The sequence below is a fragment of the Electrona antarctica genome (genome assembly GCF_951216825.1).
Source record: "Electrona antarctica genome assembly, chromosome: 16".
Taxonomy (NCBI): domain Eukaryota; kingdom Metazoa; phylum Chordata; class Actinopteri; order Myctophiformes; family Myctophidae; genus Electrona; species Electrona antarctica.
The window spans coordinates 34618215-34682654 of record NC_136797.1 but is presented as its reverse complement, the minus strand read 5'-3'; the positions used below and the strand labels follow the sequence as shown (position 1 = coordinate 34682654).

Genomic DNA, 64440 nt, shown 5'->3' with positions numbered 1-64440 from the left:
ACTAGATGGCAGAGAAATCACTAATCGGTGGTGAATTATCATTGTGTGTGAACGTGCATGAATCCACTACTATATACAGTATATACCCGTAATGGTCTGCACAATTAACACGTTAATACCCTATATACATTTCCTAGTCTTAAATTCATGTTAATGTAGGCTAGGTTATTAAATGGATGAGACAAGTGGGGGGAAAGCGTATCTTTAACAGACTGAGACATTAGTTATTACATTGATCTATTTCACTTATACAATGGGCAATAACTGATACTCTGGAAAGAAGCTCCGTCTACGGTAGCAAAACACCAATCCCAGGACTCCCCTTCTAATAACTAACTCAATTAATATATGAAGGCTTCTCGATTATTCTAAGAATCGAAAACCTAATCGATAGAATAATCACTAAGAAAAACTAGAAATGCACCCTGTCGAGCTGCCAACTTGCATAACATAAATTGTGCGCTCTGCATGCACAAGTTGGCCATTCATGGCCAACTTGTGCATGCAGAGCGCACAATTTATGTGCAGTTCTTAACCGCTCTGTTTGGCGCCCTGGCTCTCCGTCAACTACTGCGCTAAGCAGACAACAATCAAGTTATTGAAACATCTGACATAATATAGTTAATATATACTACTTAAATTGATTACATCAGTCACATACAGTATTTTAAACATGTTTTTACATAAACACACATAGTTACGTCATCAGCCAATCCCTGATTGGCCGAACGACACCGCCAAAGACAATACACAATCCCTGATTGGCCGAGTGTGTCAGCGACAATTCACAATCCCTGATTGGTCGAGCCAGTCACAAGCGTACGCACGCAGCTCCCTGATTGGCCGAGGGTGTCACCGACACTACTTGCGCATGCTCTGCTCGCGCAAGTAATAATGTTAACATTAATGTTAACATTAAGACTTATATTAAGGTCGGTTATATATTTTTTTTTCTTTTTTTTTTTTTTGCCTTTCTTGATAGTTACAGTGAAGACAGACAGGAAAGAGAGAGAAGGGGAGAGACATGCAGCAAAGGTCGTCATTATAATGCACTTATAAGGCATTAACACTTGAATTATGCATAACAACTTGTAACAAGGTTCACAAAGTATTGTATAAGTGCTGTTATAAACCTTGTTATAAGTTGTCGCACATGATTATAAACATTTATAACACAAGTGTCGGTGCTGATGTCGTCACTCCAGTTGCTCTAGATGGCATTATGCAGGAGTGTGCTCTTCATGTTGACATTGGGTATTGGTCACGACGGATTGTTGTTGCCGTACTCACTTGCTCTGTCCACGAAGGAGAGATCATACCTCTGTGAGCTCATACTCGCCTCCAGCCTCCTGTCTAATCTCTTCTGGGTGAACAGAGCTGTTGGGCATGTTGATGTGGCAGCGGTGGCCGAACGGATAGCGGCGCGGTCTTGATACCGGAAGGTTCCTAGTTCGAATCAGCCGTCCGACACGTTAAAATTACCACCGCTGAAGTGCCCTTGAACAAGGCATTGAACCACTACGATGAAATGTGTTCTATGAGCAGGGCCTGGCTGGAAACAAGTTCTTGAGCTTAGCCCAGATACCCTGGGTAAATATAGATTTCATTTCATTTCATTTCATTTCATTTCATTTCATGTATACCTCTAAAGGGGTTGTGGTGGGCGGAGGTGTAGGCTGTTGGAGGGACTGTGGACAACTTGCAGATGGGGTGGCCGCGGGTGACGGAGACGCCCTGGATGCCAGAAGACCGTTCTGGTACTGGGCACGAGTGATCTTAACAAACTGCAGATCTGTGAGAGCACGCATGCAGAAATCTATGTATTGGAAGGGGGTCCTGGGATTGGTGTATTGCTACCGTAGACGGAGCTGCTTTCCCGAGTATCAGGAGAATGGGACTCGACTGACGGCAAGTTAAGAGCCATTTATCCATAGTAGGATAATTGACCAGTTACAAACTTCTTGTTTTCTTTGCCTATCTCCACCTCCACTTGGCCCTGCAGAATTAGTATAAAGTAGTCTGCAGGTTTACCACGTTGGTAGATAACGTGCCGTGGTGGGGGATCTTTTCCATCGAATTTGATCTCCTGGATAACTATATTGCAGGATCTTCACCAATACCTTCTCAGTGATCTGGGAAGGGCTGAACAAGCTCACCGCATTGGCCAGGAACCATTGTGCTGCTAGCATCAGCTGTGGAGAAATGTTCACTTGGCTATCACTGTCTTGTTTGAAAGCAGAGATGTCACGCTTATGCCGATTGAGGTTCACCCTTTTCCTGTTGCTGTTGTCTGTGTAAAGGCCCGATTCATCCAAGATTTCTGACTTAATGATCTCCTCAATGATGTCCTCTAAAGTGACCAATCCCACCATTTCGTAGAAGGGATCCCCCTCCCGCTCATTGTTTACCTTCTGGACAATGGCCAAGTGGGATTTTCCTTTCTTGAACTCCTCCAGCATAGCATCCAGCTTTGTGTCATGGAAGACAAATTGTAGGTTATGCTCAAACGTATTTATGATTGTCTTCAAAGGGGCTTTGTCATCAGGGTCAACAAACGCCAGATCTTTCACATATAGAATATTGACAATGTTGGTCCGTTCACCCTCAAACACTGGGATGCGTGTATCCACTCTCTGTGATCTCTGAGATTGTTTTGAAATCTAGTAGTGCATCTACTCGAATCATAAAGCAATCAGGCAAAGCCGTCATGACATCCTCTACAGTTCTGGTCCTGAACTCAAGTGCTCATCATCTTCATCTCCTCATTGACAAGTCCATTATAGCGCTCAGTCACTTTAAGCATTCCTACATAACTGCAATGTGTCATCATAGCATCATGCGCAAACAAATCAGTCAGCTCTATACTGTATATAAAAGGGACAAGACTGACACATACAGAGATCCGGTTGTTCAGAGCCAGAGTTCTGACCGCTACACCCATATATTGTGATTATGAGACCAACCAACTTCAAACTTGACAGCGCAAGGGCGAGGACTCGAGGGAGTGCGGTGACCGGCGATACACGTTCGGTATCCGGTTGTCCAGAACCGCCGATATAGCAATCGTTTGATAATGAAAACTTTAAACAGGCATAACTCATGTCTCGTTTGACCAAAAGCCACCGATCTTGTTTACAAAAAAAATAAAAATAATAATATATAGGCTATATATGTATGGAGTATGGACTATAATATAGTCTTTTTTTACTTATGCGAGCAGAGCACAAGTACTGTTTTCGGCTGCGTATGTTCGGCCAATCGGGGGCGTCGCTCGGCCAATCAGGGATTGGGTGTTGACGTAACTTGTATGTTTATCTAAAAACTGACATATGTGGATGACGTAACAAATTTATATAGACATATAACTCAGACGTTTCAATAACTTGATTGGAGTCTGCTTATGGCAAATTCAATTGATTTGGCATAACTTAAAAAGTCCATGGATGCTGATACTGTCTGTTTCTATTTGCCCATTTGCCAAAGAAGCTTGCAATTTACAATTGGAAAGAAAATATACTTATTGCTGCATTCCTTGGCCCTTGGCTACATACTGTATATTATATACACACAATAAGCGGGCACACTTCCAGGGCTGAGAGGGGAAGCTGGGGGCCACTCGTCCACCTTGCGAAGGGCGGGGGGAGAAAGAAGGAGAGAGGAGAAAAAAAAGAGTAAAAGAGAGAGAGAAGAAAAATGCAGTTTACTGTAGCCATTTATGTTTAATGTTTGCAAGATTTGGTCACCTTTGATGTTTTGGACATGCGACAGACGGGATTCGAACCAGCGGCCCTATGTTCTTGAAGGTCTCCCATTCAGGGCAGTGTCATGGTGTCATAGATGCCCTTATATGGACGCAGTGTGTGGGAAAAACCCTTAAGAGTATATATGCATTAACTGCATTTGGCAGTGATATTGTTCATTCACATGCATTTTCATTCAACAAGTTATTAATTATTATACTCAAGCAAGTGATGTTATTAGCCTAAGTTGAATAATAGCTTTATAATTTGACTTGTCATACTGTCATAATGCTATCACTGTTTCCTGTCAGTGCAGGAGGAGAGGAGGTTGTTTATATTAATAAATAAAACATAATAATAATGATAATCGCTAAATCAATTAATTGTATACAGTGCTGTATTTTTGGCTCTACTGCCAATGTGCAGGGTATCAGCAGGTTTTAACCGTTTTGCTAAGAATTAAAATATTATCGCTGAGATGTGTATCGACCGTTCCTTCTTTACACCGCCTTGTTCGATGCAGCCGAGCCCCTCGCCGAGCCGAAGTACCACAACTTCCACAAGGTGGCCGCGTATTTTTGAGTAGCACATCGTCTGCTTCCATGATGCCCAGGTTGTTGACAACTGTGATTTTAAAAAGAATCTGTAAGTTGTTGCATTAACTGTCCATTGTCTATCCAGATATGATATGCTTGTTAATTGTCATGTTATCATAACCGGTAATCCGGTATCATAAATCATATCATAATGTAATGTGCATATCCGATATGCAACCTTCCCGTTCTCACGCGGTGTTATAGAGTCTAGTCGAATATGTCGAATAAACGAAGACACGAACCGAACGATAAAAATATTTTATTATTTTAGTTTACATTAGAACCATTAGGAAAAAATAGCGCTTACTTCCTGGCTCTGGGTTTCTAAGGCAACGCGTCGAAGCTTCTGTGGAGGGTCATCAGGAAGAATCGTTTTCCGTTACCAACGCGGGGGGAAATTCGAAACATTTCGAGATTATGGTATAAAACGTACATGACGTTTTGATAAATGACAAAATAAAATGTATATGTAAAAAAAACAATGCTTTGAAGGTGCGAGGTGACACTGGTCTTGTTTGCAATAGCCACAGTTGGCTAACTAGCATAAGGTTTCTCAAACATACTGTATCAATAATAGTGTTAATATTTGTGTTACCATTACAATGGGACGGGTCATTTATTGCAGTTTTTCTATTGTGGTGGTGTGTATGGTTTGGTTTGTAAACTTAATTAGTAAGTTGTTTTCAAATAGGATACAGCTGACAGTGGTTCTCTTTCATCGCAATGATCCCCACATTCCACGCACAGACTCCCATCCATAGAGCTCCCATCTGAAGAGATTTTGAGCCGAGGACCCCCAGTGGCACCAGAAGATGCCTAAATGATAATAATATACAGTTTATCCAACGTCTGGTGGTTGTATAGTTTTAATACTAATCCCAGCATCGGTAGGGGTAAACCTCCACAGAAACTAGCAGATCAACATGCTCGATGCAATGTGGGTTTACAGATTTGCTATTTTCAGTGAAGATATATAGAGCCCTGACAGACTCCGATCATCAAGTATAGGGTTTAAGTTGTTAACCTCCGCTGATGTTAGTTTTCCATTTAGCAGGCTCACACAGTCTCTACACGAATGGGCATCCCTTGACTGTGTGTCATTGATGGAAGGATTGGTGTTGTTCATGAGAAATGAAGCTGAACCTGGAGGTTGTGTTGTCATCCAGCATCAAAAGGAAGAAACCATGGCCACGCTTCTGCTGGCTTGGACTGGTAAATGGACTAAACTGTGATAGTACCATTACTGATTGTTATCTGTCTGCTGTGGTGGAAGAAGTAGTCTACTCGGATTGTTTCACTTTAAGTCAAAGCAGCAATACCACAGTGTAGTCATGCTCACAACAAGTGAGAATGTCTAGTCTTCATTCAACATTTTACTTGAGTAAAATAAAATAATTATTGGCATCAAATATTATCAAATAGTTGAAGTATAGAATATGTGATTTGTATTAATAATAGAAATCTGCAAAGTTACTAGTAACTATAGTTTTCAAATAATTGTAGTAAATAGTGAATATTTGCCTTGAGATATATAGAGGAGTAGCACTATAAAGTATCAAAAATGTAGTCCCACAAAGTTGTACTTAAGGACAGCACTTGAATAAATGTACTTAATGACGTTCCAACACTGGCTTTCTGTTGATGATAGCTGATTTATACATGTACAGCAAAGTAGGCTATAATTCAGGCTTAATCCTCCCTGCTACTTGTTGAGAGTATGATTTGTGTGGATTTCAATGTCCAGGAGAAGGAGTCTGTTTTCCTGCTGGATGACAAGCGTATCAGCGAGATCAACATGGTGACTGGTCGCACCAAGAGGAAGACTCCTAAACTCTACCCCTTGCTGACCAATATGGTGACAATGTCTGCATCTCAGAATGGTGGGTTTGAACTTGAGTAATGCAGGGCTGCAACTCAAATATTTTCTTAAAGATTATTCTATCAATAACCTTTTCAATGAATCGATTATCGGTTTTACATAATTACCTATTCTTTTCATTATTTTGGGATTTGTTTTGTGCAAAGCGTTTTGCCTATAATGACGTGCACAAAATATGGATTGATTAATAAATGGTGCATTAATCAATTACTTTTGCAAGTAGACATCATGTATCATTGTCAATGAGAGGAGAACATGCCACTAGCTCTTTTGTCCCCCAGGAGTATTGCTTGCTGGACTATTAGTCTCTGGAGAGCTGTTTCTCTGGAACAGGGATAAAGATTCATTAAAGAAGACTGCAGCAGCCCCTAAAGTAGCTCAGCTGGTTACTGATGCTCAAGGTTTGTATAATTCAACTGTCTGATGTGAACCTAACATGTGTTTTAACGTGAGGCAAGTTCCAGTCAACTGTTTTTAAATGACAATGACACATTAAATCTCAAATCTATGAATGTGTGTTGTCACAGGGAATGGCATACGTCTATCTCTCCAGGTGTCAGCGGATGGGATGCGTGTGCTCCTTGTATCTCTAACAGGGCAGGTGTGTCTGTGGGAGGCTACAGATATCAGGGACTTGACAGGGGTACGAGATGCCACTGTAAGAGGGAATTGGACTCTCATACAGCCCCTGGAAGATACAGTTCTACCTTCATCACAAGACAAAGAAGCATCACAACACAGCATCTTTGTCAAGTCAGAGGTCAATTGAATTTAAAAATTACTAGTAAATACTTAATATATTTGCATCTGGCCGCCTGTTTGTGCCATTGTATAGTGTAAATAAATTACTTTTCCCCCCACTATTTTTCAGTTTGATTGATATGCTCATATATATGTATCTCCCCCCAAAATGATAAATACAGGCCATGGGTGATGTCTGCTTGTCAGTGTTCGCTTTCACATCTGAGGAGAAACTAATTATCACCTTCCTAAAAATTCAGTGGGTGGAAGGCCATGTGAACAGAGTTAGGTGAGTGGACTATAGTCTGTGTGGGACGCCTGTCATAAACAAAAATATTTGTATTGTAAAAAGTCAACCTCTTTTAACTGTTTTATTTATTACTCTAGTTCTGTGGGATACAGTGTAAGATGGACCAACAAGACATATCACATGTCTGTTCTCTCTCCGCCCTGTCGTCCAGTGAAGTCCAGAGGGGCATTGTTGCCAGCTTTTTCGCCTGATGGCCTATTATTAGCCATTGCCCTGAACCAGAGAGATCCCAGAGTGAGCATCTGGTCTCACATGATTTGCTTTACTTCTTCTATCCATTAATTTATGGCTGCTGCTCCACTCTCTGTCCAAAACGTGAATTCCCTTTTTCCCCCCGCCAGACTACACAGGTTCTCTTTGTCAGCACACAGAATTTTGTCTCAGTGTCCAGTGGACTTGGAGGATGTGGCAGCAAGAAACTAGACATCCCATCAAAATATGTGAGGTAGAGTACCTGAAATGGCACAAACACCATTATATTAACTCACTGACTTTATAGGATGTTGCTTTAACCACTTAAGCGCTATTCTCTGACACATGAGCTTAAAGATCATCTGTCTTTGAAATATCATATCATATTTTGGGGTAGACCGTGTCTTATCTCATTTGAGTAAACTATATTGCATAATACATTGTGGTTTTATGTACATGCATGCATGTAGTAGTTGACTTTGTGTGGCCAGAATGCCACTTACATTCGGTAACTTCCAGAAACACCAGTTCACATCTATAAATGTTTGGAATTTGTTAGTCTTTGTTGGAGAAATCAGCTCAGTGAATTCATTTTCTGTCTCTTAGGTCTTACTGGGTGGGTAGTGTGAGCTGGGCTCCAGGTGGGCTTTTCCTGGCCTGTGTTCTAAAGAGAGGCTCCCTTCTTATGTTGGCTCGTCTTGGGGCTCTTCTGTCTCTGTCCACCTCTGGCTGCAATGTGGACTTCGGTCCTGCACACTTTCTACCTCTGCACCCTCTGGTCACGTACAGGTACAGTAATACACTCCATGTTGCTTCATTAATAAAACATTTGTAACAAATCTGATTTGTTAATTGTGTTACAATATAACTAGCACTTCTGCAGTGGCTGGAGGTGGCTCTCTACTCTTCCGTTGAGATATTTAGACCCTGGTGGACGATAGAGTAGTTGACTCTCACTAAAGTTAGTTGAAACAGAATTGGGACAGCACACTGGATTGGACATTTGATCTGCCACTACTTAAAGGGGAATAGCACTCATTTTCGACATTTTACTGTCATAAATATACAGTAAAATACCTTATATAGTTGTGTGGAAATAATAAAAAGGTCCCCCCCATTCTGTGTTGCCTAGAACTGGAGGTCTGAAAAAGAATCCTGTAACATTATGAAGTACATCTTGATGATGTCATAAAGATAATGTTACAGATATTTTTCAAGCTCACAACTGTTATGAGCTTCTAGAGCTTATTTTCCCCCGCTACAACAAAGTATACAGTGCTTAAGTAGTTACTTTCCAATTTTGTACCTTCTCGTTTTAGGCCACCAATGTCTGCAGGGAAAAGAGATGCCTCTGTGTCAAGCTCCAGTTTGTCCATACGGGATATCCTGAGGCAGCGCTATTCTGTGACCTGGCATCCACGTATGTTCTACTTCATTGTGTCAGACGGCTACATGGCTACAGTCCTGAGGGTGCCAGAGAGGCCCACCCCTGCCCTCCTTATTAAAGACCTGCTACAAGACACTTGCCAAGGCCTGGAGAAAACTAGACGGATGTTGGAGAGATCACAGGTGAGAAACGAGGGACTTCCTGGAAGAGGGAAAGCCACACGGAAGGGATGCCCCAGTGGGGAGAGAGTGGAGAACTTGTATCTAGGTAATCCAGGAGATTCAGTCGTCAGTAGCAGTCACATGTGACAGAGACAGACGATCTGCCACATTCTCTCCAGTATTGTGAAAATCAATTATACTACAGTAATTCGTTTTTAGACAACTAGTAGTGACTCCTTTCTAAAAATATGCCTTCGACAGTGATAGTGGAGAGAGACAGGTAATGCAGAGGTAAGGTAATGTCGTGCCCATTGTACATTGTACTAGCGCTTCGGAAAATAGTGGATCCAAGCACTTTTTACTGAGTCATAGTAATTGGGATATTAAACACGGCAGACCACAACTATACAAATTAAACTACTATGTTTCCTGGAAGAAAAACAAATGCAATGCTGTGGGGGTTAGATTTGGCAGAATAATGTGAATTAGAATTATCTTAATTGACTGAGATGCAGAATATATTTTAACATACAGTTCTGAGTTAGATTAGTACATTCAGAAGTAAAATACTGACATTGTACAGTACATTATTCTGTGGACTCTATGGCGTTACTATTAATGGTCAAAATCAACCCCTTTTATTTTATTTTATTCTTTTTTACCTTTTTTCCCCCTCTGATGGGTTCCCAGATTGGATTAAAGATAATCCTCCTACTGCAAGAAAACAGTTTGAAAAGGGCTAATGACTTTTGTCTTTCAAATACCCTTAGATTCACGCAAAGGCCTGGTTGGAGTCTATGAGTTGTTTGAACCCCGTTGGCAGCATGGAGGAGCTGAGACCCATGGATCCATCTAGGGTCACTGACTCTGCACCAGCTACTGCTGACTCCACTCTTCCCATTTTCCTACAAGACCAGGGAATCCTGGGGGACACCACTGAGCTTCTTCACAAAGTACAGGTGTGTCTGATTCTCAATGTCTGCTAATACATCATATCGGATGTATCTTTTTGCCAGGTGCATGAAAAGCGCCTGGACTACATTTGCTATCCACTACGGTCGCTACTAGAGGTAGCTCTAGTAGCGACCGTAGTGGATACCTTTTCATGATTGGCTGCATCGTCTCTAGGCTGCCTCTAAGCCAATGGGAGACTTACCCATAAAACCCATAGTCTGACTCTGAACGGCATAAAACCCATACTCTGAATGCTGCAACGTGAAGCGGTGAGCTGAGGCAGAGGCTGCAGCACACAAACTGATTACACTATAGATGTTCGTATACGAGAGCGTTCTGCACCTGGCAGTTATGACTGAGTCATTCTTGTTTATTTACATTGATGTCTCTAATCTGTCTGTGTCATTTTTCTAGGCATTATTTGAGGACGATTCTGATTTAGACGGACTACCTGCTGGTTCTCATATGGAGGAAGGTGGTCGTCTGGAGTTCGCCTCAATGTTTGACACCCTCCATGCAATGTCAGACTCCCAGGCTGGTCCTGGAGCCATTCCTGTCCCAGCCCCCGAGAATCACTCAGACTCTGTTCATTCAGAAATTCTCAGTGAACTTGATCGCGTTCAGGGTAGTCTGCTGATAGCATGGGCTCTAGGTGTATCTTTAGGAGGCACTGTGGAACACAGGAAACATCTCATGAGGTACACGGTTCACTGTATGATACGACTGGCTGCTTCCCTCCGATTGATCCCTGCCTCCTTGGCCCACACTGGAAAAAAGGACATATCTTTTTATTCTCGGCTCCTCAGTCTACTCAGGAACATTCTTTCTTTTCTTCCCTGGGATGCCACTCGTGCAGAAGGGTGGGGTTGTATGGGCTTAATGGTAGAGCTCAGCCAACATTTGTTGCGCATGCTGCTGTTTCCTCCCCCTGAATGCTACCAGAGTGGCCAGCCTGGCTGTCAAATATCCTCCCAGAGCCTACACACAGCCCTACTTATACTGCAGACAGTGTCTGGCAGTCTTGACCAGACCTACAGTCTACGGCTGAGAACCGGCTGGGCCGTTACTCAGGAGAAATCTGTCCCTCAGCCACCAAAGTCCTGGTCGTCAGACAGCTACCATGTGCCTCTGCTTCAGGATGAGCAGGAAGGGAAACCAAACCGTGTGCAGCAGGCACTACTCCCTGTCCCCCAGCGACCGTCAAGCAGGTAGAGGAACTTTCTACACTGTTATTGTCTTTTTCCTGTCCATTTCCTGTCTCTCTTTGCCAGTGTTAGCAAAGGTTTCTTAAGTGTGTTGACTGTGAATGATCCTGTTTTCTTTTTTGCGTAGGTTGTTGGGAGTGTGGCAGTGGCTTTACAGGGCTACCAGGCAGTACATGGAGGAGCTTAAAGGCGTCAGAGGTTGCCATGGATGGGACGAGGAAGAGGACCACGTGTCTATGATCCTGGAACAAATTCAGACAGCCATTCAGAGTACAGGAGAGAGGCTTGATGAAGGGCCTGCACTGTTGAGTCATTCAGGTGGGATACAAGTGTACAATCTGTCTAAAGCTGTGGTTCTCAAACCTTTTAATTTCAAGGACCCCGATAATATGAGTGTAAACATGGAACCAAATGGACCCTAGGGTCCCTGGATCCACACCATAGTGTGAATCTGCACTAAAGCACCTACGATTTTGCTCAAAAAAACATTTGACTTCATGTGTCCTGTCCCCCACCCCCCACCCCCACACAGGAGAACAACACTTCCTGTTTGGCTTCTACTCGCAGAGTACCGATGCGTGGAGGTCAGAAATATTAACGGAGACAAAAATAAGTGAGAAACAGGGCTTCGACTTTGTAGGTTATTCATGAATTTGCACTAGTTGTTCACTTACGGAGTAGAATGGAATATGAATGCGTTCTCTCCGTCAGATTGTAATCGCAGGGTGTTCAAAGAGACACGGCTGTGCCTGGCCCTCCTCTATGGGCTGCTGTTCCAGTATCGGTTGAGAGAAGCCCAGGCGCTAGGTGACCACATGGCCCGCCAGATACTGTACAGTGATGGACATCAGAACCAGGACTACAGTACCTCTGCAACAGGTCTGCTTGGCTCAACAACACTTAGCTGTAATTCTTATTTAACCCATTAAGACCTGAGGCTGTTTTTTTGAAGAAAAAAATAAAAGTATTTTGTTCCAGGGACTCCCAAGGTAAAGATTTGAGTTTAAAATGTTTGCTCAAAATCTAAATTATATAGCAGTGATGTAAATAGGTTTTCAATGTAATGAGTCCCGTGATGCAGGGATGGTATTTTAGATGAGTCCCAGGGACATTTTATGAGTCCCACTTCAACGACGTTAGGAGTCATATTAGTCACATTTTTACAAATTGCAGCATTTAACTCCCATTTCATTTTATATGGTTATAATGTGGTTATATTCATGTAGAAAACAGAAGAATACATTATTATTAACTAAAGCTAGCAAAATAAACTAGAATAAAAAACAGTACAGTAGTACAGTAGTGCATCCCGTGGATGCAGAGGTCGTTGTTTTATTGCCCTTAACTATAAACTGCGTTTTGGGATGCAACATTTTATTTTAATCTCTATAAGCTTTTTATCTACCTTGTTTCTCAGTTAATTTGGTTATCGCTACATATTCTATGAAATTGTACAATTGTGCTGTGATAAGTTTTATGAATGTGCTCTGTCTTTGCATCCTGTAGCAGACACTCCTCCTGGCTTAGGGATACCAAAGGACATCCACAGTGAGGCAGCGTATGCAGTGGTTCAAACTCTGGGGAGGTTCATGGCCTCTTACTTTACCAACCAAGCCCTCTACATTCTGCCTCCACACAGTGTAGATGTCCTGCCCCCTCTACACGTGCCACATGGTGATGCACTCTCACAGTCATCTTTTGCTAATGCATAGTTAGTAATATACCTGTGTCTGCTACGTGTCTGGTGGCTAGGGATGTAACCACCGTTTTTAAAATTGTTGATTACTTTGTGATTAATCGAATAATTGAGAAGCACATTTTCTTTTTAAAATCGTTCTTTATGGCCCAGGCGGTGGCGTAACCGTCTGGGCACTCGACTGGTAATCCAGTCGCAGTGTGCCGCGGGTTCGACTCCCGAGCCCGACACGGCCTTTACTGCATGTCTTCCCCCATCTCTCTCTCGTTTCCTGTCAGCCTACTGTCTGTCCCTTCAAAAACCAATAAAAGGCGTAAGCCGCAAAAAAATATCTTAAAAAAAAAAAAAAAAACGTTCTTTATTTCCGGTATATATAAATATATGTAAACTAATGTATATGAAATAATTTGAATTTATTTGTCTGATTAACCACTTTATACCTATTTCATTCTTTGTGGTATAACAGTGATGTGCAAAAATTCAGAAAGCTCGCAGAGCATTGTGAGCTTGTAAATCTGCCATTTTCTGTGTTTTAGATTATTATTATTATTTTTAAATATTTGATTAAAATCTATTCATTAAAAAAATCAGACCCGTCTGAATTGAGTGGTGCAAAAGAACTCAGCTTCCCATCATGCGCCTGTGCACAGTGTGAAGCTCAACAGCGCCACTTTGTCACCTGTTGGTACCCTAAACAGACAGACAGACAGAGGGACGGACATAGTTGGGCATTGGAGTGGCTGCACCCTATGGTTGCACCGCTCAAAAATCGATTAAATTGATTCATGACTGTTGCACCCCTATACTACTGGTTGGTAAGGTTCTCTTTTCTTCTCTTTTCCCAGCCGTGGGAGTTGGGCGCCTGGTCCCCCTGTGCCAGGAGAAGGTGGCAGGGGCAGTGCGTGGGCAGCAGCTGTCAGCAGTGTGGACAGTAGAGTATGCCCTGGACCTCCTACTGCTGGGCGGGCTTCTGCCTGAGGCTGTGTGGCTGGCTCATGTTCTTGGGGACTGGAAGACTGCAGCTTCTCTTGGCCTGGCCTATACCCGTTACAGCACGGAGCATTACGACTTCACTCGGTCAGTGGGTGCATAGCATACTGTTAATATAGGGCATAGCAGTGGGCGTGGGTTTTTTCATTCCCATTAATTTTTGAGATTTGCAAAAATATTTGATCAATAAGCCATCCAGGATCCTGGTAAATCATGCACATAAAACCTTTGATTCGGTGAGAATAAAGGGTATTTGTTAAAAGTAGTATGTCATATAATTAAATATATAATTTTCACAAAATCAAAGGTTTTATGGTTATGAATCACCAGAATCACCAGAATATGTAACCCTCTTTCCTCTGTCCTTGGTTTCCTGTCGCTCTGCATTGACCTATCTGAAATGAAAAGCATGAACATGTATGTGTTTATGGTTGCTGTGTGCCTCTCGTTACAGACATAGGCTGCGAGAACTCCACCTTACAACAGTCTTAGAACCAGGGCGCATCTTCCAAGCACAGCTAGAGTCTCTGCTTGGTAGAAAAACTGTCTCACACGAACCTAAAGAAGATAGTAATGACTACAAGAGCTTAACAGGTTTGTGAGTCATGGAAATATCAAGCTGATTATTTTGCTGTGCATAACAGAAATTCCTATTTATTTTAACCTTTTTCAATGTCTTGTTTTGAGTGGTGTAAACCACTCCTACAACTGGCTTTTGTGTGCAGAAAAAAATGAGCATGGTTGCTATGTTCAAAATAATTTCTGACGTAATTAAATCACACCCGGGTGAACTGGATGACCGTAGCAACCATGGTCATTTTTTCTGCACAAAAAAAGCCAGTTGTGAAATCACATCCGGGTGTGATTTCATTACGTCAGACATTACGTCAGACCACAGCTGATCATGCTATATAAAACCTTACACCACTCAGTTCACACAGGTGTGATTTTTATACTTACATTTCCACTAGACTCGTTGGAAGGAGAAGATTGGGAATTATTACAGGTTTCGGTGCAGGAGATTCTGAAGGCTTCAGTTATGGCTGGAGTAGATATTATATCTGAACCCCTGACTGCCTTGTTGGAATCTGCTAAAGACCTGTCCTCCAGCTTGCCTGCTCTAGTGCCCAGTGGACTGTATCTACCTGCACCGCCTCTCTACTGTCCCCAGCCTGCTCCAAACACACAGGTACTACACTCAACAGAAGAGATGTATCACAGTAAAGTAAAACAAATCCAAATAACACTGTATCTACCAGAAACAAATCTATGTGCATGCGTGTGTTTGTTTTATTTTTTAGGACCCTGTAGGGACGTTGGGAGAGCTCTCAGAAGTTGCGACCCGTCACAAGTTGTCCGCAGTGCTTCGAAGATTACTGTTGCTTCTGAGATCTGCACGTTGCTGTCGTCCTGCAGTCCAGTGGTACATCAGAAATCTCCGTCGCGCCAGACATCTACTACACAAGGTACATACATTCCAGCCTAGGACAGGATACAATGTAAAAAAAAACATGTTTCTTGTGTTGTGTGAAAGTGTAGAGAGAAAGGATTCCTTGAGAGAAGAAATTATAGTTGACTATTGTAACGCTGCATCAATGTTGGGTAAGGTTTAATCACTGAGGGATGGTCATTTGTTTTTGAGTGGTGCAAACCACTCCAACAACCAGCTTTGTCTGTATGTTTGTGTACCTGTATACCTACGTGTCCGTGCAAAGGTGAGCATGGTTACTATGGTTAGTGTGTGACATCACTGACATAGCTGATCAGACTATATAAGCACCACCTTGCACCACTCAGTTCACACGGGTGTGATTTTTTTTAATGTTCTGGTAGTTTTGAGTGTTGATTTGGGTGTTATTTTAGACTGACTGATTGAAAACATATGTACTGTATTCTATTTTTTATGTTTTGTTTTCACTAAAACTCTATCTCTTCTCAATGGCCTTGGTTTGTTTTCAGATCAAGCAGAAATACTCCTATCCCTCTGCTAGCGAGGAAGAGGAGCCTTTCCCAGATGGCCTCATGAAGTTCATTAGCCGTAGTGGATTCTTCAGGCAGGGATCCAAAAGAGACGTCCAACTGGATCCTGTCACTATTCAAACTATTAGTAAGAAGATCTATGGCGCGCTCTCAACATGGGGTCTGGGGACCCCCAGGGGTCCATGAGGGGTTTCCAGGGGTCACCAGCTAAATGATTGATAGTTAGTTCCCAGAGATAAAAAAAAATCACACCCGTGTGAACTGAGTGGTGCAACTACACATGCTAACCATAGCAACCATGCTCGTTTTTTTTGGTACGAACAAAAACGGGTACATGGGTACAAAGCCAGTTGTTGGAGTGGTTTGCACCACTCAAAAAAAATAATCATATGGTCTAATGCATATCAATCTGAGGGTAATTGAAATTACTGTACTGAGCTATTCTATTAAGCCAGATTATCAGATCTCTGCCTACTGATACTGAAAATCTAAATTCAATGTAGGGATTTGAAGGGTGGAGAAAACCAGTGCTAACAAATTAAAGGACACTCTTTTCATTGGTTCTGTGATGCCGTTATTTTTGAGTAGTGCTAGCCCCTGCTATGTCCAGCTTTTAGTGTGTGTGCTAACACAAACTTTGTCCTAACACAAACATTAAATGCCATTCACAATGAATGGACAATTGTGAGTGTTTGTGTAAACACAAACATTGAAGACGAAGGTGACAGAAAACATTTGATACAGGCAGCACTCAACATTATTTATTCTTATTCGATAAGAAGATTAACATTTATCTTTTGCGTTCTTCACCAGTTTGTTTCAGAGAGCTATGTGGCCTGTGCTGGATGCTTCATGTCAGGGATCAGCTGTCTAATTCTTGCAGGAAGTACCAGGCTGTAAGACATCATCACACCGATATGCAGGTATGCCTACCCATTTAGTGTAGTAAGTGTGTAGCATAGCCTCTACCCTTTATACCCCCTAGATAACTATTTGTTCCCCAGGTTTCTGGTGATTCTGAGGGGAGACCTTCCTGTGAAGAGGCTCTCCGCTGGGCCTGCCGTTTCATTCCCTTCTCTGGCTTCCTCAATGCTGAGGAGATACTCCAGGACATGCTGCTCAGCCTTGTGTCAGAACTACCTCCCGTCTCCATGGTGAACTGCCTATTTCCTGTGTTTATTTACAAAACATGCACTGGCATGTTGTTTTGTTGTGTAAAAGAAGACATTTTATGGTTCATCCTAGGTGGCAGAGAGCCTGGTGCTTGCCTTCCCAGAAGAGGAGGAGTCTGTCAGAGTGCCCCTGAGAGAGAAGTACAACTCACTTCTGCAGAGGCTGAGGCAATGCACTGTCCCAGGTAATGCTACGTCTCTTCACCAATAGGTTGCTCCGAAGCACCGTGCCTTCACTTTATTATCATTCAGAGTGTACGTACTGTAGTGCCTAAAGTCCTATACTTAATGGCACTACTGGTTGCCGACGGCCAGATGGAAGTTCTTACGTGTGCCAGTACAAACAGATCTCCAAAACATGTCCGTTGAATTTAACTTTGCTTTATTCTCTGCAGTCATTTTCCTATACAACATACAGATAAAATAATAAGAAAGAAACAGTAACAAACACAGGGGACCAGCCCTCCTGAACACAGTAGAAAACTGTTAGCCTCTGCCGTCTGCCACTGGCAACACCTGTGCCTGATTAGCAGCCTGGTTAAATACCTGGGCTGGCCCAGACACTGACCAAGCTGCAGTGACACTGTCAATCAGCAAAACATTAGGTCATAATGGCTCTTACACGTACCATGCTCTGATTTTTACCTCTTCTTTCTGGCATCTATATTGTTGATTATAAAAAAGACATCTTTTAAAAAATGCTTCTCGAATATTCGATTAATCGAAAAAGTAATCGAATCCCTGATGCATTCTCTGTCTTCTTCAGTAGCGGAAAAAGAGGAGGCGGGTGAGATGATGATGATTGTCATTCAAGACAAACTCAGACAGAGGAGGAAGCACTTAAAGCGTTTAAAGAGACACCTGGCACCTCTTGAAGTTTGCCTGTGGGAAAGAGAGGAGGAAGACAGGGGCGGTGTGGGGACCGCCAACTTAGGGCGGCTCCCTCTAGGGGCCAGTCTGAGTAGCGGCACCCTGACTGATGCTGGTCACCCCTTGGTATACAGTGATGGCGACACAGCTACGTCAGAGGCTCTCTCTCCTGACCTGCCAAGCAAACCCATGGCCAGGTAACCAAGTTACAATATTAGGCCTTCTTTGGGGTGAAACTATTCATCGATCAACAGCAATTAATCGCGTAATTTTAGTAAATATAATGGCATGCACTATTTTTCAACTGCACCAAAATGTGAAAACTTGTCCATGTTCCATGTTATAAAGCAAACATGTGTTTGGCAGCTGGCTACATTTTAATTTCATTTTGTGGTTCGGATCTTATTCTGTGGACTGTCTGTGTTTGTCCATCTCAGGGACAAGAGGGTAAAAGTAAGAGGCAAAGCAGATGCACAGAGACATTCTGTCAAGAGGCAGAAGGTCATCCAGGAGGAGAGTGAGAGTTGCAGGACCCCGTGTGAGGGATCTGAAGGGCAGCCTAAGGTGGAGCAGCTCTCCCTGCCTGTGGTTGGTACTTGGGAGTTTGAGCTGGAGGACCAGGAATACCTCCGTTACCTGGAGCTCTTCCTCAGCTATGTCCTGGAGAAGGACGATGCTGAGGGAGCAGACTCGGGCTCTGAACCTCCTCTACTGAATGGCTTCTGCTCCCAGCTAAGGGACAGGGAGCTGCACTCCTTCACCTTTGACGTGCTCACCACTCTCCATCGCCGTCATCGGGACTGGCGCCATCCAAGGGGACATGGGGACAGCAATGCTGCCGTTTTCAGAGCTGGGCACTGCTATAAGTCAAACGACAAAGGTTCTACTCTTGAGCCACCGCCTTCCACGGTGTGGAGTGAAGCCCCCGTGTCCACATCCAACCTTTCTGTTACATCCCTCCCTGGCCTGCGAGCTGGAAAGCAACAGGGTTTATTTGGGCTCCGCCAGCAGGCCAGCAGAGCCGCAGATCCGAGCAGTAAGGGAGGTCACCGGGACTTTGAGTCTGGCACCGTTCCACCAGAGCAGCTGACGGAGCGCTTGCTGCTCGACTCCCTAATTTGCGTGGAGGCAGTGGAACTACAACAGGGCCTTGACCCAAAACTGGAGGCTCGGTTCCCTGAGCTGAGCAGGCTGCTGGAGTGGATGGTACGCTGGGCTGACCGGAGGCTGCTATTAGGACACTCCAACAGGAAGACGGGGAGTGAGAAGAGGCCTGGTGATGAGAAAGGTGTAATGATCCGGGTCAAAGCCTCGGTGCCGGCTGTCCTCACAGCCCTTAGCTTGATGGAGCGCAGGTACACTGCTGCACTGCCCAGCTGGACGGAGCAACAGGTCCATGTTCCAGAAAGACATGGGACTGTGGCTTCAGTGCAACAACTAGAGGAGGGCTGGAACCTTGAGAGGGATAGCAGTGTGGATACAGGCTACCCTGGATCAGCAAACACACCCATTGACGTTCCTGATCAAGATCCACAGCAAGGGGAACTGTCCTTGTGAGTATCTCAGGTTTTTATACTGTGCGTGCGTGCGTGCGTGCGTGCGTGCGTGCGTGCGTGCGTGCGTGCGTGCGTGCGCAGAGCTAATCCTACAAACCGCTGGACCGATCAGCACCTAACTTTATATGCACACATCGCCAGTAAGCCATAGAAGTACTTCCACAAATCTTTTCACATGTTTTATACTTTTGGACATAATTATTCAACTGTCATTTCATAATTAAAGTCAATGGGGCTGTTATCGCACTGAAACCTTGCCCAAACTTGTCATACTGTACGTCATGGCGACTTGCGTCATAGATGACTGCTGTCACAGGCTGCTCACATGAAGTCTGAGATCCACATTGGAGTCATGCCGTTTCTAAATATGTGGATCCTGAAATCCACATATTTTATGTTATGTTATGTTATGTTATGTTACTGTATATAGAATAATCTGATCTTGTGTTTTCCTGTACCAGATCTGACTCAGAAGGACCAGAGAGGGAGACGTCAGACTTGACATCACACCATAATGACCAAGAACAAGTGACCTCTGACATGACACTCGAAAAAGAGGGTATGATATTTGAATATTGTAGATCAGAAGAGTACCTGAAATGTAATTTGAGAAAGCCTTAAGGAGAGAATATAAAATGACATGTAGATTTGTGTGTATCATCATAGACAATTGTGGTGCCAGTGAGTCCTTCAGAGCATCGTCCTGTCGTTCTAATGGGAACACCGAGTCTGGACACATCCACTCGCATCATGAGCCGGTCAGTAAACATTCATATTACAGTGGCAACAGTTATTGTCAATAAGGAAATGCTGAGGTCTAACTGTTACTCTTCATTTCTAGGCTTTAACTCTTGGAGAAGTACACTGCTCGCAGAGAGATGAAGACGTTTCCAACACGACTTCTCAGTGAGTTCATAAAAATAATTATTTCAAATATCTAGTAATCTTATTTGAGCTATTGTTATGTAATGGCATTGGCTCAAGTGAGTATGCAAACCACCGTTGGTATAATATTTGTCATTAACTTGTCAGTTAATTCCAAAACTGGAAATGAAAGAGATTTCGTTGTTTTAGTTATTCAATCTCATATTTAGCTGTTTTGTGTTGTACAAGTCATGGTCTTATTTGTCCTTTTTCTCAGAGGTTCCAGCAGGACTGCAAGCTCAGAAGCTGCTCCTCAACTCCATCTTGTCCCTGGAGTGGAGCCTGTGGATGAAACGGTAATCCCTAGTCCAACTGGAATGGAGCCTGTGGATGAAACCGTAATCCCTAGTCCAACTGGAATGGAGCCTGTGGATGAAACCGTAATCCCTAGTTCAACTGGAGTGGAGCCTGTTGATGAAACAGTAGTCCCTAGTCCAACTGGAGTTCAGCCTCACAACACACCGGTCACTCCTTCACTCCATCGTTCACAGAGCTCCACAGCTAACACTCCCACTGTTGTTACTACTGCTCCCAGTCAGCCCCCACCGGCACAGACAGAGCCTGTGAGACAGCTTTTGAATGATGAGCTGTTCAGAATGGTCCAGGTAGGAGCAAGTGCTGAAAGAATAGAAAAATTAGGATTTGAGAGGGTTTTTCGTTTGTTTGTTTTTCCCTAAATTGACTGTGTTTTTGTGTCTTCATTTGCTACAGATCAACTTTATGAGCCTGATGCAGGTGGCGGGAGCCTTCTTTGCCAACTTTCCATTTACTCAGCAGAATAGTATCCTGGGCCAGTTCGACGTGAACCCATCAAACCTCAACATGCAATCCTCAAGTGCCACCAACCTCTGGCAACCAAATTTCGTATCTTCCAATACCAACATTTCCGCTGGGCTTCAGACACAGACTGCTGGTTTGGTGTCTGGATGTCAGAGCACTCAGCCTAGTCAGGCCCCTGTATCCAGGCCCGTGGACCCAGTCCCACAGAGCTCAGTAGAGCTGTCACCTATTAGACCACAATTACACCAGTCGGTCAACAGAAATCTGCCCTCCAATGGCAACCCAGTGTCTACTTCTCAGGTAATGTCAAGTTGGTCTTTATAAGCCCTATCTTTAGGTGACTGGAGACCCCTAGGGCTCTACCCCTACTACGCCCCCTTCAAATTTTACTCTACACTAAATATCTTTGCAGAAAATAGCCGATCTACAAGCTCACAATGTGCCACATTTCAATGCATTGTGTGAGTCAGTGGGTTAATAAATTAAGGTTGTATGTGTTAATAAACATACTAGTTTCCTCAGAATCAGTTTTTCTTTTCTTGGTCTTACTACAGGATATGGAGCCATTGTCAGTCCAGGCAGAGCTACCTGGAAGCCCAGGCAGGGGGAGGAGAAGGTTGATCCCATCCTCTCAGGGACTTTTGACCACCATGGAATCCAACCAGAGCATTCCCAGAACCCCTTTGATAGCTCCCTCTTATGGCGACACTTGGGATATCCCTGCTCGCCAGGTCTCTGGGCTTGAGCCCCACCCTCCCCTACTGCCACAGCAGAGGCCTGTCAGGAAGGCCTGGGCCCCATGCACTGAGAAGAGAGAAATCATGGGACCCTCCCACCGCAACCTCAACCATGATCAAGTCGGCTTGAATAAACAGGGTGAAGAGGACAACAGGAGGGTTATGGAAAAGGAGTCCAACGTTCCACCCAGACACCTCAACCTGGACCTACCTACGAATCCTTCACCTGACCCGACCCTGGAGACGGATTGCTGCTTGTCGAGACCCAGAGGTTCAGAGCCTCCTCAGATCTTCCCTGCTCTCCCTGTTCACAGACCTCCAAACCAGGGTCTGCGTCTGTTACACTTTCAGCCTGAGCCACACCGCATCACCGCTGTCCCTCAAGCATCTTTACCTCCTACCTGGAGATCCTCCACTATCATCTCGGTCCCCATGGGAGAACCCACAAGTATCCAACTACTGCACATAGATCCTGAACCCAGAATGGTAGGAAGGCCCATTTCTTTTAATGTAATTTAATCCCTATACTTTGTTGTCCTACCTCTATATACCCGTACACTCCTCCATGGGTATATACTTGGTCACATGCACCCATTCTTGGGGTCTATACATTGTCCCTATAAACCAAATCTCTTTGCCGAAAATAGCCGATCTAATAGCCCATAACACATTGGGATGTATTGTGGGATCTGGTATTTAGATGTGCTATTTTTAGCAAATGTTCACCAATTTTCACCAAATGTGTGCCTATTATGAATATGACATTCACATGCTATGATTTCAAAAAGAGAATGAATAGCTGAACTGCAAGCACACAACACATTGCAGATATATTGAGTTTTTCTGAATAGGTTTTTGTAAATATCTATTATACAATTGAAAAGGTGTGCCCAAAACGCTGTTCCCAACCCAGGAAAAAAAGGCACCAGCTACTACGTCACTCCAAGAGTGTCTGACACACTGCAACACACACTGCAATAACACACTAACACGTCACAGACTTACCCTCCGCGTCGATCCACGGCTATCTCCTCATGTCGCGCAGCACGCCCACACTCAACACCACACGCGTAAAAATTGTCATCACACTGCCACTACAGCCGGCTCCCGTCCAGACTCACAAACAATATCAATATCAATAATAAACACAAACACGCCACAAGCACCGACACCCCCGCCTAATTTGTTGCCACGTCTATGAAAACAAGCACAGAAACAATGCCATTCAACACGCTACTTACACACACTACCACTCGCTTACAATACGCGGACCTGGCAACACTACATCCCCTCTCCCATTCGCTCAAAGCCAACCACGTGACCCACGAGAGCTTTTATGTTTCTGCAACACCGGAAGTTACACGCTACACACACACACATTAGAAGAACAACACGAACACAACACTACACACACACACACACACGGGCCACTGTTGCCAGGTCTATGAAAACAGGCCCAGAAAAAAGCAAACAGACCCAGAAACAAAGCCATTCACCACGCTACTTACACACACTACAACTCGCTTACAATTCACGACCCTGGCAACATTGTTCCCCGTCTTCCACAACACACACAGTCCCACACAGACACACACACACACTGATTCGGACTTGCATGGACAGCGGCGCCATTACATAAATACACCGTTTAATTCATGCAAACACGACAATTGCACCACCAGTTTCATTCATGTAAACACGACAATTGCGCGACCCGTTTTATTCATGGAAACATGACAACTGCGACGCACCGAGTCGCATGGATTCTGTGTGTGTGTGCGTGCGGGGTGCCTCTGAATTGGAGTGTTTATGTCAGTCAGCGATGCGATCCGTTGTTATTCAGCCAGGAAAACAATCTAAACATTATATACTAACGTCAGCACCGGGCACATTAACACACACAAGCGTTATTAGTTGCGTTTTCTCATTGAAGTGCCTCTGAATTGTAACTGTGTGTTTATGTCAGTCAGCGATGCGATCCGTACCAGCACCATATGCACGGACTGGAGAGAGGCGAAGTGTTTCTCTCCCTTCGGCTCATGTAGCCCTCATTGTAACTACAAATATTGTTCCCGAACAAACAATGTGGCGTCACTGCAATCCGCAATCCAAAATATTGTAGCCCTACTATAATGCAGTCAAGGTCCCCCAAAAAATATACTACAGTATGTTCTGCTCCATTCTCAACAGCTTTTGGTTTCCAAAAACAGTAATTTATTGTAAGCAAACAAAAACAGTAAACAGCAGTTTCATCTCTGCTTATTTTCATTTACATTAATTTCCTTTGATGTGAAAATACAACAAATCATAATAATACCCATCCGTTACTACATGTCAAGGGCACAATACTGGAGTGGAGTCTGTCAAATCCCGCTATTTCCTTCTTCCCATTGCGCTGCCAACGGAACTAGGATTCGCCGCCCAAAGGGCGGCGAAATTCTAGTATTGTACAGGTGGAAAGTGGATAACGCTAGATATCACCGAATCATACTCTGTAACATGTACAATATGAACTTGTGTTTTCAATATTAGGTGCCCATCGCTGCCCCTCCAGTCCAAGCAACCCGTCTCATCTCTCTGGAGGACTTGGCTAGCTTAGATATCGGGAGGCAGAAGGCAGGAGAAACAGGCCTTCGGCTGCTCAGTGTACACCCAGACAGTCAGACCTCTGACAATGTTGCCTGGTCCACCAGCTCCTATTCCAGCAAGAGGTTTATGCATCACATCTCATGTTTATACAGTATGTGTATACTGTAACGTGTGTATACTGTAACGTGTCTCACAGCATGCCATACTTACTTTGTGTGTTGCTTTTTAGGCAGAAGAGGAAAGAGGAAAGGATGAGGAGGAAAGGAGAGAGAGCAGAGGTCACATTCAGACCAAATCATTCCATCATTCCTATGCAAGAGGTAGATCAATGTCACTTAACTCTGCATTCCGAATTCATGTTACCTTTACTAATACCAGTAAGAACGCCTGAGGGCAAGAAGTGTGCACGCATCTGCCTGGGTGACGGCAGACCGCTGGGCGACAGGAAGGACGGGTAGGGAAGGATCAACATATGGAATGTCAGGACAGGTCAGCATATATGGAGATCTAAGGGTTTGAGGTCAGATGTAGAGTTGCTAGCCGGCTCCATATATGCAGATCTAGGTGATGACACAGGGTTTGATGAGGTCAGCGTTGTGATCTTCATATATGACACGTCACGCCACCATATATGGCCATATATGGAGGTGTGATGTCACGAGGCGTGACCATATATGGCGTGGAGGGAGTAACTAATTAACAGACAGACGGGAGATGCAGGTTTTCGTCGCAATTAACCACTTGAGCCCTATATATGTATTATAGAGAAAATAGCTGATCTACAAGCTCACAACGCATCACATCATGACGCGTTATGAACTTGTAGAGCTGCTATTTTAAATATGAAACCATGCATCTTCAGCCAACAGATACAACTGTAAATGAGGAACCTGTTGCCGATGAAGTAGAGCCTACTGTTGAGCAGGGCTTTGCCATTCCACTTGGTGAGTATCATATTCACCCTGGGATTATAGCCTACTTTATCTAGGGCCAAACAAATAGACATTTGGAATTCAAAAGGTTTTTGGAACTTGGAGTGGGCAATTAGAAATATTGAGACAAAAAGGTGATGTCTAAGAATGATTAGTGTATGTTGTTTTGTCATAGATTATCATTTTAGCCTTCAACATAAATACTAACCAACACATGTGGGTGGATATAAGGGCATTTGGACATTTCCAAAATCAAAACTTAAATTGACATTGGTTTTACAATATAAATTGGGGATCCCAGAGATGGAAATGCCATTAAATGGAGGGTCAAACTGGGGGTTCTTGAAATTAAAATGGTTGAAAATCACTGCTAGAGCCATAAAATTCTTCTCTTATGTGGGTCCCTGGCATATCTCTTCAAATGGGGGTCCACGGGCTAATTGGTGTAAATTTGGGGGTCCTTGACATGAAAAAGTTTGGGAACCACTGGTTTACAGCCTAAGAGCATTTATATGTACTGTATGAACCTATTCTTCCAGGGTCCTTTGACTCCATGCTGATCGGTCAAAGATTGCTGGACAAGGCAATGTCCACCACAGCTGAGCTTCATGCCTTTGCCTCCACTCACAAGAGACCCCCTGAAACTCATGATGTTTGCACCAATACAGAACCAGGTGAGCAGGGAATGGAGGATTTTCTACACTATTTAATTCAATGCAATACCAGTTGCAATGAACATTGTACTCACAGTAGCCACTTAATCGTTTACCCGCCAGGAACATAGGAATTTTAAAACGTAGAATCTTGTAGCCTGCCACAAACGGAAAAGCCGTTTTAACAGCGATGTATTCATTAATGCATGTTTTAATACGATCGTATCGAAATCTACCGTCAGTTAGCTTTGTTATGCTTCTGACACAATGGGCGCGGCCATTTTGAAAATGCGCGCGCATCCACTAACATTGTCGGCTCTGTTTTCAGACGGCTTTATCTCACAGAAGCGACATTGCAGAGGACGCTTTGTCCCAGACAAGCGTTTTCAACGGCCTGTAGCAGGCGCTGTGATACTCGCGGTCCACTTTTTCCACCACCGACCGAGAGAACGAGCACCAGCTTCGTCAACACACACGGAATGGTTTCATAGTAAAATGCGATTACGGATATTTGGCTCTTCAAAGTAAGTGTCACGCGTGATTAAACCATGGCAATACGCAATCGAGGGATTAATTAATGGCGGCAGGCTAAGAGTTAAATAAGTGTGTGTGTGTGTGTGTGTGTGTGTGTGTGTGTGTGTGTGTGTGTGTGTGTGTGTGTGTGTGTGTGTGTGTGTGTGTGTGTGTGTGTGTGTGTGTGTGTGCGTGTGTGCGTGCGTGCGTGCGTGCGTGCGTGCGTGCGTGCGTGCGCTCTCTCCACACAGCACAATCTTCTGCTGCAGTGCTTCCTCCTGATTCGTCGTCCCCTCTGCATCTTCAACCCCCTGATCAAGACACACAGGAAATGCACAGGGATCATGTAAGACAGTCATTCTCATCCTTTTTTGAATTTCAAAGACCCCAATTTGATACAAAAAATCGCTGGGACCCCAATCTACAGTGGAAATCTGTTTATTTAACTCTGAGAGTGTAAAAAAAAAAACATTTGGTTCCCTTTGTACGCTCTCAGAGTTACATCCTCAAAAGGGTCCATTTGGATCCCTGGTAGTCCCTGGACCTGTAGTTGAGAAACAGTGATGTAAGAGAACAAGAAATCCACTATATGGCAACCCATCTCACTTTATCTGTCTCTTTCTGTTTCTCCACCTCTCACTCTCCCCCTTTGTCTCTTCCCAATTTCATCTGTCAGTCTCTCACTCAGGAACTTCAGGGCCACCAGTTCATCAATGTCATTGACTTGGAAGATGGAGCCCTGCTCCAGGACCTACCAGCCTGTCCCAGCCCAGCGATACAGCATGTTCCTTCCATCCAGCCCCCTTCTCCTACTTCGGCAGAACTCCATTTAATGGCTGTTTCTGTTATTAATGATGCCCATACTGCTGCACACACCTCTGTAATGGCTACAGAGGGACCTAGACCCATAACTCCTACAGGTATTGAGCCTTTAGAATGGAATGAAATCCGATCTTTGGCAAAGCACCATATTGTTAAAGTAGAATAGGTTTTATTCCAGCTGGACCCTAATTTATTGTGTACCGCGTAGACGTCCCTGAGACTCTCCAGCCTGTTGAGCCCAGTGGAGACCCAGTGACAGTCAGCCTACTGCAGCACAGGACCAGTCCGTCGGTGGGCTGTGATACCGCGAGCAGCTTACCCGTACCTCCAATTGTCCAGGTCTCTGCCCGCCTGTCAGAGATGGATGCCCAGTTGGCAGCCCTGCAAAGGATTGCAGACCACATGGAGATGGAGTTTGCCAACTCCAGGCTGGTATGTTGTCTTGAGCCTTCTTGGAGGTCTGCATTGATCATGAAGATTAAGCCAGAGCCCAGCCCATAACCGTGATTTTCACCTGACTGAGCCTGACTAGTACCTCCATATTTGAAACCTGAACCCGACCTAATGTTATATATTTTTCACACACACACACACACACACACACACACACACACACACACACACACACACACACACACACACACACACACACACACACACACACACACACACACACACACACACACACACACACACACACACACATGCACATTTGATTGATGTGTGTCTGGACTAGGAAATACCTTCTCACAAAGTTTTACAATGGTTTGCTCAGCTGTGGCTTAATTTTCTTTTCCCATGGTTTGTCAGGTCTTGACATATTTGTTAACACCTGGGTAATTAATTAATCTTAATCCCCCTTTGACTGCTGGTGTTTTTCACTAACCTTTGAAGAATCTAAATAGAGTGTCCTAATGTCGGAAAATAATCCATGATTGGTCCGTGAAAAAAAGTTAGAAGAACACATGACTCAACACAGGCGACTATGTCCCATAGGATTCCATTGTGGGGAGATTTCCCAGCGGCCCCCAAAGTATATGGAAAGGAGATAAAGTCACCGACGTCATTTTTGCTATCATGCCATTCCAGATGGCAGATTCGTCGCACCATGAGAGCCAAACTAGACCCGGAAGTTCGGTGGAATGCATTGGAGTCAGTGAGCGCCCAGTGACCAGCTCATGAACAAACACTATTTCTGAATGACTGAGACCTTTTGTAAAGTAATCACTTCTGGAAAATAACTGGAAAAAAAACATATAACATGCTTTTCCATGTGTACACTGTCATTTTATAGAGGTATCTAAAGAGCACAGAGTACCTTTCTGTACGTACCAAGTATCGTGAGACTTTCCACCCTTTCCTGTCTGGCAGCCAAATCTCGCGATACCTCCGAGACAGAAACAATACCTACCACTGTTTAGATGCTCAATAAAATGATGTACTGTGCACATCGAAAAGAAAGTGATTAGAAAATGACCTGTGATATGTCTTCCTTTGTATTCCTGAACCGATTATATGACAAAGGTCTCAATTGTTCAGAAATAACGTTTGTTCACGAGCTGGTCCAGCCAGCTCCATTCACTGCCATGTATTCATTGAACTTCCGGTGCAAGATTTGCCTCCCATGAAAGTGTCATGGCGCGTACCATGACGTCCGCGGTGTCTCTTCCTTCTGTAAGCTTCCTTGGCGGCTCCCAGAGGAAAGCAAGACTTCTTTTTTTCCAGTCACGTGATCCAAACGTGCGACGTGTCACAAAGTAGCTGCGGAAAACCACTTATGTCTCGTAAGTTATCAAAATCGCCCTACAGTCTCAATAAAACAAAACTCGGGAAACTCGGGTTTAGCAGGCAAAGACTAAATCAATAAACTCGGGAAACAGGGTTAAGCAGTCAAGATTGAAGCTTGAAGCCGTCCAATTTCCAGTTTGTCTCTCTCTCACTTGTCTTTCTCCTCTAGTTGGTGAACACCATTGAGACACTTACACCAGTCACTGCCCCTGATGTGAAGAACAAAACAGTCATCCTGAATGTGCCAAAAAGAGGTTTGACGACAGACATTTCCTAATTAAAAATTGTAAAAGAAAGACACCAAAACCAAAAATGTTTACTATTGTCACAGCCAGATCGGAACTCTGGGTATTACTATTGTTATCTTAATATAAACCCACACCATCCAGCTTCCAGGTGTTCTTATTTGACTGCACTCTGTTTATGTCACAACTGAACCAACCTTGCTAATCAGGTAGCTCACATAAATCCTGATTTGATAGCCAATTTAATAAAACACAGATGGGAATTTGATTATTCAGTCGTGACATAATTACATCATTAGTGACGTATGGATTATAACATCACTCACAATATAATGAATGTCCCCTCTTTGTTTCAGCATGGACACCACAACAACACACTTTGATTGAACCAAATGCTTGTAGAGACGAGGAGGAAGGCTACAATCGCTCCATTCCTGAACTAGAGTCCTTTCTTTCTCCCGGGACTGCTGCTATTTATAGAAATGCTTCTTCAAACCTTCACAGTCCTTCAGGTGAATTTTATTTTGCACATATCATCCAAATCTATTAAAACTCTTACACAGCCGTGCATTCGGAAACACGCTCTGAGCGTACTAGAGCACACCATAGTAGTGTCTTCGGTCGTGAGGAAATTCTGAACGAGTCTGAATCTGAAGTGTCGGCGCTGCATTCTGGGAGCACAGAACGTGCACTGACCACTCTGACTGAAAAGCCGGATTGTCTCTAGTATCTCTACATGTAACAAATTAACAATACAGGCTACAATGAATGTTCATTTGAATGATTTTTGAAAGATAAAAAATAATCGTTAACAACATGAATATAAAACCTTAGCCCTTTAATATCAGAGCAGATTCTCAGAGCATATGAGCATACAGAAGTTTGTCTTTGTGTGTTAGGCGTTAATAGTTCTCCCAGGGTTGTCGTGAGGGTGACTCTTGTAGTGATCTGCAATGTAGTTAATAATTACAGAGGGGTGAAAACCCTATGAGGATTTTGTTTGTTTTCCAATTCAGGATGAAAATACCACCATAGCAAAAACTTGGCAGGCTGTACAGTATATTACTGACCTTTATAGTACCCACTACCCTGTGATGTACAGTGTAAGCAACATGGCTGCAGCTAATACAATTATTCAGGCATGTGTTAGAATTAGATGTTTCAATTGACAATACTTGTTGACTACTTTATGATCGCACATTGGCACACTCTGGGCAGATTTGGCTCTGACTTTAATCTGCCTGGGGCATCAGGGGCAATATGCATTGCAAAGGCAGATGAAGGCTGGCTATATGAGGCTATTAAGTGCTTAGGGTCAACATTTCAGGGCAATAGAGAGTGTGGAAAAGAGTGAAGAAACGAGTGCAGGTTGGAATGGGTGGAGAAAAGTTGTCAGGTGTGATGTGTGATAGGAAAGTATCAGAAAGAATGAAAGGGAAGGTGTACAAGACGGTGGTGAGAGCAGCTATGCTGTATGGCAGGGGTTTTATTTTTTTTATTTTTTTCACGATTTTTCAAAAATAGCAGACCTACAAGCTCGTAGCGCGCCACTCGGTGGCGCGCTATGAGCTTGTAGATCTGCTATTTTTCAATAGCTAAATTATAACATAATGCTTAAAACACCAAAAGGGGTTCCCGCCCAAAATGGGTTAAGGTTATTGTAGCAGTCAATTTATATTGGGGGTCGGGAGGGGGCGGGGCGGGGGTCCCGAGACATTGCCAAAGCATTTCCGGGGGTCCCCGGCCAAAAACGTTGAGAACCCCTGCTGTATGGTTTAGAGACAGTCACACTGAGGAAAAGACAGGAAGCAGAGCTGGAGGTAGCAGAGATGGATAGGATCAGGAACGAGTACATCAGAGGGACAGCGCATGTCAGATGTTTTGGAGATAAAGCCAGAGAGGCCAGACTGAGATGGTTTGGATACAAATGTACAGAGGAGGGATAGTGAGTATATCGGTAGAAGGATATTGAGGTTGGAAGTTGGAACTGCCAGACAGGAAAGAGGAAGACCAAAGAGTAGATTTATGGATGTAGTGAAAGAGGACATGACGTTAGTTGGTGTGAGAGAAGAGGAGGCAGAGGACAGGGTGAGATGGCGGTAGATGATTCGCTGTGGCGACCCCTGAAGGGAAAAGCTGAAAGGTAAAGAAGAAGACTGCCACATACTTGATGTATTATGTATTATACTGAGGCCTGGCATAAAATAGAATTCACATGTATAATGTGGATAGGTGGGCCTGCATTTTTGACATAGTATACTAGGCTTTTCAGCTGGCACTTGACTTGAGTTTAATAAACTGTTGTAGCCAATGGATCAAATGAAAAAATTAGTAATAATTACTTCCAAATGATTTGCTCATGTGGACAAAATTCTGAGACTAGTCTGTCCACATGGACAGGCTTGAAGCAGAAGGACTAGGCCAAGTATCTCTAATTACCAGACAAACAGCTAATGTTACTAGAACACCCACATGCTAGTGTTATTAGAAATGCGTGTATTTCTTTCTGTTCCTATAATCACCAGTCTTGTTGAGAGTAGATGATAATTAATTTGTGAAGTAAATGTGGATGTTGTGCAGTTCATGATGATAACAAATACATGCGTGCACATGCTGTATGAGTACAGGCAGGGCAAGCACCTTTGAAAAACACTATCTACAGTACATGGAGCTTCTGCTTACTGCAAGTGTCATGCACCAAAAATAGCACATCTACAAACCTTGTAGATCTGCTGTTTTTGGCACGGGACATCGTCGTACAACAGACTATAAATTAGGCATTAGCTGTGTCACCCAACACTGAAGCAACAGGCACTCACAACCGCCAAGCCGGAACAGAATCTAGGTGTTACAGTGCAGTAGCAGTCCAAATTGCATATTACTAATTTTGTAGATGCCTGGAAGTCGGGTTGGATTTCTTCCCAGTTGTATCTCTCACCAGTTTAATCTCTGTGTGGTTGACTGATGGTTTTTCCTGTAGAAGTGAAAGATAAGATGACAGAAGCAGCACCTACAACATCAGGAATCTCTGAAACGTAAGTCTTAACATAACATACTAATAGTAATAAACAACATGTATTTTATTGTTCTCCATTCACTCCTAGTTTTGTATGTGTTCTTCCTGTCTCAGGTGGGCAAATGATACTCTGGGTTTTAGTGGGCTGAGTGATGTGGCAGATATCTTGGGTGAGTTGGTGAAGGAAGGGGCTTTCTCTCCCACTGATCTCGGATTGCCCACGACAGAAGCTGCCCACCTCGAGAGGTATGTTGTAATGTGTAAATCAACCCTGACAACCCTTGTACGATTCTAAGTCTGCAAAAAAAACATGACATGAAACATGACTACTACTAGTAATGTGAAATGTGTAATGGAAAGCAGGCAAGACCAGCAGCACAGAAGACATACGTTGCAGAGGAATGAGCTTCTTGAAGAGGAGAATAGGAAGGAGTTAAGGATTTGGATGAGGAGCAAACAAAGAGAAAAACTTGCAGAGTATCAAAAACACAGAGAGGGAATGAGAGAAAGGGAGTACAGACCTTACTCCACTTCTGTGACATTGGTAAGAAAGGCTGCAATTGTATTTTCTTTCACATTGGTCTAAACTTTCAATCCTGTTTTGGGCATCTCATTATAGGCAAATCCTTTAAAAAAAAGATTAAACGTGGTTCTATCTATGGTTTTATTTTTTCAACTTTTTTCAAAAATATATGTTCACAATGCATTGTGAATTTGTGACGCATGACCATAGTCGTTTTCACTCTTTTTGGGCTTCAATTATTGATCCTACCTCTGTTTTCTACAGAAGTCAACATACAAAACCCCAGCTGCAATTAGGAAGATGAAGCTGGAAAAAGACAAGTATGTGCAGTACAGTATGTCTATATTCTCAGACTGTATTAATGTGTTTGTGCTTAACAGTAGTCTGTTTCATTACAGGGCGATGCTTTTGGAGCAGAATACCCAGAGGACCCATGCGGCCTGTACATTGATCAATGACCTTCTCACTACTCCTCTCACCCTGCCCAACTCCTTGCAAACCCAAGGAGCCCCTTCTGCTAACTCCATACTGTCTGCTACAGCTCAGACTGCTGGCAGTGCACATGGCAGAAACAGGTATCCATCAGTAAACATTTTCAGATAAATGAAATGAAATCTATATTTACCCAGGGTATCTGGGCTAAGCTCAAGAACTTGTTTCCAGCCAGGCCCTGCTCATAGAACACATTTCATCGTAGTGGTTGATGCCTTGTTCAAGGGCATTTCAGCGGTGGTAATTTTAACGTGTCGGACGGCTGGTTCGAACTGGGAACCTTCCGGTATCTAGACCGCGCCGCTATCCGTTCGGCCACCGCTGCCACATAACCCTGTATGCATAAACCTTTTAAGAGTTATACACCGACATTTTGATATTAAAGCTAATACAGAAAGCCTGTTTGAGCAGAGGATATATTCCGTTTTAAGCTTCATGCGTACTTGTCAACCTGTAGTGGTCCTGCTCGTCCACAAGAAGACATTTGAATAGAAGAGCAGGTACACCAACTAAAAGCTACAAAATGTAATGATTGACTCTTGATACTGCGGTTCACAATGCAATACTATCATGAAAGTATCGGCAAAATCTCTAAAAGACGGGGAAATAATGCATTCCCCTCTTTTTGTTCTCTTCTTACAACATGTGCAAAAATATGCTCTCATCACTTAAAAGGCAAAAATATACATCAGAATAGACATCAGAACTCCAAGAATAGTAATTGAGGACCCTCTCGAAAAAGAGATGCTGCATCTCAGTGCCGAATCTCCAGTGAAATTTCAAATAAATAACGATACAAAAGTAATTATGTACTTAAATTAGGTGTATGAGGAACATGCATGTGCTTTTTCTTGTCAAAGGGCTCAAAGTGTATCTGCTGGTGGTAATAGAATGAGACCAAAGTCCCAGTCACAAAAAGCTCACCCCCACATTTGTCCTTGGGAAAACACTGAAAGACGAGGAAAGCATCTTCATAACAGGCTGGGACTACAAAGACCAGGTATTTCACTTGGATATTCAGCTAACCGTCCTAGCTAGTGTTTTCTGTATATGCAGGAGGATGGGGCTGTTTGGTATATGTTTGTGAGAGGGAGGATGACTGAGTTAAGCAGTCACACCTGGCCTGAGTCAAACTAGAACTGGACTCAGAGCTGGGTGTGGCTGCGCACCTGTTGTGCATGGACTTGATCAAGTCCATGTTTTTATATGTTTTTCAGCTGATAATATAGCGTCCGAGGTGAAGGCTTAGGCCTATTCAGATGATAACGACTGCTCACACGTTCACACGTTAACTTAACAATAGATATGGCCCACTTGCCCAGGCGGTGGCGTAACCGTCTGGGCACCCGACTGGTAATCCAGTCGCAGTGTGCCGCGGGTTCGACTCCCGAGCCCGACACGGCCTTTACTGCATGTCTTCCCCCATCTCTCTCCCGTTTCCTGTCAGCCTACTGTCTGTCCCTTCAAAAACCAATAAAAGGCGTAAGCCGCAAAAAATATCTTAAAAAAAAAAAAAAGATATGGCCCACTTGGCCCGGACAGCTGGGGTAGCCTTCTGGGCACCTAGGCTGCTAATCCTGACAGCGTGTCGCAGGTTCGAATCCCGATCCTGATGACCTTTGCTGCGTCTCACCCCCCCATCTCTATCCCCATTTCCTGTCAGACTACTGTATCAATAAAGGCATAAAAAGCCCCAAGAAATATATATATACTTAATTAGTATTGAATAGAAACCTGCACGTACATCATAAGTGCAACAACACACAACTCACGGGACCCCTCTTTGAGAACCACTGCCATAAAGGATGTTGAACTTCATACGTTTATGTGATTCATTTTTGTTTTCGATCAGTGACTTCTCTGCCAAGGGACTGTCTGTCTCAGGTGACCAGACGTGGCATGATCACTAACGTAAAGGGAAAATGTGAAAAGTCAAACACGATCAACCAGTTTGAAGGAATGCACAGACAATCCTGTGGACAAGGGAAGACGAGACAAAGCAAATCTCCGACTGGAAGGCATGCTGTCCTAAGGGATGAAGGACGGAGGGAGCAGAGGGAGATGGATTCCCAAGAGGAAAGAGAAGTCGTGAGCCCATGGAACCCCCCTCCAGAAATCCGTAGCCTGTTGGATATGGATCTGGTATGTCTGGATTTATAAATTAAATTAAAGTCTCAATCCAGTGTTTGCTTTGTAGTAATGTCGAATGAATGTATTCATTTAAAATGAGAGATGTTCACATTTTTTCCTTCCTGATATCCATTCAAATACCTGGGTATTTATTTATTCTGGAAAAGAGTATGATATCTCGATATCATGTGATAATCGGATTGGCATAGACTGGCACACTCCGATACCGCTAACAGCATTTTGGGCAGTATCGGCAACTTTTCCGATCGATATAAGAACAACTTATATGAATACTTATACTATAATTAAGTCAAACTACCGGGATCCTTCATTTGGCTGGGGATCCAATGGCACCAAACCCCTGCATTCGAAGTTTAGAGATGTTGTGGTTTCATCATTTGTTTGTTTCCTGTGGTTTGTTTTTCTGCTTAGGGTGTGGGTGTGACTAGGCGAACTGATGGTCAGAATGTGACCAGGCCTGGCACGTCATGGACGGAGTGGATGGAGAACCCGTCGGAAAGTACAAGCACAACCCTCAGCAAACTGGACTGGGCTGCAGTTGAGAGCATGGTAGCGGCAGAGGGGACTATCTAATTTATACTTTGTTGTGCCCCGGTGGTGTCACACAGAATCTACAAGATCGCAAAGCGGTGCAATGTGTATAAAATAATTGCAAATCAAATATAACCCATCTCAGGAAAATAAATACAGCCGTTTTTTATAAAGAAAATTAAAGGGTAAGACCACTTTTGTAGAGGTTTGGGTTACCTTGCCATGATGTAACTCCAAATGTGGACAAGAAATCAAAAATAATTGCTCCAGTGTTTAGAAATTGATAATTCAAAATATGCTCCTCATTGACTTACATTGTATGCTGAAACAGCTCTCAAAGTTGATTCAGACAATATATCACACTTTGTGTTTGTTTGCATACTAAAAGAGTGACTTTGAGACCTGTTTCAGCATACAATGTAAGTCAATGAGGAGCATATTTTGAATTATCAATTTCTAATCACTGGAGCAATCTCTTTTTATTTCTTGTCCACATTTGGAGTTACATCTTTTATTTCTTGTCCACATTTGGAGTTACATCATGTCAAGGTAACAACCCAACCCAAACCTCTACAAAAGTGGTCTTACCCTTTAAAATGTCTGTGACTGTGTGCCTATCGATCATTTTACTATTGCCCAGCTCTATTATACTAATTGATTGTTTTCATTTTTTCCGCTTTAGACATTTTATTTTAAATACTTGGAGCTTGTCAAAACGGTACTTTTTTCATAGGCAACAAGAATCACAATGTAAATAAAATGAGCTATCAAATCAAATTTGTTATAAATTATAATTTACTTTCATTTAAAGAATTAAACCAATGTAGAATGTGAAACATGGAGCTTTGTCTCATATATTTATTTTTTTCTTTTTGTACCAGAACATCTGAATAAAATAAATTATGTGAAACATGGATATGTTTGACTCAACTCATGAAGAGGATGTTTTTTAGATTTCATGTTTATTCTGTTCATTACAATGCCTGGGGGACATACACACAGTAGGCACACAGTAAGTTGATTTTAAGTTATTACATTTATAATGATGATTAAATGATGCACTTACTTGCTGAGAACGTGTGATTTTACATGTTACTAATAATACAAGTAGCTAAATAGAGAATTACTCATTGAAAAGCATATTTATGGAATAGACTGTGACAACCAGGTATAGTCTGGTGACCACCGGAGAGACGGGTGACAGCCAGAATGTAGACGGCACCCCGGGAGCAGTATGGGTTAGCGCCCCAGCCTGCATCCTCCGTGAGGAGGAAGCCCAAAAACCTTCGATGAGGCCTTTAGGAGGGCCATTCGAGCCGCAGAACCATTGCGGCTCAAGAATCCACCACTCCTGAATGAAGTGTCTGGTGCTGGGAGTCTAGTGCAACGCACAGGTCCTCACTGTACTCCTGGTGAGAGCAGGACTGGACCTGATGAGACGTAGGAGGGGCCCGGCCGGACAGGAGGCAACCCACAGAGCCTAGTCCCTCCACAGCCCTTGAGCACAGACCATGTGTCTGTGCTCACTGCTGCGTGACACCTTTCAAGGGCTTCTTCACATCCTGTATTTTTTGGCCCAGCTTTGAGTGTTTGTGTAAACACAAACATTGTGTAAAACAAATATTGAAGACAAAAGTGTGTAAACACAAACAAAAAGTGTCCGCACAAAAGTGAGGACGCAAATTGTGATTGGCCGGTGTGATTGGGTGGGAGATGTGCCATTGGTTGAGAATGAGATGACATATGATGATAAGAGCGCCCCTCACTAGAAGTGTAGGATAAATTATGTCTTCTTTGTGTCTATTTTCTATTCTAATCTGCTGCTCACTTTATTATTGCCTCAAATGAACCCGCAAAAAAAAAACACCCACACAGGTCTCCACCTTTGCAGTGATTTTCCTCTCCCGGTTCTCGTTTAAACTTGTGATTTGTTAGGTCCTCTTCCATAACTGTCTTCCATAAACTGTCCATTACTTTGCACAAACCATCTAATTTCTACATTCATTCCTGATGGACAGCAAGATAAGTAATTCACGTGGTAGTGGAGTTCTCTATTCTCCTGGCTGTATGATGATGCTTAGTTCCTGTTGGGTATCACTGAGCATATTCATGTGCTCTGCTTTCTTTCCCATCTGAATGAAGGGAGTCCTTTTAAGGGTGCCAATCACTTTCCCTTAATTCTCCATTTCCTAGAAGTCGAGTTTTAGTGGGTTCGCTGTTTTTTATGTGTTCTTTTTAGTGGGCTATGCTTTCTCTTGCTCGTGGTAGTCATGGCTGCGAGTTCCCACCTGATGTTGTGTGGGAGTCCTGATAGCTCCAGTCTGTACTTGATAACGGCTAGCTTGCACAATGTCTTCATACTAGGACTTAAGTCTAACATGTACAGCTCATCAGGTGTGTATCTGTATCCTCCAAAGAGGATGATACAATCTCCCACCATGCAACAGCACATCCTAGATGTCGATGGACGCGGACCTTTCCCCTTAGGCCCAAGTTCAACCTTCTTCCAAGTGAAGGTCTCGGGATTGAATTTCCACATATCATCGAACAACCGGTTCAGGTTTTCACCACCAAATATGTACAGCTCTCCATTGTAGGCAAAGGCTGAATGACCCTTACGTCCTTTTGGAACAGGTTCTGCAGAAGGGGTGCTCAGCCAGAGGTTGCTCTCTGTGTCAAACACACTGATGTTGTTGTAATAGATTTGGGTGCAGTCCCGTCTGCACCCAAATACAAACACTTTTGTCCCGATGATGGTGGCAGAGTGATATGATGAAGCGGGTGCTGGAGTGTCTCTAGTGTTAATGATAGACCAAACCATTGTGGTGGTGTCCAACTTATAGATTTCAATAGTGTTTTGAAGCCTTTCAACAAATCCTCCTAAGATATACATGATCTTCCTCAAGACACAGGCTGAGTGGTTGTGCCTCCTCACCTCTGGAGCAGTCCCAGAAATCCTGGGTTTGAACCACATGTGCGTGTCAATATCATACGCGTAAAGAATGTTGCAATACACCCCTGTGTGAGTAACCCCACCCCATATATAGGCGATGTCGTCTATTAGCACAGCGGTGTGGCCGTCACGCATGGAGGGAACCTCAAGGGGAAGTTCTCTGCCAGTTGCCACAGGGGGCAACTTCATCCAGCGCAAGGGCACTGTATTGAAGATGTGCACTTCAATCTGATCCCTTTTATTGATGTTACAGTGCCCTCCAAAGCAGTACACCTTGTGCCCAGCTGCCACAGCAGCAAGGTGGATTGTCATTGGACCTCCTCTCAGATACAATGTCCAGCGTAACATTTCACACCCTGGTGTTGCGCTGTGCAAGAATGGACTCCTATGTCATGTGCTACCACCAATATTGGTACAGCAGCACAAAGATCAAGCGAAGCTCGGCCGTTCCTTGAAGCAGATGTGTAGGCCGGTCAGGGGAGCCGATGCGCTGATGATGACATTGTGAAGCTTGACTTTCACAAAGATTTAAATGCAGTGATGCAAACCAATGTGTATGTACAGTACAGTATATATGCCTTATTCTGTGTGAAGTCTGTGTGCTTGACTAGGGTTTGACTGGATTGTTGAATTCCTACAATGACCATAATGCTTTGGTACACTGCCCCTCCTTGTGGTTGGGGGGAGGACGGCGTGGAGGTGTGACTTGTAAAATCCAGGAAGGAAGTGAGGCTACATTTTCATGACAAATCTTGGTCATGAGGATGGTGTCATGACTAAAATATCCAAAAACTGAGTGTTAAACACAAAAAAGTGTTTATTGTGTCCTAAACATCATTAAAATAAAATCTGGTTGAAAAAGGGGTGAATAAGTGGCCCTTTAAGGGACAAGGAGGACAGCTTGTGTTTGTATTGTTCAAATGTTCATGTTCAGTGAAATAATGAAAGCACATTATCTGCTGTCCTGACAAAAGTATTGTTGGTACAGAAGTGGATACATTTTTTATTTATTACATATTTTCAGATTGAAACGTAATTGTGAATGTACATTTTTAACTTTTGTGAAGTTCTTTAAATGTAAATAACTGAACACGTTCAAAGGATGTAGTGCTTCTAAAGTCATATCTTTTGCATATCTTCGCCTGCAGGTTGGGTGGGACACTGATCTACCAGCACTGTCATGAGTTGCAGCCATCAGGACCAGAGAAGCTATGTAATGGGGGTGAACAGCGTTTCTACAACATACGATTCAACTTTTCACAATTGTTATATATTTGCCTGAAGAAACATTCATAAATAAATACGTTTATGGGCACAAAAGGACACAGATGACAACGACAAAGCCCCTAACACTATGGCACGGATGTCGGATCGGCATTGCGACAGCCTCTGTATCATAGGCCTACTACTACGTCTGGAGACTCCCATCATCCAGAACAGGCTTCTGGATACGCGTATGCTCAGGAGACTTGGCTCAGATTTGAATCCATTTGATTTGGCGTTAGGAACCTGTTTCGACCGCATGCCCTTGCTGACATGGCATGTGGAGCCCATGACCATCTGCACGATAAGTGCCTGCTCTAACCGCTACACTGGGGCGGTCCAAAAGTGATGGTTAAATATGGGTTAGATATAACCATAATAACAATAATAACTACTATATAGTGTAATTCTCCCCACCATCTATACAAATTGGTGGAGAAAGAAAAAACATGTTTCTGCAACAATGATTGTTATGTATGATGCTGCATCATCTGAAGGAAGCCATACAAAAATAGGTTTTAGTACCTGTACACAAGATGTAACAATAAAGTAGCCTACAACCTTGCACCAATTGCAAATGTGGTGTCCCCTATGTACTAGTAACTATATGATGTGTTGTTTAGAGGCCACTCAATATGATTCAAATTTGGGGTTGATCAGATGTCATTTTCTGTAGAACAGGCCTCTCTCAAACTTTGGAAGCCAATTAGCCACTCAGGACTCAGGAGTGGGAGAAAAAAAAACATCACACCGGTGTGAAGTGAGGGTCGCTCTTATCATCATACATCATCTCATTCTGGCCAATCACAATTTGCTTCCTCACTTTCCCGTCTTCAATGTTTGTCTTTATTTACACAAACCCGGAAAGCTGGGCATAGGAGGGGCCCTCAAAAACTGGGGAAACTATGCACAGTGGGTCTAGGTCTGTTGACTGTCTTCCGCGCAGAAGTTGGACAATGTAATCAATAGTTGAGAGAAGGGAAAAAAAGTTGTATTTGTCTATTTATTTTGCTCTTTTTTGTATTTGGCTATGTCTTGTGTTGCTATGCCTATGTTTATGTTGTAATGTTAATGTGATTGTTGTTTACGGTTATCAGCTTGTAAAATCTTGGAGGTCAGTCTATGATGACTCTATGGCATCTGTAAAAAGCAGTGCTCTGATTATCAGTACTACACATCGATGTCAAGCATGTCCATATATGGGTATATCTGTCCAGAGGGACAGAGATACAGATATACAACTTCAACTTTAGTTGATAAAAGATCCCAAGGTGAGGCTGAGAGTTTCTCCACAGATTTTATATTGGCCTCTTAATAGTATGTCCAGTTTTCAACAAAGTCCCCATTACCCAGTCATTTATGAAAGTCCACCCTAATTATAGTGGAATTTGAAATGATAGTTGTTACCGGAATCAAAGGGATGAAAGTGGAAGGGCCAGTGAACTTGCCCACCTTGCCCACCGTTATGCTGGCTATCTGAGTCCAGTGGGTCCTCACCAGTGTCAAACTTTTGCCGCATCTCTGTGTTGGTGAGGACCTCTTTAGCTGAGGCGATGTCAATGAATTTCTTCTCTGCTTTCTTCTTGTCTGTTTCTGACTGGAAGTTGTCCGGGTGCCACTGCTGTGCCAACTTCCTGTATGCTTTTTTGATTTCCTGTTTGTTGGCATTCCTCTTGACACCAAGGATCTTGTAGTAGTCTCTCTTGTGGGACATTTTGAGCAGTTTCTGTGCTCTATCCAGACCTTCTCTGATCTCATTACTGTTCCTATCAAACTCCATGGCTGCCTGGTAGTCCTCCACCGCTTTCTCATACTCCTGGTTGAGGATGAACGCCTCGGCTCGATCCCTAAGGATGTTGGCGTTGCGAGGGTCTCTCTGGTGGGCCTCTGAACAAGTATCTATGGCATCATCAGCTATTTTAAGCTTGACCAGACAGAAGCAGATCTTCTCCTTGGCCAGGTTGGTGTAGTATGGGATGTTAGGCTCCGTCTTCATCACTGACTCATACTTGTCAATGGCTTCTTTATATCTTCTTCCCTGGAAGAGCTCCTGTGCCAAGTCCAGCTGCTTGCCAAGTTTCTTCACCTGTCTGTAGTGGCTGAAACACTCCTTATCTTCATGATCCAGCTTCAGACACTCCCGAATTTGAGTAAGTGAGTCGTGGTGTTGTCCGAGGCTGTAGTGCAACATGCTCAGCTTTAGGAAGGCAGCGCAGTTGTCGTTGCGTAGGCGTGTTGTCACTCTAAGGTCGAGGACGGCCTTCTGGGGATCCTCCAGGTGGATGTAGCATTGGGCACGGAGCTCCCGCGACTCGGGATCCCACGGCGAGAGCTCTATGACTCGTTCCAGCATGGTGATAGTAGTGCTGTAGTGGCCCTGGTGGTGGGCAGCATGGGCCTTTTCCTGAAGATCCTCCAGCTCGTTGGTTCTCATCAGCAGGTCCTTGGCCTCTGCCTGTGCAGGGTTACGATCCAGCACTGCCTGGAAGTCTTCCCTGGCCCCTTGGGTGTTACCTTGCTTCAACAGGATATTTCCTCTCTGTATCCTGGCAGCCAAGAAGTCAGGCTTGAGACGGACAGCTCTGGTCAGGTCAGGCAGGGCAGATTTGAATTTCCCCATGGCCAGGAACACTGCAGCCCTCTTGTAGTAGGTTAGGTAGTTTTCAGGGAAACTTTCTACAGCAGAGTGGTAGTGGGATAGTGCTTCGGCAAGTTGACCAGCTGCCAGAAGCTTGCGGCCCTTGTCAAAGTGCTGGTCGGTAATCTCCACATGGGTATCATCCACGAGACGCTTGCGATGGCCCATCTCCAAGTGCTGCTCAATCTCCACATGGTTATCATCCAAGAGAGGCTTGCGGCCCATCTCTGAGTGCTTCTCAATCTCTGCATGAGATACCCATGTGGAGACACGACCCAGCTGGGGGTATAGGATGGTACACAACAGACACAGAGATGACAGGACAAAGACACGGACCCCCCACGAATCCATAGCTATAAGATTTATCACGTTTCTGTTATATTAACACATATAGTATAGCAATTTGAATTGATTGAACTTGTTATTGTTCATAAACTCCTCATCTTTTACTGGTTCTGTCCCCTAACAGTCAGTTCTAAATGGTCACAACAAAATTAAATCCTTGATCAACTGTAAGACAACTTCAACTTTCTCTTATAAGTACCCATAGGCCAGTACTTGAAGGCCAGTCAATCGTGTATGACATCATTACTATGACATCAGTTATCTCCATATTTAAAAACGTTCTGTCCAAATACCAAACGTCACGTTTGTGACCCTGTACTTGATTGACCATGTCTTGCGGGCGGAGTGTCACCGGTCTCACCACAAAAGCAATGTTAACGAGTGAACATTTTTCACAAGCATGACATCCGTGACATAACATGCCAATGTAGGGAGACCACTTGAAGGCCATGTACATGTAGCAGCCTTCTAAGATGAGACCTATACTCATGCCCCCCCATCCCGCTCACACATGAATCATCTGTGGTTTCTTGGCTCTTAAAGGCGCCGTTCACACCTAGCAGACAGCCGTCTGTGCCCAGGAATGTACTGCAACAGACAGCCGCGTAGCAGCTGTCTGTTGTCTGTTGCTTCCGTCTGAAGCAACGGTACGGTAACATTTCTATCCTGCTAGAGTTTAGTAGGCCCCTGCTTGTGCCTGCTATGCCTAGTCCTGTTGCTGAATCATCGCCTGACGCCAATAAAAACATATTTGGGGAGATAAACACTTCCACAGAACCGTGCAGTTTAGTGCACTGTTCCGTGGAAGGAAATACAATATCTTCAGTTTCCTACTTCCTGCTAAACAGGTACTTTACTCACCTGTCACTGTCTTCAGGTCAAAGGGAGAGAAGGTGATGTTTTATTAATGTATTTCTATTCCAACCTGTACATGTAGATTTAATGTGTTTGAGAAACTTATTGTTTGTTGTCACTGTTGTCATTGTGAATGAATGCATGGGACCCGAATGGAAACAAGACCGCAAGGTCTTTCTTCGGTGCTGTCCTTTTGGACCAATGCTGTGCTTGACTGTACCCTGTACTGTTTGCATCTTATTGTCTAATAAAATTATCAATCAATCAATGGTAGGGAACCACATGCAATACCATCACGGACCACCAGTTGTCCACGGAACACCTGTTGAAAACCCAGATTGATTATGTGAGGTATAATAAACAGGTCATTATCGAGAAATAAAATCCTGACAGGATGATTAAACAGAGACGATGTTTATCCCGCTCATCACACGGCTACTTAATATATAAATTAATACATTGACCCAAAAGTAACATCAAAATGAGGTATTTCCTTGCTTACGGTACTGAAAGTATTCCATAAGTGTTGTGCCCAGCACAACACGGTTGATCAAATCAATTTTTGATTACTGCATCGTCTATTTCTCGCTTCAAAAAACATTCTTGAGAGCAACGTTTAGTTGTAAATGACATTATGTGTTTGTTTACATCAGGGGTTTTCAACAGGTGGTCCGTGGACCACTGGTGGTCCGTGAAGGTATTGCAAGTGAATATTTTGTATTTTCTTCCACGGAACAATGCACTACTTTTGGCAGACGTGGAAGTGCATAAATGTTATCAGTTATTGGGAAGTCTGAGGTTAAGAAATTCCACAGAAAAGGGAGTTCTCAAGAAGGGTGCAGTCTACCAGCTTACCTGATTGAGTCATCATTATTAGGAAATTGCCCATATGTCTGCTCTATCATTACTGTATCAGTTAACCTGATGGATAAAGTAACCGTGGGATAGGAATAGATCAGTGGTCTTTTTGGCTCCGGACCACTCGTATATTTCAGTTAAATAATGACGTGGCTTGATATAATTTGTTGCACGTAGTATCGTGCAATGAATTAAATCAATCCCTTAACAGTCATGATTCTTTTTATTAGCTATCAATTCAAATATTTTCTTACATTTGATGGACTTTTGAAATACTGTATTATTTAAACATTATTTTAATACATAGATCTAACAAAGACATTTTATTTATATTTTAAAACATTTTCTCATGGACCACCTGCAGGCCTATTATGCCATGGACCACTAGTAGTCTCATGGACCACCTGCAGGCCTATTATGCCATGGACCACTAGTAGTCTCATGGACCACCTGCAGGCCTATTATGCCATGGACCACTAGTAGTCTCATGGACCACCTGCAGGCCTATTATGCCATGGACCACTAGTAGTCTCATGGACCACCTGCAGGCCTATTATGCCATGGACCACTAGTAGTCTCATGGACCACCTGCAGGCCTATTATGCCATGGACCACTAGTAGTCCGTGGACCATCGGTTGAGAAACAGTGGTACAGTATGTAGGCCTATGTATATATTGCATAGCATTAGCAAGTGTTATGAAAGCGCTAAGCTTAGCCCATATACCCTCCCAACACAACAGTGGTCCCTAGCTTGATTCTTAGACAGGGTGGTGGTCCCTGGTTCACAATCAGTTGAAAACCCCTGGTTTACATGGCTGTCATGTTGAATCCAACAGTGCAGCAGGTGCTCTGGGGCTTTGATTAGGCAGCGGTCTATTATAGAGCTGATCGGTCACTATATATAATTCACCTACAGGGTGATTAACCACCGACGCGACGCGAAGCGGAGGTGGTTAATCACCCTGTCTGTGAATTAATTCCCGACAATATCCCGTTTATTACACAGGTAACATGGCTACTTAAAGGACCACTTCACCACTTTTCAACCTATCTTCATATAATAGGTCCTCACTAATAATCATGATAAAATGGCACGATTTCTTTCTACTCAGTCTGTGTCTGTGTCTCATAGGAGGGCTGTGGGCAATTTAGAAACCGTCTTCCAGTGACATCATTAGGCAGATTTTTTTTTAAACAAGATTTTTTTACAAAAATGTTTAGATTTTCATTATCGTGAGAACGATGGATTCCATTTTCGCATTGCAACTTTTCAGGACTAGAAAGCCTGCAGTTTCTATTAGCTTGTATTGCCCATCGATGATGTCACTGGAAGACGGTTTCTGAACTGCCCACAGCCCTCCTATGAGACACAGACTGAGTAGAACAAATCTGCGCCATTTTTTCATGATTATTAGTGAGGACCTATTATATGAAGATAGTGTGGCGACGGGACTGTACTGTTGTGTGGTTGTTGGGCCTCTGCCCCTTTACGAGTTCCCGGCATGCTTTGCGGCCGGTTGTTGTTGTTGAATGATGAGGAAGTGTGCCGGTAGAAAAGACGCACACGAGTGAGAACTGTTGTTTTGTATTACAAATACTTTCAAAGTAAGAGATTTACCTTGTATGTGAAGCTGTGGAGAAAGCTTAAATAAACCGTTTATATATGAGAGAAGTTGTTGGAGATTAATTTCGTTGCCGTTCGCCACATTGGTGTCAAGAAGTGGGATTATTAACCTAACGCCATGGAAAGGATCAAAGAAGATAGACTGACAAGGGAGATTGAAAGCTTGTATGCACAAGTCGAACATTTAAAGATGGACATTGAACAGAGAGACAATGCTACACAGAAACGTTATGTGAGTAAAAACTATACACCCAGTGGAGCTGATCTAGTGCGACCAGACGGCGCTAGTGCTCCCAGAACATTCGACCCGGTGACTGCGACGGGAGGAGCCGTTCCCCGCCGCCAACGGGAGATATCGCCGGTCACGTTCAACCCGGTGTCCGCGACGGGAGGAGCCGTTCCCCGCCGCCAACGGGAGATATCGCCGGTCACGTTCAACCCAGCGTCCGCGACGGGAGGGGCTATTCCCCGTCGCCACCAGGAGATGTCACCGGCTGCGCACGACCCGGTGCCCAGGATGGGAGGAGGCGTTTTCCACACGCCTAGGAATGTTTTCAAGCTCCCACGTTATGCCGGTACTACACCACTGGAACCCTATCTCGCCCAAGTGAAGATGGCAGAGCTGCACAATGGGTGGAGCACACAAGAGAGTGCCGCCCACATAGCCCTGGCACTAGAAGGCAAAGCGCTCCAGGTGCTATTGGACTTGATGCCGCATGAACAGAGGGATTATCCAACCTTGGCTGCAGCATTAGAGCGACGCTTCGGACAGCGGATTTCAACCGAGCAGATGAGAGACAAGCTGGCCCACCGACGCCGAATAGAAAGTGAGACATTGGGTGCGTATGCCGCAGATGTGCGCTACTATACACAACGTGGTTACCCCACTTTTGCTGCAGCAGCATGTGAAGAGCTGGCCCTTAGCGCTTTCATCCAGGGCCTCACACCTGAACGACTGAAAGAACACCTCCGCATAAAAGCGCCAGCCACCCTCCAAGCCGCACTAGAGGAGGCAGAGCTGGTAGAGACTGTGTTAACGCCCCACCGCTCAGCTAGGCCTCAAGTGCGTCAGGCAGATATCGACGACGATGAATTTGAAGATGAGGGCGGGGCTGTCTGCCGGGCCCAGCCATCCCCTACTCCCCCGCCAGGCCCACGGCGGCCCCCGGCGAGACCCCGGACACGCCAATTCACGGACGCCTGCTACCGCTGTGGAGAACCAGGACACATAGCTCGTGAGTGCCCTGCCCCCGCACCTCGACGCCAGAACACTTCTCAGTCGGGAAACTAGAGCTGGGGGGCACCGAGGGGAGACTGCCACCCAGCCAACTGACTAGATTCCCCACTGAAAACACTGACATAATTGGCAGGTTGGGCCGCGCACATGGCCTATACCTGCTATGTCTCCTTAATGGACACACGTGTAAAGCCCTGGTGGACACAGGGTCCGACATCTCCCTTGTGCGCCCCGGGGTGCTACCTGAGGCCGCTGGCTGCCAGAACTCTGGATGGATGCCAACCACAAATAAGATTCGAACTGTAACCGGGGGGCTCTCAGAAATGCTGGGGAAGCAGCTGCTCCAGGCGAAGGCAGGGGGGACCGAGGTCACCCAGGAGTTTTGGTTGGCTGACATCCTGGACCCCTGTATCATCGGCTTGGACCTGCTTGACCGCTGGGGAGCTATCGTGGATATACCGGGGAACGTGGTCCATATCGGCTCCGAGACCCTGCCTCTCCTGCGCCGCCGGGGGAAGAAAGCGAGGCGCATTCTGGCCCAGTTGTCCCCACCCATCACCACACAGTCGCAGCCATCGGCACCATCTGTGGGGACCACACCACGACACAGACGCCGCCAACGGAGCCAGCCATCCTCTACAATGTCCCCTGCTCCGCCTACTGCTCCACCACCCAACCAGCCTTCGGTGGGTGCGCCACCGCAGTCATCTGACACACTGCAGGCTGTCCAGGACCTATTACAGCGAAGCAGGGAGCCACTGGACTCCCAGCAGAGCGTACAGCTGGGGGACCTGCTCCAGGAGTTCATGGACATTTTTGCCGCCCGGGACGAGGAGTGCACTCAGACGGGACTTGTGAAGCACACCATTGATACAGGTGTAGCCAAGCCTATCCGACTACGTCCCTACCGGCTGGCGCTTGCTAAGCGAGAGGCTGCAGAGCAAATGATCCAGGAAATGGAAATTGCAGGGGTGATAGAACCATCCAGCAGTCCTTGGGCCGCTCCTGCTGTCCTAGTGAAGAAGAAGGACGGTACTTGGAGATTCTGTGTGGACTATCGTCGCCTGAATGCTGTGACCTGCAAGGACTCCTACCCTTTGCCCCGCATTGATGATGCCCTGGACAATATCGCAGGGTCGCAGTGGTTCAGCTCACTGGATCTACGGAGCGGTTACTGGCAAGTAGAGCTGGCACCAGAGGACAGACACAAGACGGCTTTTACCATTGGCCAAGGGCTCTGGCAGTTCCGAGTGATGCCGTTCGGACTCTGTAATGCTCCGGCGACATTTGAACGGTTGATGGAGAGGGTACTGGCTCACATCCCCCGAAAGCAGTGCGTAATCTTTTTGGATGATTTGCTGGTACATGCTACTGACTTCCAGCAAGCACTGGAGAACCTGCGGCAGGTTTTCGTAGCTATCCGGGGTGCAGGACTGCGCCTGAACCCCAAAAAGTGCAACCTCTTACAGCGTGAGACCAAGTACCTGGGCCATGTTGTGGGACCAGAAGGTGTGACTACCGATCCTGCCAAAGTGGAGGCAGTAAAAAATTGGCCGGTTCCCCGAAACATCACAGACGTCCGCGGTTTCTTAGGCCTCTGCTCCTACTACAGGCGGTTTGTGCGTGACTTCGCCTCCATTGCCAGCCCCCTGCATCGCCTTACGGACAAGGGGCGAGGGTTTGCCTGGAGTGATGATTGCGCAGCAGCCTTCGCCCAGCTGCGTGACACCCTCACAGTTGCACCCTTCTTGGCCCTTCCCGACCCGGGGCGCAGTTTCATCATTGACACCGACGCAAGCAACGTGGGAGTGGGGGCTGTCCTGTCGCAGGAGGGAGAGGGCGGAGAGAGAGTGGTGGCCTACTATAGCCGTGCCCTGCGCCGCTCCGAGCGCAACTACTGTGTCACCCGACGTGAACTATTGGCTGTCGTCTTGGCGCTCCGGCACTTCCGCCCCTATCTTTACGGCCGGTCGTTCCTCCTGCGGACCGATCATGCCTCTCTGACGTGGCTGCTTAATTTCAGAGAACCTGAAGGCCAAGTGGCAAGATGGATTGAGACTCTACAGAACTATGACTTTGAGATCCAGCACCGAGCAGGGCGGCTACATGGCAACGCAGATGCCCTCTCTCGTCGGCCCTGTGAGGAAGTGGAGTGCAGGCACTGTCAGCGCCAAGAGGAACGAGATCGAGTGGTTCTCCCAGTGGCTATGACGCGACAGGTGGAGGAGGCGGAAGAATGGCTGGCCGCAGTGGAGCAGCGAGAGTGGCAGACAGCGCAGGACAGCGACCCCATTCTCTCCAGGGTGGGCCAGTGGGTGGACACAGGGACACGTCCTCCGTGGCAAGAGATCTCCCCCCTGCCAGTGGAGGCTAAAGCCTATCACTCACAGTGGGCCACACTGGCCCGGCATGATGGACTACTCTATCGGGTCTGGCAGGCACCAGGTCGAGGAGGAAAAGTGTGGCAGTTACTGGTGCCTAAGGACTGGCGTAAACAGGTGCTACAGGCCGTCCATGGCTCAGTGGGGGCGGGTCACTACGGCGTGGCCAAGACCTTGAACAAACTACGCCAACGGTTCTACTGGGCAGGCTGCAGGCAAGACACCGAACTGTTCGTGCACTGCTGCGACGCCTGCACTGCTCAGAAGGGACCTACTCAACGTTCCCATGCCCCACTGCAGCAGTATCAGGTGGGGGCCCCCATGGAGCGTGTCGGCGTGGACTTCGTTGGCCCATTCCCCATTACTGATGATGGGAACCGCTACATCCTTGTGGCCATGGACTATTTCACTAAGTGGCCGGAGGCGTATGCAGTTCCTGATCAGAGTGCGAAGACGACGGCGGAGCGGCTGGTGTGCGAGATGTTCTGCCGGTTCGGTGCACCTGAGGAACTGCACAGTGATCAGGGACGAAACTTTGAGGCGCAAGTGTTTGCCAAGGTATGCCAACTCATGGGGGTGAGGAAAACCCGAACGACACCTCTTCACCCTCAAAGCGATGGACTGGTAGAACGTTTCAATCAAACACTCGAGACCCAGATGGCTATTGTAACCTCCAAACACCAGCGGGACTGGGACCGACATTTGCCCCTGATCCTGCTGTCATACCGGACAGCGGTGCAGGAAAGCACTGGCTGCACACCAGCCGCTCTCATGTTCGGTAGGGAGCTGCGTACACCTGTGGACTTGGCCTTTGGCACCCCTCCTTGTACGGACCCACCCGTGGAACCGGGCTTGGACTATCTAGGTGATCTCCAGCATCGCCTGGCGGAGGTACACGACTTCACCCGGCAGCGCCAGGAACAGGCTGGGGAGAAGCAGAAGCGGGCGTATGACACCCGTTGTCGGGGCCGCCCCTTTTCCTCTGGAGAGAAGGTTTGGGTCTACAACCCGACCCGGAAAAAGGGCATTTCGCCCAAGCTCACCAGCAAATGGGTGGGACCTTGTGAGGTGTTGGAACAGCTTTCAGATGTGGTGTACCGGGTGAAGCTGTGTGTCCGGGGACGGGTAGTGGTGTTACATCGGGACCGTTTGGCACCCTACCGCCCCCGGGCTCAAAGAGACGTGCCTGCAGAACAATCCAGCTCACCCTACCGCCCCCGGGCTCAACGAGACGTGCCTGCAGAACAACCCAGCTCACCCTACCGCCCCCGGGCTCAACGAGACGTGCCTGCAGAACGACCCAGCTCACCCTACCGCCCCCGGGCTCAACGAGACGTGCCTGCAGAACGACCCAGCTCACCCTACCGCCCCCGGGCTCAACGAGACGTGCCTGCAGAACGACCCAGCTCACCCTACCGCCCCCGGGCTCAACGAGACGTGCCTGCAGAACGACCCAGCTCACCCTGTATGGCTTCTCCGACCCTCCTGGACCAACCGAACACAATGGCCTTTGGGACAGACAGTGGGGAGCAGGGGCTAGGGCAGGGGCCCACAAGTTCACGGCCTCAAAGACTGCGGAGGCCTCCCCGTCGCTATAGAGACTATGTGTAGCTTTTAAGTCGCCGGGACGGGCGACATGCTGGTGGGGGCATTGTGGCGACGGGACTGTACTGTTGTGTGGTTGTTGGGCCTCTGCCCCTTTACGAGTTCCCGGCATGCTTTGCGGCCGGTTGTTGTTGTTGAATGAGGAAGTGTGCCGGTAGAAAAGACGCACACGAGTGAGAACTGTTGTTTTGTATTACAAATACTTTCAAAGTAAGAGATTTACCTTGTATGTGAAGCTGTGGAGAAAGCTTAAATAAACCGTTTATATATGAGAGAAGTTGTTGGAGATTAATTTCGTTGCCGTTCGCCACAATAGGTTGAAAAGTGGTGAAGTGGTCCTTTAATACATAAATTAATAAATGGACCCAAAACACAACAAAACGAGGTGTTTCCTTGCTTGCGGTAATGAAAGTATTCGCGCTGCCCAGCGTCTGCCCAGCGTCTGCCCAGCGTCTGCCCAGCGTCTGCCCAGCTGCACCACAGTCGGAAAACAAGGAAGTGAGTTAATCAAATAGAATCCATTTTCGTCTATTTCTCGCTCAAATGTTTTCAATAACATTTTTGAGAAATTACATTGTGTGTGTGACTGTGTGTTTACATGGCTGCCTGTCATGTTGGAAATGATGTATATTTTGATAGCTTATGCATCTCAACATATGTCATAATTGTACACATAATACTTTGGCTTATAGGAGGTCACATTGAGTCCCATCTGGGATAGCCAGTCACTAAAGATGGCGCAGGGACACTTTGGGATAGTCAGCTATCTTAAATAACAGCTGTGAGTTCTTCCTGTCATATATAGTAGGCTCAGTGACTTTTACCACCCAAGGAATGCGTTCAACAGAAAGACCCCTGTGGTGACTGATTGCTGACTCTGTGGTAGCTTGTTGACTAAGCCTTGAGGGTCAACAACACACACACACACACACACACACACACACACGCAGGAACAGGGTGACACCCACATGTTAAGACTGTATAAGACAGGTAGGGGATCAGTAGAAGAGTGTGAGTGAGATACAGAGAGAGACAGAGAGAGAGAGAGACAAGGGGGGCCCTGCATGAGATGCAGGCCTCAATATGATGGAACGATGATATCTGTAACCTGTCTGTAACTGATTGCTGACCAATAAACGGAAATAAGGATTATGTGCCTGCCTGGATCTCCATATTCATTCCAAAAGCAACTTAGTAAAATATCCACAGAACCCTGAGGAAAAGACACATCACAAATGGCGCCAGACGTTGGAGGGTGGATGGTGAGGAAAAGTCTGGGGATTTTCTACGCCACGCGAGACGGACCTGCGTATCTGTGGATTTTTTGTTGCTTTTAACGTGACTTTGGATGGAACCCAGGACTGAAGTTAGGATGATGGAATAGGTTTGTGATCCTTGTGTTGAGCGTACGTGTTAGGGCCATAGTGTACATCTGGACGCTGTGTTAGGCAGGTTATTGGTTAGGTTAGTGATTAGGTACTTGGAGTCTGCTTCTGTTAGGGAGTTGACAGAGTTTAAGAGTTAACTGGTAGTGTAGCTTATATGGTATGATTGTGCGTACATGTGTGTGCTAGAGCATCTTTGTGAGTTGGGGTTGAATGCCGCATGCTGGGGAGGCCTTTTTCTTTGTCTTTGCGACAGAGCGGGGGAGGATTTTATGCTTTAGGCTTGGGTGTTATTATTTGGGTTGGCCTATTGTGTTATTTTTCTTTTAGGTATTTCTGGAGCATGTGGAACATGTTTCAGAGGGGGGAGTAATATAGATATTAAATTGGGGATTTAATTCAGGTTAAATTGGCTTTAATTTGGGGGTCCAAGCTAAATTTAGGAGGTAATTGAGAATACATTTCTCATTGTAAATTATCACATTTAGGATATTTCATTTATCCTTTGTAAAATCAGATAGGTTAATTTGGATGGTTAAGCATACAGGTTTTTTATTTTAGTCAAAGAAATATAGCCTGCAGGGGTAATTTGATTCTGGGACAAAACAGTTGCTTAGATGTGAATGAGGGAGCGATTGAGTGCATTTGACGCCTGTATGGAGTGCATGCAGGGGGGTCAATCTCTTCCCTCAGTCAGTGATTTGACTTGCTAGTCTAAAAAGAAATATAGAGGCATTTCTATATTTCTTTGTCACTGTCAGTAGTTTTCTCATTTCTTTATTTTACACTTTCCTGTGTGAATGGTGAGAGAGAAAGTATTACATGTTTTTACATAAGTTTGTAGACTATCTACTCATTCTTTGGGGCTAGTATGCAAATGAGTATGCGTGTCTGTGTGAGGTGAGAGGAGACTGCAGTCAGAGTACAGAGTGTATCACCCAGAATTTATGACAGTGAGTGAGATTATCTACAATTTAGTAGTTATGGCTTCCACTCCAGTGCACATTGTGCAAAACAAATTCTCATCTAAGAATATTCCCAGAATTTCAGAAAAATGGCATCAGATTCAAGTAAAAATAGGTCGACAGCTGAGAACGAGTCATATTGACAGTGAGGAGATGAGCAGGAAATTGTCCGTACCATTGTCTCCTGTGTCAGTACTGCCCGATGAGAAGATTTCCGCTGATTGCAGCACAGACAACCAGTGCATTGACACTGAGGGTCACAGCAACAACTCAGCACAGACTGAGGTGGACAACAGGGACGTGAGAACATCTGAGCAGTCAAAACCTGGGCTACAAGCAGACTGTATTAAAGAGGAGCTGGGATCGGTCCGGCGCCTGAAAAGGGACTTGATCAGTGAATTGACTGTGTCGACGAGGGCACACAGACATTTTCTGCGTATGATTGAGACGCAGTTGAATGAACTTTCAGTGAGGGAGAAACAGTTGATCGGTGATCTCAGTGACAAGGCTGCACACAGCCACAGTTTACATGGAGGTGATGACATCTACAGAAGGACAGCAAGCCCCAATCCGGCCATGAGCGGCAGCAACCTGTCACAGGAGGAAGTGAGGGGGGACGCTGTCATGATGCTGAACTCTCTTGGCGATAGTCTCACTGTTCTTCGTGGGCAGATTTTTGTGATAGAGAATATTGAGCGGGAGAATATTGATTCAGCCGATATTACGTACCTGGCGGAGCGTTTGGCTGGATTGGCTGCTCAAGAAAAAGACTTGGTTCGATTGTACAATGACCATTCTGATGCGTTGAAAGAGCTGGAGAGCAAACACTGCCGTGACAGAGCTGCTGGACGCACGGAGAAACGTGTGTTACCGAGTCACGACAGGCAGAGTGGGAGTAAGAGGAAGTACGTCAACAAAAGTGATGAGGATTTTGAACAGGACAGCAGTGATTGTGAGAGCCATTCCGGCACTCGCACACGTTCAAGCCGGAGACGTGTGAAAGACTCCAGGGGGGCCTTGAACGAATGCCCATGCAGATCAAAGAGGCCCACACCTGACATTGATGATAACTGCCCCAGGATGCTCCCGATGCTGGGGAAGGGCAGACATATGGAATACAAGCCATGGGCGTCCGTCGACATGACTGACATTGTGCGTCAACTTCCCCTTTTGCGGGATGGTGCGCACCGCTGGATATCGAAGTTTGAGGACCTTTTGACTGAGACAGAGCTAACTGTGGGTGACTTAAAACAACTTCTGGCAAATCTGATTGACATAGACGGCCTAGATGACATTCTTATCCGTGCGGGACTTCGACTGTACGCAGGCACGACGGCTGGAGACGCAGACCTTTTCTTGAGTCACAGAGGAGCACTATGGCGTGCGCTGAGAGTCTTGTACCCCACTGTCGTGCATCCGGATACGATTACGATATCTCCGCTGGGGGTCTCCGAACCACCACGCAAATATGTCGCCCGCGTGTACCAGGAATGGATGGATGCCACAGGAAAGGACCCTGAGCGTAGCGATCTTGAACGGTCTATTGTCTACTCAAAAATTGAACAAGGTCTTCCTGAGAAAGTCAGGGCCAATCTGCAGACAGTGGTTGGCCTGGCGAAATTGCCCCTTGCTCTGTACGTGGATCACATTGTACACTGCGTTGGACTTGCTCGCAAGGAGGCAGATGAGCAGGAACAAAGTCACACAGAAATGGTTCGACTGCTGACCAAGACCCAGTTGGAGGTCGCACAACAGATCATACAAGCGGCTGTCGTGACAGCTGGGGTTGAGCCCCAGGCGGCTCCTGACCTACCCAGTGCACCCAGGGTTGACAAGACTCAGCCCGAACAGTTTCGTCCACATAATCCCAAGCCGAGTGGACCACGTTATTACACAGGCTGTTATAGGTGTGGCGATGTGACGCACTTGCAGCGTTTTTGCACGGCTGTTTTGCCGAATAGCCCGCTGCCACAACAGTGGGAACCTCCACAACCACTTCTGCCATGGAGAGTACGAGAGACTCCTGGTTTCGTGGGGCCACAACAGAGGACGCAGTGGCAATGGGGATGTCAGCCACCTGTGCGACCCTATCAGGGGGCAGTGCAGCCACAGACACGTCACAGCCCGGAAAGCTGGAGGATGAGAGGTGTTTGCCATAAATGTGGGATATATGGTCATTTTTCTGGACAATGTGATCAGAAACCACAATGGGAAACTTTGAGGGAAGTCAAGTTGACCGGACCTCATGGATGAGAAGGACAGCTAAAGGAGAAGTGCCATGCTCTTCTTTTGACAGTTGACTTGACACGCCCCTCTCTATTGAAATGTGTGTGTGAAAGGGGACACCGCCTGATTGAGTGCATGAGTGAGTGAGACGAGGGGGGTCCCTCTCCCCTCTCTGTTCGACTGTGTGAAGTGAGTGAGTTAGGTGAGTTATGTTTGAAGGGTTGAGAATTGATTGAGAATAATGTATGTGAGTGAATGAATGATTGAATGTACTTCATACTAGACTTACTTCAAAAAGGTTCTAGCTATGTCCGGTGAAATATTGCTAGTAGGAGCCATTCTAAAAGTGATAGCTAAATGAGCAAATACATACAGAGCTACGTGTGAGGAATTGCAATGACAATTTTAGCATGCTCTGACGGAATGTGCTTTAGGGGAAAGAGGGGGGAGAGAGCAATTTCCTTCTCACCCTAAAATAAATACCTTGTTTAGTTTCAGATAACAGGGAGAGGGCTTTAGGGACCTCCTGTGGACCTCCTGTCCTGTCCTGTCCTGTCTTTACCTCCTACCTCTGTTTGACCCGCTGTGAGCTGTTTATTGGGGGTGCTATTTAGAGAAAAAGATGGGAAGAAAGTCTGCTTTTGGAGTCTGATGTCAACAAGTAGGTCGCAATTAAGGACTACATTTGTAAGGGTGTATTATGGTGTGAATTTTAAGTATTGGTTTTAGTCAAAAGTGTCTGTTTGTGTGTAGGGTAATGGAGGCGACGGCTTACAGCCTTACTGCATAACGGTGATCACAGGAATTCGCCACCCTGTGTTCTGAGCACAAGACTTGCTGGTAGCATACTGAGGGGGATTTGACCCATATCTCCAGGAGTGGAAGTTTTAACCGGGGGATCTAGACCCACGGTTGAACCTTTCAGGGTTAAAGCAAGCCAGCCCCTCAGCTCAAAACACCTGTCCATCAATACGTTTGGTGACGTGACATCAGTGAATTTAGTTAGTTCAGCGACACTATTTATGACTCTCATTTAATAGTCTCATTGTAATCTCTCAACACCATGGTTATTACATTCCTTTGCCATGCCAGAACTAGGGAGATTAGCAAAAAGAGTGAGATTAATGCCAGAGAGGTCATCTTAGTGACCAGTAGCTTGTAGTGTCATCAATATCCTAAGAAATGATTGGGGATATTTGTAGTGGGAGCCTGTATCCTTTTAATAGGTGTAAAGGAGAGGGACATCATGGATCATGGATTCCTGAAGGTGTCGAAAGTGACATCTGACTGCACCAAAAGACACCTGAATCAGCTTCTACCGTCGGAAATCAATAGCAGGTGACTTTCACAGACCTGTGTTCGCTACAGGAGGTGTCGGATTGAACGCTATTCTGCGGCTACGGCCCACGCCAACTGGTTCTCCACCGTGATGGAGGAGAGGAGCGTGCTCCTTCTGCTCTGGAAAGAGGAGGAGCGTTCCAAGAGGAGGAGAGGTCCAAGGGAGACCGTTCCAAAGTTCATGTTACAATGGAGGAAAGGAGCGTTTCAATGCTTTTGCTGTCATAATTGATATGGCTAAGCAATAAGCTGTTCACTAGAAGCCTTGTGATTGCTCAAAGGAGATTCTACTGCCAACTGCAGTTCAGCTGTGGTTCATTGGTGCTGGAGCATATGGTGACAAAACTGTCTGCTTCGAACCTACAGATCAGAGAGCTGTGCTAGCTCTGAGAATCAAGAAGGATGTTCCAAGCGTTTTTATTCTATAGGCGAAAAAAGAATTGTGGGAACCATTTCCCTAGCGCGTTGAACGTTTGAACAATTTGCGTCATGCAGGGAAAAAATCGCGGTTCATCTGAATTGTGATTAATGTTGGAAAATGTTGTTCTAATGTTTGTGTTTTGTTGTATTCTGTGCTGGCAGGTCAAAATAGATATAACAAGGTACTGGAAATAGTACTGTTAAAGGGATGGTCTAACCATTTTGTCATGCTTTGAGTGTTAACTTTTCATTTTACAGGTATTTGTATTCAATCAATATAGGAATTTGATTTAGTCTAAACAGGATGTAATCAATATAGGAATTTGATTTAGTCTAAATAGGATTTCAGTTAAATAAGGAGTTTAATTTCTGTTTTAAATATGGTTCAGTTTCAGGTCTGTCATACAAGAGGTACAACGGAACAAGCCCCATGCTGGTTCGGTTCTAATTTGGTACAATATAGATAGTTAAAATAGTTGTTTGAAAATAATAGTTGATGGTAATAATATGAGTTCATTTTAGATAACTTCCTTAAGTATCACAGTGAAGTCCAATTAAGGAATGGGAATTATATTCTAGTTAGTAATACAAATGTTGTTTGATTGTTAGTTAAAATAGGCCTACATTAGGATAATGAGTTAACGTCAGAAGATGTGAGTGAGTTGGTATTGGAACCTGTATACACATGCACTAAATTGACTCGTCTGCCTGGGGAGGCAGGGTTCACAGGGGTAGCCTCTGTGTGCTTGTTTATATGGGTGGAACAGACCAAAGTACTGAACATTACCAAGTACTAAAACAGGATGAAGTAACCCGTAGGCTTTAGGTTATCGAGTAATATATTGCAGACAATGTTGAACTGATGGAGTCAGTATAATGTTACTATGTTAATAGTCACATATAATATTGATACAGGTTGGAACTCACCATGAGTATTACATGTTAGCTCTTAGTTTGTGTGCAACTTTCCGAGTGTCGGATGGATGGTTTCTGCAGGGCCATTCATCCATTATTCCATGAAAGTTGCTCACTAACTAAGAAGGGGGGGAGAAGGGAATATTATATTATTTCTTATTAAGTCGATATTGGAATCCACTTCCAAACAAATATTGATGTCTATACAGGTACAGGAATCAGCCTATCTAATGTTGGGGAACAAATTAAAAATAGTATAGTAATTAGCCTAGGAACAGTTCACTTGAATTTATTTTATCTGGGTGTGACAACAAACAGCTTCGGACTGATAGGGTCATTGTCTAACAGATTGATTTTGTTCATTTTGTTTTGAGTTTTGTGTCAACCTGACTGTGTTTCATCTTCACATTATCCAGGGGGGAAGAGGGTAATTACCTACGAAGGGAGACCGTTTGGGGAATTTGAACATTTTGGGATTTTTTGAAAAAAAAGAAAAAAGTGAACATTTTTTTGGAAAATTAATTTTGGTCATTTATAAAATATGAATTATGTCTGGGGAATATTTAATTCCCCAGAAGGGGGGTCTGATGTATATTTTGATAGCTTATGCATCTCAACATATGTCATAATTGTACACATAATACTTTGGCTTATAGGAGGTCACATTGAGTCCCATCTGGGATAGCCAGTCACTAAAGATGGCGCAGGGACACTTTGGGATAGTCAGCTATCTTAAATAACAGCTGTGAGTTCTTCCTGTCATATATAGTAGGCTCAGTGACTTTTACCACCCAAGGAATGCGTTCAACAGAAAGACCCCTGTGGTGACTGATTGCTGACTCTGTGGTAGCTTGTTGACTAAGCCTTGAGGGTCAACAACACACACACACACACACACACACACACACGCAGGAACAGGGTGACACCCACATGTTAAGACTGTATAAGACAGGTAGGGGATCAGTAGAAGAGTGTGAGTGAGATACAGAGAGAGACAGAGAGAGAGAGAGACAAGGGGGGCCCTGCATGAGATGCAGGCCTCAATATGATGGAACGATGATATCTGTAACCTGTCTGTAACTGATTGCTGACCAATAAACGGAAATAAGGATTATGTGCCTGCCTGGATCTCCATATTCATTCCAAAAGCAACTTAGTAAAATATCCACAGAACCCTGAGGAAAAGACACATCACAAACAGCAGTAAATCAAGCGGGGCGCAGGCGCAGCAGGTGCTCCGACTCCGAGGCTTTGATTGATTGATTGATTGAAAATTGTATTAACAGTTTGCAGAATTACAGTACATTTCAAGCACAAACTCAATACAAAGGCTGTTAACTGTGAGTGGACGACCCAATTAAGCATTACACTTGTTTACAACAGGGTCCACCATGTTCAATTCATCAAAACATTTAGAGACGTACAAATAGACACTTCTATATAGACAAAGAACAGTACAGGAATTCATCATAATGGAGGTAAAAAGGGAAAAGAAACATATACAGTGAGGGGGAAAAAGGGGGGGCGGTGGGGGGGGATTCAGATTTTACGGGGGCCAGTTTCGAATTGCAGCCATCCGTAGGTGCCCTTTGAGAGCGGTTTTGAAGGAGTCAAGGGATTCGCATGTCTTAATGACTGTTGGTAGGGCGTTCCACATTTTGGTGGCATAGGAGCGAAAATAATTTAGTCCCTTGTTTGTGCCGAATCTGGGTTGAACATGATTCGTTGCACTCCCTCTGGTGTTGTGGGTGTGGACTTCGTTAACATTAAGGAAGTATCTACACAGGTACATGGGTATCTTGGTGGAGTATCGAATCTTGTGGACCAGACCCATTGCAAGATGCTGTACTCTGTCGCCGACCCTAAGCCATGCCAGTCTGTCAAAGTGGGCAGGGGTGAGGTGGGTTCGGGGGGTGAGGCCAAGTAGGAGCCTGACCAGTTTGTTTTGGGAGGTCTGGAGCCTAGTTTTAAGGGCCTTTGAGGTGCTGTGGTACCAGGAGGTGCATGCATAGTCAAAGAAGCCTTGTACAAGGGCTCCTGTTAAGGTCTTCAAGGTGTTTTTGTCGACCAGTGAGGAGATCCTGTAAAGGAATCTTGTTCTATGGTTGACCTTTTTGATTACGTTGGTGGCCATTTTATCACCGGAAAGATTAGCCTCCAGGATGGAACCTAGGTAGGTAATTTCATCTTTACGTGTGATAACATTGTCACCCACTCTAACCAAGAAGCCATTTGCCTTGCTGAGATTACTATTAGAGCCAAAGAGAATGGATTCAGTTTTTCCCAGGTGTAAAGATAGTTTGTTATCAGCGAGCCAGGTGCAGATTCTACCGAGTTCAGAGCTGAGGGCCTTTTCAACCTGCAGTTTGTTCCTGTCCGAGACTAGCAGTGCCGAGTCATCTGCGAACAGGAACAAGTTGCAGTCACAAGCTCAAGTCATGTCGTTAACATATATTAGGAACAGTAAAGGTCCTAGTATGCTCCCTTGTGGAACGCCACAGCTCACTGGGAGGGGGGGGGACAGTATTCCATTCACCTCCACCATCTGTTCTCTCCCCTCCAGGTAGGATTGCATCCAGCTCACTGATGTGCTATCGAAACCAATTGCCTTTAGCTTGTTAACCAGTATGGAGTGGTTCACGGTGTCAAAAGCCTTTTGGAGGTCCAGCATGACCATGCCGCAGTATTTGCCAGCATCCACCTCATGTTTGATGTGGTCGCTCAAATAGAGAAGGCATGTGTCAGTGGAGTGGGACGTTCTGAAGCCAGATTGGAACTCGTACCTTAATTTATTAGTGGCAAGATACTTTTCAACCTGTTCATAGACTATTTTTTCCATCACTTTCGAGATGGAGCTAAGAATAGAAATAGGGCGGTAGTTGCCGGGGTCTAATTTACTCCCTTTCTTGTGCAAGGGGGTTACTTTGGCCAGTTTGAAATATTGGGGGACCTGTCCCTGTTTGATGGAGAGGTTTACTATGTGGGTGATGATTGGAGCTATAGAGATGGCTGAGTCTCTGAGAAATTTGGAGGGAATATTGTCATGGCCTGTGGCCTTGTGGGGTTGGAGGGCACTCAGTTTCTTAATTACCTCATCAGTTGTTACCATAACTAGTTTAAAATCGTCTTTACAAACACCTAGGTTTCTGTAGAAGGTTGTAATGTGCTCTACACCAAAGAGCCCAGAGTGGGAGGGCAGTTTGTTAACCAGAGTTGTTGCTATGTTTGTAAAGAAGATATTAAAGTAGTTGGCCACATCAAGGTTGTCAGTGATGAGAGTGTTGTCCGATTTGATGTTTATGTTTGAAAACCTGGTTTTTAGTTTCTGACCGTAGCCTAGTTGATTGTTTAGCAGCTTCCAGAGCTCATGAGGTTAACTTAACTCGGTGTACAAATGGGTCCATTTGGTTCCATTTGTACACTGAATCCATTTGGTTCCTAATTATTATTTAGCTGGGGACACCCTGGAACACTCAAGGGCCCCTTGGGGGTCCCCGAACCCCACTGTGGGAACCACTAAGCTAATATGCATATTACCACTGTCACTGACAGTTGGAATCATAGCCGCTGGCTTTCATTAGTGAGAGGTTCCAAAATGTACTGTATGTGCTCTTGATCATTTTGACAGATGGGCCTATATGTACAGTACACATATCAAAACGTCAATGAATGAATCACTCCAACAGGGTTTGTATTTTGAGAGAACTGATCTCTGCTTCATATTGTGACATTATATGCAGAAAACAGATTTTATTTGTCAAGCTTGGGAAAGAAGACAGAGTACTCTGTATAAATCTTAGTTGTAATGTAATGTAAACATGCTGTAAATGCAATTGTGAAAAAGTGTCTTATAAATCCATGAGGGTTGGGCAGATTGTGTGCAGGACACGGAAATAAATAAACAATAATAAAAAAAGTCAAGTCTAGTAGTACAGTAGGCCTATACATGACTTGGGCATAGAGCCAACATGGTACAATTGCATCATTAACAGACCTACATTTATCCCTCAACGTATTGTTTATATGCCCAAAATGATTAGCTCTAGGTTTTGGAAAATATAATAGTCATGCATAGCCGACTTTACATTTAAACTAGAAAAAGTGCCCTTCTGGGCACAGGTCTCCACCAGGAGGATGTTGTGTGTGTGTGTGTGTGTGTGTGTGTGTGTGTGTGTGTGTGTGTGTGTGTGTGTGTGTGTGTGTGTGTGTGTGTGTGTGTGTGTGTGTGTGTGTGTGTGTGTGTGACGCGGCTTGGCCTGTTGTAGCGCCACCATGAGGCTGATTTGACTTGAACTGTCAAGTGGCATTTCTTCCTCAGCCTAGTGGGAATATGCATGCACAGTTTCACCGCAATCGGACACTGCGTTGAGTAATTGTGGCAATTTGTACAAAACGGGTACAAAGCGGGCTACTCCTGAAAGGTTTAGAAGCCAATCGTAGGCAATGAAGGTGGATTATGAGAAATCAAACAAACGTGTCTTGATCACATGACTATGGAGAGCATGTGTACCGATTTGCGTGAAATTTGGATAAAATCTGAAGGAGTAATATTAGAAAATGTGTTTTACATATGTCGGCCTCCTGGTGGCGCTATAAAGAGCAGATGTGAAAAATTCCAGCCAAAGGTTTTTCCTTGGCCTCTAGGGAGTTGGCATACAAAGTTATCCACAGATCTGTGCAGTTAGAGGTAAAAACACTTTTCGGCAAGTTATAGCGCCACCATGAGGCTGAGTTGAAAATGTTCATGTGGCATTTCTTCCTCGGCCTAGTGGGAATGTGCGTGCACAATTTCACGGAAATCACACGATGTGTCCATGATTTGCAGCATTTTGTTTGAAACTGAGCACTCCTGCTAACTTTAGAAGCCAATCTTAGCCAATCAGGATGGAGTCTGAGAAATCTGAAAGACCCGTTTCGTTGAATGGCTCTAGAGAGACTGTGTACCAATTTGCGTGATGTTTGGACAAAATCTGTAGGTGTACTGTCCAAAAACTTGTTTTGCACAAAGCGGCCTCCTGGTGGCGCTATAACAGGCCGTTCTGGAAATTCTGGGGCAGAGGTTCATCGTTGGCATCCAGGGAGTGTGTGTGCAAAATTTGACATCGACCGGGTTAACGGTGCCGGAGATTAGCTGTTCACAGACGGACGGACACACACACGGACGGACGGACGGACACACGGACACACGGACGGACGGACGGAGTGCAAAACATACTCTCTCCCCATGCCTTCGGCCTGGTGGAGACAATGAAGCCTGAGGGGTTTACAATACAGTGTAGTTTGGGGGTCCCAGAGATACATTTTGG

General features: G+C 44.9%; 2 protein-coding genes and 1 pseudogene across 8 annotated transcripts; 1 reads left to right on the top strand and 2 right to left on the bottom strand.

Moving 5' to 3' along the window:
• Positions 1-1628: 1628 nt before the first annotated feature.
• LOC306939412 (metal transporter CNNM4-like) lies at positions 1629-2803 on the bottom strand (annotated as a pseudogene). Its single transcript has one exon. The product of its transcript is annotated as a metal transporter CNNM4-like (transcript).
• Positions 2804-4283: 1480 nt separating this feature from the next.
• On the top strand, positions 4284-36967 carry cplane1 (ciliogenesis and planar polarity effector 1). 6 transcript variants are annotated; one of them, XM_079524905.1, is made up of 49 exons: positions 4284-4385; positions 5391-5548; positions 6081-6216; positions 6497-6616; positions 6743-6975; positions 7139-7245; positions 7344-7500; positions 7608-7711; positions 8065-8247; positions 8778-9027; positions 9777-9965; positions 10375-11168; positions 11293-11483; positions 11698-11778; positions 11877-12044; positions 12672-12839; positions 13707-13938; positions 14306-14445; positions 14823-15040; positions 15153-15317; positions 15811-15958; positions 16645-16754; positions 16836-16985; positions 17077-17188; positions 17773-18070; positions 18311-19426; positions 19891-19988; positions 20096-20187; positions 20271-20335; positions 20571-20958; positions 21065-21433; positions 21688-22356; positions 24403-24581; positions 24689-24779; positions 25322-25403; positions 25931-26065; positions 26809-26903; positions 27234-27477; positions 27588-27811; positions 29337-29421; positions 29769-29924; positions 32393-32447; positions 32543-32674; positions 32789-32972; positions 33216-33271; positions 33350-33526; positions 34304-34443; positions 35296-35585; positions 36006-36967. In XM_079524905.1, the coding sequence occupies exons 2-49, from the start codon at positions 5468-5470 to the stop codon at positions 36165-36167; spliced, it is 9819 nt and encodes a 3272-aa protein (XP_079381031.1). In that variant the 5' UTR covers positions 4284-4385; positions 5391-5467; the 3' UTR covers positions 36168-36967. The 6 variants fall into 6 exon arrangements, with proteins under 6 accessions (XP_079381031.1, XP_079381030.1, XP_079381027.1 ...); XM_079524904.1 differs by having other exon boundaries at positions 17770-18070; positions 32792-32972; XM_079524901.1 differs by having other exon boundaries at positions 17770-18070.
• A 4746-nt stretch (positions 36968-41713) lies between these two features.
• LOC306939411 (dnaJ homolog subfamily C member 3-like) lies at positions 41714-43330 on the bottom strand (the record flags this gene model as incomplete). The annotated part of the gene is made up of 1 exon (XM_079524000.1): positions 41714-43330. One exon carries the CDS (start codon positions 43328-43330, stop codon positions 41714-41716), a length of 1617 nt encoding a protein of 538 aa, XP_079380126.1.
• Between the last annotated feature and the right edge of the window lie 21110 nt (positions 43331-64440).

What these genes read in the sequence shown, in the direction of transcription:
- cplane1 (XM_079524901.1), top strand. Translation starts at nt 5,468, where the DNA reads ATGAAGCTGAACCTGGAGGTTGTGTTGTCATCCAGCATCAAAAGGAAG. An exon ending in ATCATCACACCGATATGCAG is followed by an intron (nt 16,755 to 16,835) that starts GTATGCCTACCC and finishes TTTGTTCCCCAG; the next exon opens with GTTTCTGGTGATTCTGAGGG. An exon ending in AGCTCCTATTCCAGCAAGAG is followed by an intron (nt 24,582 to 24,688) that starts GTTTATGCATCA and finishes GTTGCTTTTTAG; the next exon opens with GCAGAAGAGGAAAGAGGAAA.